Here is a 72089-nt window from a genome sequence, read left to right as displayed (position 1 = left end):
AACGCTTTGATCATCTCATCAAAACGAATGTTCCAACTCCGAGATGCTTGCACCAGCCCATAAATCGAGCGTTGGAGCTTGCACACCTTGTCAGCATTCTTAGGATCGACAAAACCTTCCGGCTGCATCATATACAATTATTCCTTAAGGAAACCATTAAGGAATGCCGTTTTGACGTCCATTTGCCATATCTCATAATCATAGAATGCGGCAATTGCTAACATGATTCTGATGGACTTCAGCTTCGCTACGGGTGAGAAAGTCTCATCGTAGTTAACCCCTTGAACTTGTTGATAACCCTTAGCATGAAGCCGAGCTTTATAGATGGTCACATTACCATCCGCGTCTGTCTTCTTCTTAAAGATCCATTTATTTTCTATGGCTCGTCGATCATCGGGCAAGTCAGTCAAAGTCCATACTTCGTTTTCATACATGGATCCTATCTCGGATTTCATGGCTTGCAGCCATTTGTCGGAATCCGGGCCCGCCATCGCTTCTTCATAGTTCGAAGGTTCACCGTTGTCTAACAACATGATTTCCAAGACAGGGTTGCCGTACCACTCTGGTGCGGAACGTGTCCTCGTGGACCTACGAAGTTCAGTAGCAACTTGATCTGAAGTTTCATGATCATCATCATTAACTTCCTCTCTAGTCGGTGCAGGCACCTCAGGAACATTTTCTTGAGCTGCGCCACTTACCGGTTCAAGAGGTAATACTTCATCAAGTTCTACTTTCCTCCCACTTATTTCTTTCGAGAGAAACTCTTTCTCTAGAAAGGACCCATTCTTGGCAACAAAGATCTTGCCTTCGGATCTGAGGTAGAAGGTATACCCAACAATTTCTTTAGGGTATCCTATGAAGACGCATTTTTCCGATTTGGGTTCGAGCTTTTCTGGTTGAAGTTTCTTGACATAAGCATCGCATCCCCAAACTTTTAGAAACGACAGCTTAGGTTTCTTCCCAAACCATAATTCATACAGTGTCGTCTCAACAGATTTCGACGGAGCCCTATTTAAAGTGAATGCGGCAGTCTCTAAAGCATAGCCCCAAAATGACAGCGGTAAATCGGTAAGAGACATCATAGATCGCACCATATCTAATAGAGTGCGATTACGACGTTCGGACACACCATTACGCTGAGGTGTTCCAGGCGGCGTGAGTTGTGAAACTATTCCACATTTTCTTAAGTGTGTGCCAAATTCGTGACTCAAGTATTCTCCCCCACGATCTGATCGCAAGAACTTGATTTTTCTGTCACGTTGATTCTCAACCTCACTCTAAAATTCCTTCAACTTTTCAAAGGTCTCAGACTTGTGTTTCATTAAGTAGACATACCCATATCTACTCAAGTCATCAGTGAGGGTGAGAACATAACGATAGCCACCGCGAGCCTCAATACTCATTGGACCGCACACATCAGTATGTATGATTTCCAATAAGTTGGTTGCTCGCTCCATTGTTCCTGAGAACAGAGTCTTGGTCATTTTTCCCATGAGGCATGGTTCGCACGTGTCAAATGATTCGTAATCAATAGACTCTAAAAGTCCATCTGCATGGAGCTTCTTCATGCGTTTGACACCTATGTGACCAAGGAGGCAGTGCCACAAGTATGTGGGACTATCATTATCAACCTTACATCTTTTGGTATTCACACTATGAATATTTGTAGCATTACGCTCGAGATTCATTAAGAATAAACCATTCACCATCGGAGCATGACCATAAAACATATCTCTCATATAAATAGAACAACCATTATTCTCGGATTTAAATGAGTAGCCATCTCGAATTAAACGAGATCCTGATACAATGTTCATGCTCAAAGCTGGCACTAAATAACAATTATTGAGGTTTAAAACTAATCCCGTAGGTAAATGTAGAGGCAGCGTGCCGACGGCGATCACATCAACCTTAGAACCATTCCCGACGCGCATCATCACCTCGTCCTTCGCCAGTCTCCGCTTATTCCGCAGCTCCTTCTTTGAGTTACAAATGTGAGCAACCGCACCGGTATCAAATACCCAGGAGCTACTACGAGTACTGGTAAGGTACACATCAATTACATGTATATCACATATACCTTTAGTGTTGCCGGCCTTCTTGTCCGCTAAGTATTTGGGGCAGTTCCGCTTCCAGTGACCACTTCCCTTGCAATAAAAACACTCAGTCTCGGGCTTGGGTCCATTCTTTGCCTTCTTCCCGGCAGCTTGCTTACCGGGCGCGGCAACTCCCTTGCCGTCCTTCTTGAAGTTCTTCTTACCCTTGCCTTTCTTGAACTTAGTGGTTTTATTCACCATCAACACTTGATGTTCCTTTTTGATTTCCACCTCTGCTGATTTCAGCATTGAATACACCTCAAGAATGGTCTTTTCCATCCCCTGCATATCGAAGTTCATCACAAAGCTCTTGTAGCTCGGTGGAAGCGACTGAAGGATTCTGTCAATGCCCGCGTCATCCGGGAGATTAACTCCCAGCTGAGTCAAGCGGTTATGCAACCCAGACATTCTGAGTATGTGCTCACTGACAGAACTATTTTCCTCCATCTTACAGCTGAAGAACTTGTCAGATACTTCATATCTCTCGACCCGGGCATGATCTTGAAAAACCATTTTCAGCTCTTCGAACATCTTGTATGCTCCGTGTCTCTCAAAACGCTTTTGGAGCCCCGGTTCTAAGCTGTAAAGCATGCCGCACTGAACAAGGGAGTAATCATCAGCACGTGACTGCCAAGCGTTCATAACGTCTTGGTTCTATGGGACAAGTGCGTCACCTAGCGGTGCTTCTAGGACATAATCTTTCTTGGCAGCTATGAGGATGATCCTCAGGTTCCGGACCCAGTGCGTATAGTTGCTGCCATCGTCTTTTAGCTTGGTTTTCTCTAGGAACGCGTTGAAGTTGGGGACAACGTGGGCCATTTGATCTACAAGACATATTGTAAAGATTTTAGACTAAGTTCATGATAATTAAGTTCATCTAATCAAATTATTCAATGAACTCCCACTCAGATAGACATCCCTCCAGTCATCTAAGTGAAACATGATCCGAGTTAACTAGGCCGTGTTCGATCATCAGGTGAGACAGACTAGCCAACATCAGTGAACATCTTCATGTTGATCATATCTTCTATACGACTCATGCTCGACCTTTCGGTCTTCCGTGTTCTGTGGCCATGTCTGTACATGCTAGGCTCGTCAAGTCAACCTAAGTGTATTGCGTGTGTAAATCTGGCTTACACCCGTTGTATTCGAACGTTAGAATCTATCACACCCGATCATCATGTGGTGCTTCGAAACAACGAACCTTCGCAAAGGTGCACAGTTAGGGGGAACACTTTCTTGAAATTATTACGAGGGATCATCTTATTTAAGCTACCGTCGTTCTAAGCAAATAAGATGTAAAACATGATAAACATCACATGCAATCAAATAGTGACATGATATGGCCAATATCATTTGCTCCTTTTGATCTCCATCTTCGGGGCTCCATGATCATCGTTGTCACCGGCATGACACCATGATCTCCATCATCATGATCTCCATCATCGTGTCTTCTTGAAGTTATCTCGTCATCTATTACTTCTACTACTATGGCTAACGCTTTAGCAATAAAGTAAAGTAATTACATGACGTTTATGTTGACACGCATGTCATAAATAAATAAAGACAACTCCTATGGCTCCTGCCGGTTGTCATACTCATCGACATGCAAGTCATGATTCCTATTACAAGAACATGGTCATCTCATACATCACATATATCATTCATCACATCCTTTGGCCATATCACATCACAAAACACTTGCTGCAAAAACAAGGTAGACGTCCTCTAATTGTTGTTGCAAGTTTTTACGTGGCTGCTATAGGTTTCTAGCAAGAACGTTTCTGACCTACGCCAAAACCACAACGTGAATTGCCAATTTCTATTTACCCTTCATAAGGACCCTGTTCATCAAATCCGATCTGACTAAAATGGGAGAGACAGACACCCGCCAGCCACCTTATGCAACTAGTGCATGTCAGTCGGTGGAACCAGTCTCACGTAAGCGTACGTGTAAGGTCGGTCCGGGCCGCTTCATCCCACGATGCCGCCGAATCAAGATAAGACTAGTAACGGCAAGAAAATTGACAATATCAACGCCCACAACTGCTTTGTGTTCTACTCGTGCATAGTAACTACGCATAGACCTAGCTCATGATGCCACTGTTGGGGAACGTAGCAGAATTTTAAAATTTTCTACGCATCACCAAGATTAATCTATGGAGTCATCTAGCAACGAGGGAGAGAGGAGTGCATCTACATACCCTTGTAGATCGCGCACGGAAGCGTTCAAGAGAACGGGGTTGATGGAGTCGTACTCGACGTGATTCAAATCACTGATGACCTAGTGCCGAACGGACGGCACCTACGCGTTCAACACACGTACGGTTAGGAAGACGTCTCCTCCTTGTTGATCCAGCAAGGGGGAAGGAAAGGTTGATGAAGATCCAGCAGCACGACGACGTGGTGGTGGATGCAGCAGGATCCCGGCAGGGCTTCGCCAAGCGCAAGCGGGGAGGAGAGGTGTTACGGAGGGAGAGGGAGGCGCCAAGAGCAAGGGGTGCGGCTGCCCTCCCTCCCTCCTCTTTATATAGGGGCCTTGGGGGGGGGGCGCCGGCCCTAGGGAGATGGATCTCCAAGGGGCGGCGGCCAAGGGTGGCTTTTCCCCCAAGCCAAGTGGGGGGCGCCCCCACCCCTAGGGTTTCCCAACCCTAGGCGCAGGGCAGGCCCAAGGGGGGGGCGCACCGGCCCACAAGGGGCTGGTTCCCCACCCAATTCAGCCCATGGGGCCCTCCGGGATAGGTGGCCCCACCCGGTGGACCCCCGGGACCCTTCCGTTGGTCCCAGTACAATACCAGTAACCCCCGAAACCTTCCCGATGGCCAAAACTTGACTTCCCATATATAAATCTTTACCTCTGGACCATTCTGGAACTCCTCGTGACGTCCGGGATATCATCCAGGACTCCGAACAACTTTCGGGTCACTGCATACTAATATCTGTACAACCCTAGCGTCACCGAACCTTAAGTGTGTAGACCCTACGGGTTCGGGAGACATGCAGACATGACCAAGACGCCTCTTTGGTCAATAACCAACAGCGGGATCTGGATACCCATATTGGCTCCCACATGCTCCATGATGATCTCATCGGATGAACCACGATGTCGAGGATTCAATCAATCCGTATACAATTCCCTTTGTCAATCGGTACGTTACTTGCCCGAGACTCGACCGTCGGTATCCCAATACCTTGTTCAATCTCGTTACTGGCAAGTCACTTTACTCGTGCTGTAATGCATGATCCCATGATCAACCACTTGGTCACATTGAGCTCATTATGATGATGCATTACCGAGTGGGCCCAGTGATACCTCTCCATCATACGGAGTGACAAATCCCAGTCTCGATTCGTGCCAACCCAACAGATACCTTCGGAGATACCTGTAATATACCTTTATAGTCACCCAGTTACGTTGTGATGTTTGGCACACCCAAGGCACTCCTACGGTATCCAGGAGTTGCACAATCTCATGGTCTAAGGAAATGATACTTGACATTCGGAAAAGCTACAGCAAACGAACTACACGATCTTTGAGCTGTGCTTAGGATTGGGTCTTGTCCATCACATCATTCTCCTAATGATGTGATCCCGTTATCAATGACATCCAATGTCCATAGTCAGGAAACCATGACTATCTTTTGATCAACAAGCTAGTAAACTAGAGGCTCACTAGGGACGTGTTGTGGTCTATGTATTCACACATGTATTACGATTTCCGAATAACACAATTATAGCATGAACAATAGACAATTATAATGAACAAAGAGATATAATAATAACCATTTTATTATTGCCTCTAGGGCATATTTCCAACAAAAGTTTCGGGCCATTTGGCAGACCGAAACGGAGCTGGTTGCACTAGGGTTACGTGATCGCATGCAAGAAATGAAACCAATTGTTACGAGGGTGTGTGCATGGCCGACGTAGGCCCCCACGCAAGGTTGGAACAAAAACGGACACAAAACGAACGTTGAGTCACGTCCGGCTAGTGTTTTACGGTTTTTTCACCGGGAAATCCTAGGAAATGCATCGAGCGTCAGAAAAATATGCAAATTGGCGTGGGTGCTGTCAATGGTGATGCCAACGTGTGGAAAATGTTTCGAGGCATTTGGCAGACTCAAAAAAACATACTTATCAATTAATGTACTTGCGATAATGTTTTTTTAAAAGCCAACGCAATTAATGGATGGGTCCGGCATATACATGCATGTCCATCGGGGGTCAAATCCCTAGTCCACGCTGCCTCCATGATTGCCACTCCACGCCGCCTTATTGCTACCTCTTGAGCACTGCGTTGGTTTTCCCTTGAAGAGGAAAGGGTGATGCAGCAAAGTAGCATAATTATTTCCCTCGGTTTTTGAGAACCAAGGTATCAATCCAGTAGGAGGCCACACACGAGTCCCTCGTTCCTACACAAACAAATAAAATCCTCGCAACCAACACAATAAAGGGGTTGTCAATCCCTTCACGGTCACTTATGAAAGTGAGATCTGATATAGATATGATAAGATAATATTTTTGGTATTTTTATGATAAAGATGCAAAGTAAAGAAAGCAAAATAAACGGAAAATGAAATAGCTGGTTGACGGAAGATTAATATGATGGAAAATAGACCCGGGGACCATAGGTTTCACTAGTGGCTTCTCTCAAGAGCATAAGTATTATGGCGGGTAAACAAATTACTGTTGAGCAATTGAGAGAATTGAGCATAGTTATGAGAATATCTAGGTATGATCATGTATATAGGCATCACGTCCGAGACAAATAGATCGACTCCTCCCTGCATCTACTACTATTACTCCACACATTCACCGCTATCCAGCATGCATCTAGAGTATTAAGTTCAGAAGAACATAGTAACTTTTAAGGAAGATGACATGATGTAGAGGGATAAACTCATGCAATATGAAATAAACCCCATCCTGTTATCCTCGATGGCAACAATACAATACGTGCCTTGCTGCCCCTACTATCACTGGGAAAGGACACTGCATGATTGAACCCAAAGCTAAGCACTTCTCCCATTGCAAGAAAGATCAATCTAGTAGGCCAAACCAAACTGATAATTCGAAGAGACTTGCAAAGATAACCAATCATACATAAAAGAATTCAGAGAAGATTCAAATATTGTTCATAGATAAACTTGATCATAAACCCACAATTCATCGGTCTCAACAAACACACCGCAAAAGAAGATTACATTGAATAGATCTCCACAAGAGAGGGGGAGAACTTTGTATTGAGATCCAAAAAGAGAGAAGAAGCCATCTAGCTAATAACTATGGACCCGAAGGTCTGAAGTAAACTACTCACACTTCATCGGAGAGGCTGTGGTGTTGATGTAGAAGCCCTCGTGATCGATGCCCCTCCGGCGGAGCTCCAGAAAAGGCCCCAAGATGGGATCTCACGGATACAGAAAGTTACGGCGGTGGAACTAGGGTTTTTTCTCCGTATCTGGTAGTTTGGGGGTACGTACGTATATATAGGAGGAAGAAGTACGTCGGTGGAGCGACGTGGGCCCCACGAGGGTGGAGGGCGCGCCTGGGGAGGTAGGCGCGCCCCCTACCTCGTGCCCTCCTAGTTGCTTTCTTGACGTAGGGTCCAAGTCCTCTGGATCATGTTCGTTCCGAAAATCATGTTCCTGAAAGTTTCATTCCGTTTGGACTCTGTTTGATATTCTTTTTCTACGAAACCCTAAAATAGACAAAAAAATAGCATTTTTGGGTTGGGCCTCCGGTTAATAGGTTAGTCCCAGAAATAATATAAAATTGTATAATAAAGCCCAATAATGTCCAAAACAGGATATAATATAGCATGAAACAATCAAAAATTATAGATATGTTGGAGACGTATCAAGCATCCCAAGCTTAATTCCTGCTCGTCCTCGAGTAGGTAAATGATAAAAACAGAATTTTTGATGCGGAATGCTACTTGGCATAATTTTAATGTAATTCTCTTAATTGTGGTATGAATATTCATATCCGAAAGATTCAAGACAAAAGTTCAATATTGACATAGAAATAATAATACTTCAAGCATACTAACTAAGCAATTATGTCTCTTCAAAATAACATGGCCAAAGAAAGTTATCCCTACAAAATCATATAGTCTGGCTATGCTCCATCTTCACCACACAAAATATTTAAATCATGCACAACCCTGATGACAAGCCAAGAAATTGTTTCATACTTTTGGTGTTCTCAAACTTTTTCAATCTTCACGCAATACATGAGCGTGAGCCATGGACATAGCATTATATGTGGAATAGAATGGTGGTTGTGGAAAAGACAAAAAGGGAGAAGATAGTCTCACATCAATTAGGCGTATCAACAGGCTATGGAGATGCCCATTAATAGATATCAATGTGAGTGAGTAGGGATTGCCATGCAACAGATGCACTAGAGCTATAAGTGTATGAAAGCTCAAACTTAAACTAAGTGGGTGTGCAACCAACTCGCTTGCTCACGAAGACCTAAGGCATTTTGAGGAAGCCCATCATTGAAATATACAAGCCAAGTTCTATAATGAAAAATTCCCACTAGTATATGAAAGTGATATCATAGGAGACTCTCTATCATGAAGATCATGGTGCTACTTTGAAGCACAATTGTGGTAAAAGGATAGTAGCATTGTCCCTTCTCTCTTTTTCTCTCATTTTTTTATTTGGGCCTTTTCTCTTTTTTTATGGCCTCCTTTTTTATTTAGTCCGGAGTCTCATCCCGACTTGTGGGGGAATCATAATCTCCATCATCATTTCCTCACTTGGGACAATGCTCTAAAATGATGATCATCACACTTTTATTTACTTACGACTTAATACTTAGAACAATATATGACTCTATGTGAATGCCTCCGGCGATGTACCGGGATATGCAATGAATCAAGAGTGACATGTATGAAAGAATTATGAATGGTGGATTTGCCACAAATACAATGTCAACTACATGATCATGCAAAGCAATATGACAATGATGGAGCGTGTCATAGTAAATGGAACGGTGGAAAGTTGCATGGCAATATATCTCAGAATGGTTATGGAAATGCCATGATAGGTAGGTATGGTGGCTGTTTTGAGGAAGGTATATGGTGGGTGTATGATACCGGCGGAAGGTGCGCGGTATTAGAGAGGTTAGCAATGGTGGAAGGGTGAGAGTGTGTATAATCCATGGACTCAACATTAGTCATAAAGAACTCACATACTTATTGCAAAAATCTATTAGGTATCGAAGGAAAGTACTACACGCATGCTCCTAGGGGATAGATTGGTAGGAAAATACCATCGCTCGTCCCCGACCGCCACTCGTAAGGAAGACAATCAATAAATAAATCATGCTCCGACTTCATCACATAACGGTTCACCATACGTGCATGCTACGGGAATCAGAAACCTCGACACAAGCATTTCTCAAATTCACAACTACTCAACTAGCACGAATCTAATATCACCATCTCCATATCTCAAAACAATTATCAAGTATCAAACTTCTCATAGTATTCAACACACTCATAAGAAATTTTTTATTAATCTTGAATGCCTAACATAATTAAAGCAAATTACCATGCTGTTTTGTAGGACTCTAAAAATAATCTAAGTGAAGCATGAGAGAACAATAGTTTCTATAAAACAAATCCACCACCGTGCTCTAAAAGATATAAGTGAAGCACTAGAGAAAAAACTATATAACTCAAAAGATATAAGCGAAGCACATAGAGTATTCTAACAATTTCTGAATCATGTGTGTCTCTCTCAAAAGGTGTGTACATCAAGGATTATTGTGGAAAACAAACAAATAAAGACTCAAATAATACAAGACGCTCCAAGCAAAACACATATCATGTGGTAATAAAAATATAGCTCCAAGTAAAGTTACTGATGGAAGTAGACGAAAGAGGGGATGCCTTCCGGGGCATCCCCAAGCTTGGGCTTTTAGGTGTCCTTAGATTATCTTGGGGTGCCATGGGCATCCCCAAGCTTAGGCTCTTGCCACTCCTTGTTCCATAATCCATCAAATATTTCACCCATAACTTGAAAACTTCACAACACAAAACTTAAAGTAGAAAATCTCGTGACCTCTATCAGCGAAAGAAAATAAAACACCACTTCAAGTTACTGTCATGAACTCATTTTTTTATTTATATTGGTGTTAAACCTACTGTATTCCAACTTCTCTATGGTTTATAAACTATTTTACTAGCCATAGATTCATCAAAATAAGCAAACAACACACGAAAAACAGAATCTGTCAAAAACAGAAAAGTCTGTAGTAATCTGTAGATAACACAAGTTCTGGAACCCCAAAAATTCTACAATAAATTTCTGGACGTGAGGAATTTATCTATTAATCACCTGCAAAAATAATTAACTAAATAGAACTTTCCAAATAAAAATGGCAGAAATTCTCGTAAGCGCTAAGGTTTCTGTTTTTACAGCAAGATTAAAAAGACTTTTCCTCAAGTCTTCCCAACGGTTCTACTTTGCACAAACACTAATTAAACACAAAAAACACAACCAAAAAAGAGGCTAGATAAATTATTTATTACTAAACAGGAGCAAAAAGTAAGGAATAAAAATAAAATTGGGTTGCCTCCCAACAAGCGTTATCGTTTAACGCCGCTAGCTAGGCATAAAAGCAAGGATGGATCTAGGTATCTCTAGTTGGTAATTCTTCAATAAGACATCTATCACCCTTAAGAGTTTCTTTCCTTTTATCAATTATCAAACTTCTAGGTACAAAATTGAAACAATCATTAGTAGCAAACGGTTCCTTAATGATAGCCAAAAGATTGGGATGAATACTTATAGATTTGAGATCCGCAGTTTCCTTACTAGAAGATTCACCCTTATTTTTAGGAACATACATAAGATTGGTAATTTTAGTTGGAGAATTTGGAGTATTCTTTATGGAAGAAAAAGCGGTTCCCAAGTTGGTAATGATACCCTCAAGTTTATCGATTCTAGAGGAATCCCGATTTATTCTTTCATTAACTATGGGTTCCTTCTCCTTAATATTTTTCAAAGTGACTCCTACTTTAGATCCATATTGAGTAATTTGGTTGTGGATCTTTTTATCCAAATTTTCAATTAACTCTACGGTAGTAACTTTATTTTCAATAATTTCAAGTTTTTGCATTATATGCCCCAAAGTTAACATAGTTCCATTAACCAATAGAGGGGGTGAGCCAAACAAATCTATCATAGCATTATAGGAATCAAAAGTGTGGCTACCCAAGAAATTCCATCCGGTAATGGTATCAAGGACATATCTGTGCCAAGGAGTAGTGCCTACATAAAAATTGCGGAGAAGAACGGAAGTAGATTGCTTTCTGGTAGATCTATTTTGAGCATTGCAAATTCTATACCAAGCATCTTTTAGATTTTCTCCTTCCCTTTGCTTAAAATTAAGAACTTCATTTTCGGGAGACAACGGAGAAGATAGGGGACTAGCCATAACGACAAGCAAGCAATCCAACACATAGGCAAACAAGAGACAGGCAAAAAGAGGCAAATAGAGAAAGAGGAGGAGGACGGAGAGAGAGGGCGGATAAAATGGCAAGGGTGAAGTGGGGGAGAGGAAAACGAGAGACAATTGGCAAATAATATAATGCGGGAGATAAGGGTTTGTGATGGGTACTTGGTATGTTGATTTTTGCATAGACTCCCCGGCAACGGCGCCAGAAATGGCTCGTTGTCAGGAGTCCAAGTCTTGACTTGACCTTGCGTAAGCCTCCCCGGCAACGGCGCCAGAAATCCTTCTTGCTACCTGTTGAGCACTGCGTTGGTTTTCACTTGAAGAGGAAAGGGTGATGCAGCAAAGTAGCGTAAGTATTTCCCTCAGTTTTTGAGAACCAAGGTATCAATCTAGTAGGAGGCCACGCATGAGTCCCTCGCACCTACATAAAAAAATAAAATCCTCGCAACCAATGCAATAACGGGGTTGTCAATCCCTTCAGGGTCGCTTACGAAAGTGAGATCTGATAGATATGATAATATAGTTTTTTTTTGGTATTTTTATGATAAAGATGCAAAGTAAAGAAAGCAAAATAAACGGAAAAGGAAATAGCTTGTTGACGGAAGATTAATATGATGGAAAATAGACCCGGGGGCCATAAGATTCACTAGTTGCTTCTCTCGAGAGCGGTGTAATCTTCTTTTGCGGTGTGTTTGTTGAGATCGATGAATTGTGGGTTTATGATCAAGTTTATCTATGAACAATATTTGAATATTCTCTGAATTCTTTTATGTATGATTGGTTATCTTTGCAAGTCTCTTCGAATTATCAGTTTGGTTTGGCGTACTAGATTGATCTTTCTTGCAATGGGAGAAGTGCTTAGCTTTGGGTTCAATCTTGTGGTGTCCTTTCCCAGTGACAGTAGGGGCAGCAAGGCACGTATTGTGTTGTTGCCATTGAGGATAACAAGATGGGGTTTATATCATATTACATGAGTTTATCCCTCTACATCATGTCATCTTGCTTAAAGCGTTACTCTATTCTCTTGAACTTAATACTCTAGATGCATGCTGGATAGCGGTCGATGTGTGGAGTAATAGTAGTAGATGCAGGCAGGAGTCGGTCTACTTGTCTCGAACGTGATGCCTATATACATGATCATACCTAGATATTCTCATAACTATGCTCAATTCTGTCAATTACTCAATAGTAATTTGTTCACCCACTGTAATACTTATGCTCTCGAGAGAAGCCTCTAGTGAAACCTATGGCCCCCGGGTCTATTTTCCATCATATTAATCTTCCAATACTTAGTTATTTCCTCTGCCATTTATTTTACTTGCATCTTTATTTCTCTTTATCATAAAAATATCAAAAATATTATCTTATCATATCTATCAGATCTCACTCTCGTAGGTGACTGTGAAGGGATTGACAACTCCTTTATCACGTTCGTTGCGAGGAGTTTATTTGTTTGTGTAGGTGCGAGGGACTCGTCCGTGGCCTCCTACTGGATTGATACCTTGGTTCACAAAAACTGAGGGAAATACTTACGCTGCTCTACTGCATCACCCTTTCCTCTTCAAAGGAAAACCAACGCAGTGCTCAAGAGGTAGCAGCCCCCCGACGCCATCTGCCCCGAACGCCATCTGCCGCTGATGCCCCCGAGGCCACATCACTCCGACGCCCTGACCCTGCCCCATCACTCACGCCGCCGTTCGCAATCCACTGTCTGCAACACCGTCGTCCACTGTCTCCGTTCCCCAGCACGCCGTCCATTGTCTGTAACGCCACCGTTCCCCAGCACGCCGTCCATTGTTTGTAACGCCACCGTTCCCCAACACGCCGTCGTCCCTCATGGCCGGCCCCCGATCCCATGGCACGAGGTAAGTTTTTTTTTCCGAACGCACTGTGCATTCATCATGTTTGTCATGTAGGCATGTAAAGTAGCTAATATTTTGTTGCTTCTATTCGTAGTGATGGACGAGTATGGAGAGATATATTGTTGTGTTGAGAAGTGGTCTTTGTTGGTCAGCAAACTGAACTCTAGGCAGAAAAAGCGTTTTGCAAGCACTAGATTGGAAAAAATGTTGATGATTCCTAGTGTGGTCATGCAAAAGTGTTTGCTGAAATTCATAATTCAATCATATGCCTTGGACACAAAAAGGTTCATTATGCCATCAAAAAATGTTGCGATATCATTGTGCACTGAAGATGTGTTTGACTTTTTTGGGCTAGAGAACAAGGGCAAAGATGCCATGAAAGTGCTAGGTAAAGGGGGGTTAAAGGCGGAGGTGAAGGTGCCTAGTCGTTTTCTAGATTCCAGTACGGGTGAAATAATGATAGACCAGCTGATTGAGAACACCGTTACTAGTGGCACGTATGATGATGATTTCCTGTGTAAAATTGTGTTGGTTCTTCTAGGCACGGTTCTTGCACCGCACTCCACGAAAGAAGTTCCTAATGCTTATTACAAGTTAGTGGAGAATGTGAAGGCCATCAAAGCATTTCATTGGAATGCGTTTACTTTACGCGTTTGCGTTGATGGCATCACAAAGACGGTGTCAAATCTTACAAAATTTACGTTATATTTTCTCTTTCCAACTATAGTTTGTCAAAAAAGATTCCTAATATTATTCATGTTCATGCAATACTTGTTTTGGGAGAAAGTGCAGCCACTGGCTCATGAATATCCGTTGATGCTTAATTGGTCGGAAGATGAGGCTAAGAAGCGTGACGCGTACGACACATCATATGGCCGCGATAATGGGAAGGTAAGTATTAATGGTTTGTACTGCATGCACTTATGGTACTCCCTCCGTCTAGGTGAGTAAGGCTCTATTTGGTTTCAAATAAATCACCAACTTATAAGTCAAAAACTGCAAAAAATGACTTATTTTGCCAAACAGACCTAACTTATAAGTCACCTTAACTTATAAGTCATAAGTTGCTCTACCCAAACTTAAAACTTATAACTCACCCCTTTTGCATGGGCCCCACCACCTTTAGATAAAGGCCGCTGCTACCCATCAACCGGATGATAATAGCGAAATATCATCCGCCTCGCTAGCCGTCGATTTACGACGTAGCCAACCGTTTGATTTGACCATCACATGGGTTTGACCGCTCAGTACGTACATGGACCGGATATGATTAGGAAAGCAGAACTTGCCTGTGAGGGTCACGCTGCATAGTCTATGGTGTGTGCAGTTGTGCGCTCTTTTGCACGTCGAACTCTATTGCCGAGTTACATTTAGAAAGGAGATAAGAATCAGAAGAAAAAAATGGTGTAGATTTGTAGTAAAACCCACCGGCAATTGCAACCAAAAGCACGCACACACATGATTAAAAAATATTTTGATATTTAGAAAAAAATATGGTACACCCAAAAAAATTACTAAAATTTGAAATGAAACATTTTTTTAGTGATCGTAACAATAAAAAGGTTTTGGGAAATGATTATTATCAATAGCGGCAACAAGTTTTGTAACGTCGCGCTTGGCTTTGCGGCATGATCGTACGGCTTTGCAGGAACAAAAACATCACCGGCGGGGCGGCTGACCTTGAGTGTCAGAAGACTACCTTGAAATGTTCGAGCGTTCGAACACAACGTCACCGTTCTTGTAGCTTCATTCGGTGCTAAGAGGGGGCACCAGCTGCTGCAAGGCGTCGCTGGGGGTGGCACATAATGCTCTAAGACAACATGTGAGGACGGCGTGCTTGTGCAAGGGTGCCCATGCTGCTATGAAATATGAGTCTCCTGATTCACAACACCACCCTGTAGCAACTATGCCAATGATATGTTGGGGCTGCAACGCACGAGAAGTTGTGCGGCGACGGGTGCAACTTGGGAGATGTTGTGACTGCAACGCATGACATGTTGCGAAGGCCGCAATGTTGGCAATGTTGCAACCACAACATGGACGATGTCGTGTGGTGACGGGTGCAACATGGGAGATGGGACTGCAACATGGGACATGTTGCGGCGACCGCAATGTTGGCAATGTTCGATTGCAACATGGGCGATGTTGTACGGGACAACTAGAACTTGGGAGATTTTCAACTACAACATGGACATGTTGCGATGGCCGCAACATTGTCGATGTTGTGTTGCGGTGAATGTTCGCAACGCTCACATTGTTGCAAACCTCCTGAGCGCGACATGGGTCATGTTTCAAATGACGAGTGAAACGTGACATGTTGCAAAACGGCGATCGCCGCTAAATGTCCTGAGCCACGCGTTAGCGCCCGCCAAAAAAAAAATCGGCCAACAAAAGTTGCAGCATCGACCAGGCCTCGCAGCGCCACGCGTTAGGCTTTATAGCCGACCGGTCTTATAACGGCGTGTGTATGCGGTAGCGCCAACCGCCCTTTTTAGCGTCCACACCACCGACTTTCCGACGAAACAAATATATATTGGTCAGAGAAAAAATAAAGTAAATGATATTACATTGATGTAACATGGCGAGCCAAACACTTATATCACATGAAAAAAAAACACGTTGCAGCATGGATCATAGTTGCATCAGACACTTAGAATCGTCCCAAAAGAATGTAGTCAACTTCTTTTTTAAACCAGAATGTAATCCACTCTGTAAAAGAAAATGAATAAAAACCAATGGCAGTGGACGGCAGATGAGAGAGAGAGCAGAGCATCTTCCTGGGCTCCTGGCGTGTCGGTTCGGCCGCATGCAGCCATGCATGTATGCATATGCGCTGGGATTAGTAGTAGTAGCAGTTTTTTTTAAGGGCATACTAGTAGCAGCTACTAGCTGTGTAGCCACAGGGGTTAGCTAAAACGGCGCCAGCGCGTGCGCGAGGGAAACAGCAGCAATCCCCACGTGGACACGTGGCTGGCTGCGAAGGCGGCTGATCGGTGAGGGAAATCATCCGGTTTAAAACAAGGCTTTTCCTTAGATAAATAAACAAGGTGGGAAGATGTGCTCAGGTGACTTATAAGTCAGGTGACAATCAAACAGGCATGACTTATAAGTCACTGGTTTTAAGTCACCTTATTGGAACCAAACAGGCCCTAAGTCACCTTACAAAATCCAGATTTTCCTAAAAACCATAAGGCGTGTAACATTGAATTCTCCTCGATCCCCTCCCAGGCTCATTCACGAGCGCTCTCTTTCCTCCTCGTTTCCTTCCGTTGCCTCGTTCTCCTCCCCATGGAAACCCCTCCCCTCCTGTTTTCCTCTTCTCAAGTGTGACAACAAAGCTGCATGCCATGCATGAGGTTCTTTCCTTTCTTTATAAGCCATGGCAGGAGGCTGTTCGGGGTAGGAGAGAAAAAGGAGGTTGTTCGCCATGGAAGGGGAAGGTCTCCAGATGGGTTCGATGGAGATGAGGGAGGATGTGCGCGCCATGGTAGTTGAGCAGGAGATCAGCGCCACGGAGAAGATCCGCACCAAGGGGAAGGGAGCCATGGAGGAGTAGATTGGCGTCGTGGAGAAGAAGATGGGCGCCATTGAGGATCAAATCCTGCCGTGCCTATCGTATAGCTTGGCATGGTTCGTCCAAGGAGGCCGGACGGTGGCGTGTCCGACGCTGCAATGCCGATGCTTGGAGTGTACACGGCGCGAGGACGATGAACTAGGCCAAGCAGTGGGAGCCCCCACGACGTATCACCGCTGGTACAGAAGAAGCCTCCACGCGGACGGCCTGCCATGCCTAGAGGTGGCGGCCGGCGACCACCTAGGACGACGGCATCTGCTGTGCCTCGAGCACGAGCACTTACCACCAGCGCATCTGGTGGCGGCGGCCAGCTTCCTCCATTCTCCCCACCACGGCGGCCTACGTCCTCTCCACCACGAACTACTCCATCCTCCACTATTTCCTCTACTGGTGGTGGCTCATTGAGATCGAACGTCGCCATTGACGGGAGGAGGAAGATGAATGCGAGATGTTGCAAACCCAGCCATCGGGTAGCCTATTTATAGATGTATTTCACAGTTCCGCGTTGTTCATCTAAAACCAAAAATTTGGAGCTAAAGGAGGCGCGGGGAGGAAGAAGATATGTGGGAGGCAGATTTGGACTGAAAATTTTCGCCCAAAGGATGCGTGCGGAGGAAGAGGTGGCGCCCGCAGGAGAACGACCACTGCATGCATTGCGGCCATGCGTTGATTAGGGAAGAGATTGAAGACGGTTTTGCCTGCAATCACGTACATGGGCCTGCATGGAGAGCTGAAAAGGTATGGGATTAAATGCTGATTTTGTTTCCCTTTGACCCGGTGCTGTGATTGCAAGTTTAGCTCGTCCCGGTGCTCCTCATCGCCCAATCTAAAGCCACCTAGGTCGCGCTGCTACTCCTAAGATGACTTACTCACCTAGAGGGAGGAAGTACTATTTAAATGTTGAGCATTTTAAATTGATTTAACGTGTCATAGATTGATGACTTAATAAGTGAGAAGTACAGACAGACATTAATTGCTCAACAAGAAAAAATTGCGGAGGAAGAATTTTAACCACAAGATTGAATAGGCCGTGCCCGAAAAAGAAAAGATAATAGAGACGAGTCTTCATCGAGCAGGGACACTACATCTCTACTCCTAATGTCTGAGTTGGTAGGATTGCGTCCACGGTTTATTTTCGTCTGATTATATTTCGTCTGATTTATTTTCGTCTGGTTTATTTTTGTCTCACATCCCATCAGCATATCTCCTCACGTTGATTTTTTTACTCTCAAAATAAAAACTTTCCTAATCTTTCCAAAGTTTCCTAACTAGACACGTTATAAACGGGCAGGAACTGATAGCGCGTTACCAATCAATAAAATTTAGTTTCATCACAATCAATTCCAAATCCTAATTTTAAACTTTCCTAACTAGGCATGTCAAAAACAAGCAGGTAATAATATCACGTTACCAAACAATAAAACCTTATTTTCATAAAAATCAAATCAAAATCCTAACTTTCCTAACGCATTGATTGTTACCTTTCCTAATCTCTACTCTTAGTACGTCGTTCGTTCCTGCCCAACGTACCATTGATCGAAGGCATCCCCGCTACCGATTCTTTTACCGCTTCTTCGATGGTCGTCGGTTCGTCCCTGCCCGCACACCCATACATGGGCCAAGCGCTGCAAAAGAATGAGATCCAACCCACGTCTCTGTGTCAACAAAAGCACGACACGCTAGGGTTAGTAGCTGCCAGCCACACCCGCTGCTCGATCGGCTCCTCCGCAGGCGCCATCGTGCTCTCGCGCATGGCGCTAGCCGATGTCCTCAATGTCCCCTCGCACCCGCCAACACATCACCGGCCCACGTCGCTTTTGCTGCCTCTCCTTATCGATACCTCCTCGCTGGTCTTCCTCTCATCCTCCGTCCTTCGTTGTCGCGCAACACATCATTGCGATGGACTCGAACTTCTGATGCTACGGGGAAGCTGGATCCAATCCCACCCCGAGGGTTTGACCTTCTCGACCTGAGGCTGCGGTGAGTTGCAAAACTCACCGGCGACAAGCCCAACAGCGATGTACTTCGCCCGCACAAGCACCATTGGGTCAACATCGTTGCCAGCGGCTGCAGCCATGCTTTTGAAAATTCCATGGCATGATGCATATAAATTGGATCTGTAGGTGGATTAGGATAATAGGGTTCATACGATGATTTTCTTTGTATGCTTCCCCTATGGTGGGTTCGGTTTTGCATTATTGAATTTTGCTAATCTGTTGTTTCTGCAATGTACCTTACATTTTTTTAGTATACTAATTTCAAATAATTAAATCATTTTCTATTGATCAGATTCATTAAGCTCCAACCGAGCAAGAAGTTTCAGTCCACCTATACTCATGGCCTCCCCTTCTGGTTTGGTAACTCACGTGCCCATTTTGTCCTGAAGATAGCACAAACTAATCTTTTATCAGGCCACAAATGCCATGTCCTAGAACTGGCCAAAATCCTTTTTTCATGTGTGAACCATATACACAAAACTGCATGATACATGCCGAAATCTGGAGCTCACTTTTATAATAGCTGATTTTTTTCACCTAGCAAGTGAACTTAGGAAAGCTGTTTTTTTCTTTTGTAATGAATTTTTTCAGTCCTTTGGGTTAACAACTGGATTTTTCTTTGCCCTTTAGGTTGCAGAAGTGCAACTGCAACTGTATGCGTTCACTAGCAACAACACTCATAGATAACAATACACGTATATTACATGTTGATGCTGCCCTCTCTTGTTATACATTTATTTTGCAGCAGTCGCTCTGTTCAATCATGGTCCATGCTATGTTTAATGCATATGTCGGATCAAAATCAATATGAGATTATTGCAGCTTGTCTAACCACATTCGGACTCCAAATTTCAAGTTTTCGTCTTGCTGTCAGGTGCAGCCGGGCCTTGGCAATCTGAACAAGCTTTATGCGACTGGCACTCTTGTTGATCCCTTATCACTCTTTCAAGCCGTTTTGAGCGCAAGGTTGAGATAGTTGGGGCCTGTAACTGTGTTTTGGTGAGCTTCTTCCTTTCTTTGAGGGTTTCCCAATCCCTCCTCAATCCTAAGTTCTGGCTCAGGCTGTGATTATAATGCTTATTTGCCTAGATCTGATAGTGATAGTTAGGAATAATTCAACTTTTTTTAGAGTATATTGAACTGCACACATAAGTTATATATAGTAACCTATGTTAACACTAATATTTGTAATTTGTTGCACCATGATGTTTAATATCGCCAGGAGAAAGACATGCTGACAGCACATCCAGTTCCAATTATCATCACACTGTGTACTAATATATGCTCTCAATGATAATATGCCAACTTGCGTTGATGACACACATAGCATGTTCTTCTTTAGTATAATTATACACTATAAAATTATTGTATGCTTACCTTTTCTGGAATTTCAGAGTTGAAAGGACATGAAGTTTCGATGCGAGTGGAGTTAATTTTTATTGTCCTTTGTTTCATAAAAAATGTTGGTAGCATTTAGAACTATGTTTAGTTGGTGTAACAAGAAGTAATCACTGGTTAAAATATACAAGGAGTCTCTCTATTGGAAGGGATAAAAATGTTACACACCATTTTTTTTCTGCTCGCTTATGCATGAAATGTATCATTTGGCCTTGATTTAATGTACTGCACTTTTCTTCGTTGCTCTCTGTTCTTCAATAAGTTAGAATCATATAGTGAAGGAAATATGCCCTAGAGGCAATAATAAAGTTATTATTTATTTCCTTATATCATGATAAATGTTTATTATTCATGCTAGAATTGTATTAACCGGAAACATAATACATGTGTGAATACATAGACAAATAGAGTGTCACTAGTTAGATTAAGTGATGAAATGCGTCAAAGATATGCAAAAAGAATTTCATCTTCTCCCTGAAAAATGTGCTGAGGTAATGAGTGATGTGTACTTCAATTTACATGGGATTATTCATAATGTTTGCATGTAGTTTATGCTTTCGATGTGTTATTGCAGATAGTAGTGGAGAAGCTAGAGAAGAAAGGTCTAGTCTTCAAGCCAAATAGGGGGTTTCGTGATGATGTTGAGTTTGTGGAGCATAGTGAAGACTGGGTGAGGAAGTATGGTCCAAAATATTGGACAGGCGTAAAATCAACTCCTGCAAAAAAAGATATGGAGGACAGGGTGGAGGCATCCTTCACCAGTAGGAACGGGAAGAAGTTCGCATGTGAGAAAGGTGTGCAACACAATACACCCGGCGCAGGAGATAAAGCCGACCCCTTCGTGATTGAGGAGAATGATAATTCACCCGATTCATCTCTAGCAACCGTAGACACAAATGACTTTTCAGCTCTTACTGCAACCCCAAGAATATAAATATAGTGTTAGATGGGTCTAGAGACGATAAATCTGAGGAGATTAGTATGGATAGTCTGAAAACCCATATGAAAAATGTGAAGGAAAGTCACGCTAAGGAGCATGATGGGAAACACAAGCGGAAAGAGTCAAAATACTATCGTTCACCCTACCAGCATAACAGTGGATGTAAACATCTAAAAAAAGTGAGTGCTAGGTTATTTATTATTGCTAGATATTTCTGTCCTTGCATGCACACTTCATTAACTAATTGTTTGCTACTATTTTAGGTCTGTTTGGTATAAGGAACGCTCTCATTAGTACGGATTACATTAATGAGGAACACATAGAGGTCGTGAAGGTTTATATCCAGACACTAGTAGACTCGGAGAAGCTTTGTAGGAAAACTATGGTGCACATGAGGGAATTGGTGGGGAAACATGTACACCTGATATGCTTCAAGCCATCACTTCAAAGAAGTGGTTGCATGGCGGTGTAAGTATTAGCAGTAATTTATTAAGTTGTACATGTCATTTTTATTAATTTTGTAATAGTCGTACTGTTGTTATGATATTTTTAGGTCATCAATAGTTATTGCAACCATATGCAGACCCATAATCCACGTGTTGATCATCACATATTATCATCTTGGGTGTCCCACTGACTTATTCTTCGTGCTGATGGAAATGTTAAGAACAATAAGAAGCATGTTCTGGAGCATTTCACTAACCAAACTAAAATAGTGTCTAAAGTTACTGAAGAGTATTACGTCAAAGATAAGGTACTTCATTTTAGTATGATCCTTCGTACTACATAACTATCTATGTGTACACCAGCATGAATAAACTTTGTTGTAGGCATACTTTCCTTTTAATATGGAATAAAATCATTGGATAACAGTTGTCATGCACAACAAGAAAAAAGAGTTTTAAGTTTTAAATTCTACTGGTAAAAGCAGAAACAGAGTTATTTCAAAGATTACTAAGCTGGCAAGCTTACAAATTTACATAAAACAAGATATAGTAATTTGATACATACTTCATATGGATTTCACATTTTTATTTCAGAGAGCAGAAATAGCTAAAGATACGACAGACGTGAACTCCATTATTGGAACAAAACATCCTGACGTATCTTCGTGGCTAATAAGGGAGTACGATATGCCGTTACAAGAGGACGGGTATGTTCAAATGTTGAATTAGTATGCACTTCTCTGATCCATCAATACTTGACTCAAGGTTTGTTGCAGAGTCTCTTGTGGTCTTTTCATGGTGACATGTGTTGAAAACTGGGACGGAGATGATTGGATATTTGAGTTTTACTAGGCTGAGCCTAATTTTTCAATGGGATGCATTCTAGCTGAAATACTTTTTCCTGAATGCAACACAATGGAAATAGTGAAAGTGAAGATCCTCAAGATCATGGAGAAGAAATGAGTCGGGGGATGGGGTGTTGGCTATTATCTCCACTGAATAAACGTGTCATTGTCGGTACTTGATACAATTTTCATATTAAGACATCTCTTTATTGTAATGTGGCATGATTTTGCATGTTTTGCAACTAAATAAATGTGGCGTGGTCGGTATTTGCTATAATATCTATTTTTCAATGTCACTCTTATTTGCATCATTGTGGATGATGATTTTTCAACTTGTTATATTCGCAGTTTTTATGCTGTATATACTGTGATGATTACGCCGCCATGGCCCTTACAGACAAATATGAAATGCGGTCGGCCGCTGCTATATGTCAAAAAATTAAGTTAGAAAACAAATGCCCAACCACCGCTGTTGGGCCCGTAGTAGCATACAAAACCTACCCAAATGAAGCCCGAAGGTGACTCGGGCGGCTGATTGAGCCCACTAATGGACCCAGAAACGGGGTCCAACGGGGTTGTGGGGAGTAATAATAGAGGAGTTAAGAAGGGTGCGTGGAGGCAGCTATTTAAGTTGCTCCTCGTGCCCCCCTCGCTTCAGAGGTGGGACTAAACATCGCGCCCCCATCACGCCCCGCACTGCACGCGGTGGCCACGAGGCTCACGAGGATGTTTTCTGCGTTGTCACCGGCCGGCCCAGTTCAGCTCAATGGGACACGCCACCACTCGCCCCCTTCCCTGGCCCACGCCCCCTCCCCTCGCGCGTGCGGGGCACCACTCAGGTGTTTAGTCCCACCTTGGAAGCGGGGGCGAGTGAGGAGCATCTTAAATAGCCGGGCTTGGCATAGCCGTTGAACTCCTCTGAAAGCTCCCAGCCCCGTTGGACCCAACTGCTGGGCCGTTTCCTGGCGTATTTGCTGTCCCGAGTCACCGTCCGACTTGATTTGGCTCGGAAATAACGCCAACTCTCGATCTAGTACCGGTCGGGCAGAAAAATTTATGCCATGCGGGTCAGGCCGGGCACACTTTTTCTTGCCACGTTGGTCAGCTCGGGTAGTAACATATACAATGTCATCGTCATGAAACAAAAGCAAACAAAATCGCCGCGCGGGTCAGCCGGGTACGAACAAATACAGTGATCATCACCAAACAAAAACTAACAAAATAAACAGAATTTTCAAACTATAAACTATTTCACATAACAATACAAAATACAAATTTATTACATAAATATTTTGAAGAAACATAAACAAATCACTTATTAAGTTTTCTGGCACACACGTACGAATAAAAAGTAGCATAGATTATTCAGACATGACTCGTGCGACCACTTTTATTCTTCACCAAGCTACTTCTCTACGCCTGATTCCTGAACAAAATATAAAGAAATGGGTGAGAAAATATAGTCAGTGAAATCAAATTAGCAACATAACAAAATAAGAAGGTAGCACCTCACTTCTCGTTCAGACGGCATGTAGCCTTGTTATGACCTAGGAGACTACACAGACTGCACAAAGGACCACTTTTCTTCTCTGTGAAATCTTTTGGCCTACCATTCTTTGTAATGTCGGGCCCCCCTTTGACCGTCCCTTATTAGGTGCACCCTTCGTTGAAACTTTCTGAGGATCACCAATGCCAGGCTCAATTTGTTGCGCCTAACTTGCCTCCTTCATAAGCATAGCATACCTTCTACTTCCTATAAGTTCCTCCTCTGAAATCTTTTTCTACGCTATTATGTTGTCCAGACACTTCATCAACTCGTCGAACAAGAAGGGATCATTTTCTGCGACATGAGCAGCTTCTACGGATTTAATGGTTATTGCACTATACCGTTCTCTCTCCAATGGCCCTGCCAACCCCATCCAAACATATCACTCTTCCGCTGCACAGGCAACCCATCTCTCACATGTTTAGACAACCGATGAAGGACACAACACTTTGGTATTTCAGTTAAGTTCAGATGATAGAGAATAAAGGGAATATGTTTGCATGGCATGTAACACCCACAATGTGGCTATATCTCCCACGTGTCGGGGCACGACTTAGAGGCATAGCCGCATGGTACGTTTGTCGCAAGAGGGGTAATCTTCACACAATCCCATGTACTGAATAGAAAGGGATAAAGAGTTAGCTTACAATCGCCACTTCACACAAAACATAAATAATCCATACATCATCCAAAGTACAATCAAAGGTCCGACTACAGAACCAAAATAAAGGAATACAGCCCCAAATGCTAGATCCCAGATCATCCCAACTGGGCTCCACTACTAATCATCAGGAAACGAAACATAGTAACGATCTAAATCCTCGTCGAACTCCCACTTGAGTTCGGTAGCATCACCTGCACTGGCATCATCGGCACCTGCAATTAATTGTTTGAAAGTATCTGTGAGTCACAAGGACTCAGCAATCTCACACCGGCGAGATCAATACTATTTAAGCTTATGGGTAGGAGAAGGTAGTGAGGTGGAGTTGCAGCAAGCACTAAGCATATATGGTGGCTAACATACGCAAATAAGAGCGAGAAGAGAAGCAACGCAACGGTCGAGAAACTAGAAGTGATCCTGAAGCTACTTACGTTCAAGCATAACACAAGACTGTGTTCACTTCCTCGACTCCGCCGGAAAGAGACCATCACGGCTACACACGTGGTTGATTCATTTTAGTTAAGTCAAGTGTCAAGTTCTCTACAACCGGATATTAACAAATTCCCATCTGCCACATAACCGCGGGCATGGCTGTCGAAAGTTTATACCCTGCAGGGGTGTCCCAACTTAGCCCATCACAAGCTCTCACGGTCAATGAAGGATATTCCTTCTCCCGGGAAGACCCGATCAGTGTCAGAATCCCGGTTACAAGTTATTTCGACAATGGTAAAACAAGACCAGCAAGACCGCTCGGATGTGCCGACAAATCCCGACAGGAGCTGCACATATCTCGTTCTCAGGGCACACCGGATGAACACTACGTACAGCTAAAACCAGCCCGCAAGTTTCCCCGAGGTGGCGCTGCAAGTGGCTCTGTTTTGGACCAACACTCAGAGGAGCACTGGCCCGGGGGTTTAAAATAAAGATGACCCTTGAGTCTGCGGAACCCAAGGGAAAGGGCTTAGGTGGCAAATGTTAAAACCAAGGTTGGGCCTTGCTGGAGGAGTTTTATTCAAAGAGAACTGTCAAGGGGTTCCCATAACACCCAACCGCGTAAGGAACGCAAAAATCAAGGAACATAACACCGGTATGATGGAAACTAGGGCGGCAAGAGTGGAACAAAACACTAGGCATAAGGCCGAGCCTTCCACCCTTTACCAAGTATATAGATGCATTAAAGTAAAAAAGATATAATAATGATATCCCAACAATATCCATGTTCCAACATGGAACAAACTTCAACTTCACCTGCAACTAGCAATGCTATATGAGGGGCAGAGCAAAAGCGGTAACATGGCCAAACAACGGTTTGCTAGGAAAGGTCGGTTAGAGGCTTGACATGGCAATATGGGAGGCATGATATAGCAAGTGGTAGGTAGCGTGACATAACGATAGAATGAACAACTAGCAAGCAAAGATAGAAGTGATTTCGAGGGTATGGTCATCTTGCCTGCAAAGTTCTCAAAGTTGTCGAAAGCTTGATCCTCGTTAGCATACTCAACAGGTTCCTCGGTCACGTAATTGTCTCCCAGCTCTACCCAAAGCAAGAACACAAGCAATGGAACAACAATCAATTACGGTGCAATGCACAAGCAACATGATGCAATACATGGCATGATATGCAAGATATGATGTGCAATGCATATGTGTGCTCTGGAAGGGAAAGAATGATCAAGGCATCAACTTGGAAAACCAAGTGTGCCTCTAGAAAGATGAGATGATTTCGGTTGAAATCGATATAAAGATCACTGGAAACGGATGCACGGTTTGCAAATGACAAGCAAAACAAGAATGACGCAAAAATGTGATTAACAGCATGATGCCACTTAGAATGCAACAAGAAATTAAGCTAATGCACCCCAACATAGCAACAAAGCATATGACAGTGATGTGCAAGATATTCTTGACAAAACATGAACACTGAGCTACGGCTAAAACACACTAAACAGGTTCAAACAAGCATGGCAAAAGTGCAAAAGATATCAGCATCACAGACTTTGTAAAAATACTAACATTGAAAGGATCGATAAGGTTGACTAGAGGGGGGGGGGGATGAATAGGCAACTAACAATTTTTAGCTTTTCTTTAACAATTTAAACTTCAAAGTAGGTTGTCTAGATATGCAACTAGGTGAGCAACCTATATGATGCAACAAGGATAGGAGCACAAGCAAGCAAGTGATATGATACAAATAAGCTTGCACAAGTAAAGGCATGAGATAATCAAGAGTGGAGATGGTGGATACGAGGATGTGTTGCCGAAGTTCCTTCTCTTTGAGAGGAAGTACGTCTCCGTTGGAGCGGTGTGGAGGCACAATGCTCCCCAAGAAGCCACTAGGGCCACCGTATTCTCCTCACGCCCTCACACAATGCGAGAGCCGTGATTCCACTATTGGTGCCCTTGAAGGCGGCGACCGAACCTTTACAAACAAGGTTGGGGCTCTCTCCACAACTTAATTGGAGGCTCCCAACGAAACCACGAAGCTTCACCACAATGGAATATGGCTCCAAGGTGACCTCAACCGTCTAGGGTGCTCAAACACCCAAGAGTAACAAAATCCACACAAGAAAGTATGGGGGAAGCAAATATCCTTTGGTGGAAGTGTAGATCTAGGTCTCCTCCTTCAATCCCTAGCAAATCAACAAGTTTGAGTGGCTAGAGAGAGAGATCGGGCAAGAGAGCTTGAAGTACATTAATGGTGGAGTGAGAGAGGTCAAAGGTGAGAGTGGTAGGTGGGAGAAACACTCTTATATAGTAACCCTAGAAATCCAGCCGTTGCTGCGTTTTCAGCCCCGCAGCGGTACAACCGGTCCTTGTCCCGGTACAACCGGGACTCATGGTGTAGCTGCAGAACCCTACCAGGCGGTACAACCGGGCCACTGGGCGGTAGTACCGGTTAAGAAAAATGACCGGACCAACTGCCTAGCCACCGCACAACTACCGCCTCAGAACAGAGACGAGACCGGTACTTGAGCGGTGCAAGACCGGAACAACCGCATGGCCTTGAGCTCCTGGATGGCGAAGTTCTGAGCAGAAGAACCGCTCAGACCACCGGTGGTACCGGTCAACGAGGATCAACCGGATCAATCGGGCCACCGCCGCCCGAGGACCGTATCAAAACAGAACCTTGAGCGGTGCATGGCCGGAACCACCGCCCTAGCCTTTGTTGAGCAAGCTGGCGCTACCACCGCCCGGAGACAGCGGTACAACCGCTCGGTAAAAGCTGGAGAGCGACAAGGTCCAGCGGTACAACCGCTCCAGGGGGCGGTACAACCGCTGGGAAGAGCCGAAAACAGAAGGAAAGAAAGGGTGAACACTCTCTCTCACAACTGAGGAAGACAAATGAGGGGTGAGGAAAGTGTACGTGAAAAGATTACCCCAGAGCTTCCTAATGAGGATTCCCTCTTGATAGTACGGGTACTCTACGACCAAAGAAAATAAAAGCGTAGAGGACACGTCTTCGATCTTTTCCACGAGAGGCAATAGCAATCCGATGTAAGCCTAAGCATCGAGAACCTGAAACATATAGCACACGATTAGACCAATAAAGAGTTGTCATCATCATCCAAAACATAAAGTAGGAAAATGCCCTTTCAATCTCCCCCCTTTTGGTGGATGATGACAACAACATGATTTGCAAGAGATAAGTCAATGAAATCTAGACGGAACTCCCCCTGAATATGTGCCCCAATAGGAACTAGCTGTTAGAAAGCATGGGCACACTTTCAAGACTAGACTCCCCCTAGATTTTATAGACTCACCACTCTGAGCATAAAAAAGAGAAACAATATAATACTTAGAGTGCAATAATAATGATAATGACCGATGAACGGAAAGGTAACATGAGTGACAAGTCTCACACACAGCAAGGAACAAAACAAGTCCACGAACAAAGACCAACATGAGAAAACGAGAAAAAGAAAAACCCATGCAAATCCCCGAGACCTATAGAACCCTCCCCCCCTTTGGCATCAAAACACCAAAAAGGAAAAGAGCGAAGCTAGCATCCCAAAGCTCAGGCGTCCTCCTCTGACTCCTCGGTCGCATCTGGATCCTCATCATCAGAGTCATCATCGTCGTCGTGATCGGATTCTTCCATGGCATTGTCAGCTGCTGCAAATGAGGAGGATGGCTGGGGAGGGGCTTCATCATCAGTCCAGGTGCTATGGGTAGATATCCAACGCTCCTCCGGGGTGATGCTCTTCTTAGAGCCACTCTGAACCGGCATGTTGAGGTGCTTCATCATTGCAATTTTGGGACGTCGTGCAAGCTTCTCATTGACATGTGCCTCATACATCCTCTTCTGGATGTCAGCTTGGAGACAAAAGGTCTTCTTCACCTTGGCATTGAGCTTGGCCACCCATGAAGGCTTGGCCCCTGGCTCCATCTCAAAGTCCTCGTCGTCAGAAGTAGCATAGACATCCTCAGGAGCATTGGCAAGGAAGCGAGGCTTGGCATGCTTCTTCTTCTTAAGGAGCTTGACCTCATGAACAGTGAGGTTGTCTGGAGAAGTGAGGAGCTCTCCAGGACGACGAACAGCCCACACAGAGTTCAGAAAGCACATGAGAAACGGAGCATAGATTGGGACTTTACGGTAGATGACCATGTTGTACATCTCATGCCACATCCAATTGGACACATCAAACGTTGCCCCTGTCCCCACCATGGTCTTCATAGCAACCATCAAATCAACCAGATAACCATGAATCTCATCTTGATTGCCCACCTTGGCCAAGAGCACATTGCGGAACACTCGGTGCATGATGTCATAGACCTTCTCCAAATCCTTGGATTCTCCAATAATCCCACGGCCCCGAATGTACAGAAGGGCAAGCTTCTCCTTAAGCATGGACTCAGGAAAGTCATGAGGACGAATGCCACCCCTTCCTTCCAGACCGGTATCCTCGTACCCAATAGCATTGCAGAATGCCCTCCAGAGAACGTGAAACAATTCATCACGACACATGAAGGTGAGAGTGCGTGTGTCATCTTCCCCAGAATGAACCGTGGCATAGAACTGATGGATGAGTTGAACATCAAAGTCACAGTTGACTGACATGAGCTTGACAAGATCAAACTCCTCGTAGAGAGCCAGCGCCTCACCAAAATACACCATGTTGTTCCTCCAATGGTCAAGATCAATTGTCCACTGCTTGGCATATCTGTTCTTGTTGTGCTCAAAGAGTTCATGAACAATCCGCACTTGCATCTCATTCCGGAACCGAACGTTGGTCCAATGAGGAGCAATGGGAACCTCATATGGATTCTTCGATCGGAAGGCTTCCCATTCCTTGGCTTTCCAATGATGCAACGGCCTAACCACACATTGCTTAGCAGCTGCAGACTTTTCACGGCGAGTGGGCTTGGTGGGAATCACAACTTCTTCTTCATCATCAGACACAACCGGGCGCAAGGTCCTTCGTGCCCTCTTCTTGGTCTTGTGAGGAGCAGAGCGAGAACTAGAGACACCTGAACACACACACGAAAAGAGCACACAAAACCCAACAAGGATGAGAGGATTGCACACACAAGCAGAAAAGGAACATGTTGCGGCAACAAAGAAGATAGAACAGTGCTGGGTGGTTGATATACTCCAGTTGTACCGGTTCCTGTGCCGGTAGTACCGCTCCAGCGGTTGTACCGCTCGTAGGGGCGGTAGAACCGCTGACAGTGGCACTACCAGGGGAGATAGATCTAACCGAGGCATACTAATCACACAAGTAATATTCCGAACTCTAAGTGCTGCAAACAAGACAGGAGGCAAACAAAGATCTCTTCTACTCCATAGTTCAAACACTAATCGCGGAAAGTTAAGTAATTCCCTAGACAAAGGAAGAACCCTAGAAAGATCTAGGAGCAAAGAACACGAGGCATTACCACCATCCATGGGAAGAGATCGGGAGGCTTCCACGGAGAGAATCCACGGAGAGCCCAAGGATCCGAAGCGCGAGACGCACTCCGGGGCAGGGGCAAAGAGGGCCGGCGGCTAGGGCACAGAGAAGAGGAACGAGGGCGAAGGGAAAAAGAAAACCCTTCAGCCCCATTGAGTATATATAGGCCCGTAGACACGCCCCGGTAGTATCGCTCCGGGGAGCGGTTGTACCACTCGTCAGGTACAGACCGGTGGTTGGAGGCAATACTTCCGGTGCTTGGAAGGCAGCGGTAGTACCGCCCGGCGTCCACCGGTAGTACCGGACATAGGTTACCATGGGTTTGAGCGGTGGAACCGTCCAAGCACCGAACGGAGACCCATTGGGACGGCACAACCAGGTACCAGCAGTAGAACCGCCCGTGATCCCGGTTGTACCGCCCGACCACCTATGCCCAAGCCAAGATCAAATGAGTGCAATCCGAAGGGGGGAAGAAAGAGCATGAAACAGGAGAGAAACAACACCCTAGGATAACCCAACGCAAAGAGCAAAGAAAGAACAAGAGAAAACAACACAAGAACAAAAAGCTAACTCCAACCTCCCGAAGAGAGGACGGTGGCCGGAGCCACCTATGTTTGAGTCAATTGGTATGGCACCGCGAAGAATTATCCTTGGGTCCATGACTAAAACTCATCTTTGAAGCACAAGTACCATCAAACATGGCTAATGTGAAAGACTTGATCAATTTATGCATAATGGGGGGAGGGAGAGTTCATTGAGAGAACATCACTCCCCCTATGTCCATGCCTACATCTAAACAAGACAACACGTTGAGTATGGTGGGGTGTGCAAGGGTTCAAGCAACATTGCTTGAATCAATGATATTTAGGTCATAACTTAACTCGCGAAATCTTGCTTCATCCAAGGGCTTAGTGAAGATATCTGCAAGGTTATCATGAGTGTTGACATAGTTGAGCTCGATCTCTCCTCGCCTAATGTGATCCCGGATGAAGTGATACTGGATCTCAATATGCTTCGTCTTGAAGTGTTGCACCGGGTTGAGAGAGATCTTGATGGCATTTTCATTGTCACACCAAAGAGGCACTTTGTCACAAATGACACCGTAGTCCTTTAAAGTTTGCCTCATCCATAAGAGTTGTGCACAACAACTACCGGCCGCCACATACTCCGCTTCGGTGGACGAGAGAGACACACAACATTGCTTTTTGGAAGACCAACTTACCAAAGAGCAACCAAGAAATTGGAACCCTCCGGAAGTGGACTTCCTATCCACTTTGTCTCCCGCCCAATCGGAATCCGAATACCCTACAAGCTTGAAGTTTGCTCCTCTTGGGTACCATAGGCCAAAGTTTGGGGTATGAGCCAAATATCGAAAGATTCGTTTGACCGCCACATAGTGACTTTCCTTAGATGCGGCTTGAAACCGTGCACAAATTCCCACACTCAACATGATATCCGGTCTAGATGCACAAAGGTAAAGCAAGGAACCTATCATGGAGCGATATACCTTTTGATCCACCGCTTTACCATTGGGATCTATGTCAAGTTGGCACTTGGTGGGCATTGGAGTGGAAGCCGGCTTGACATCACTTAGCTTGAATCTCTTGAGCATGTCTTGAGTATATTTGGCTTGGTTGATGAAGGTTCCTTCTCTTCTTTGCTTCACCTCAAACTCTAGAAAGAACTTCAACTCTCCCATGGAAGACATCTCGAACTTTGAGGTCATGAGAGCGGCAAATTCCTCATTGAAAGCTTTGTTAGGGGAACCAAAGATAATATCATCAACATATAATTGGCACACAAACAACTCCCCTTTGACCTTCTTAGTAAAAAGAGTGGGGTCGATTAGCCCAACTTCAAAACCACGGTCTTGTAACAACTCGGTAAGGTGGTCATACCACGCACATGGGGCTTGTTAAGGCCATAGAGTGCCTTATCGAGTTGATACACATGATCGGGAAAGTAGGGATCCTCGAACCCGGGGGGTTGCTTGACATAAACCAATTCATTAATGGGACCATTAAGAAAAGCACTCTTCACATCCATTTGTTGTAACTTAAAGTTATGATGAGAAGCATATGCAATCAACATGCGAATGGATTCAAGATGAGGAACGGGAGCAAAGGTTTCACCATAGTCAATACCCTCGACTTGGGAGTAGCCTTGTGCTACCAAACGAGCCTTGTTGCGAATGATAATTTCATGGGCATCTTGCTTGTTGCTAAATATGTTGGGGAACATAGTAATTTCAAAAAATTTCCTATGCACATGCAAGATCATGGTGATGCACAGAAACGAGAGGGGAGAGTGTGTCCACATACCCTCGTAGATCGAAAGCGGAAGCGTTAGCACACCGCGGTTGATGTAGTCATATGTCTTCATGATCCGACCGATCAAGTACCGAATGCATGGCACCTCCGAGTTCTGCACACGTTCAAATCGATGACGTCCCTCGAACTTCGATCCAGCCGAGTGTTGAGGGAGAGTTTCGTCAGCATGACGGCGTGGTGAGGATGATGATGTTCTACCGACGCAGGGCTTCGCCTAAGCACCGCTACGATATGATCGAGGTGGATTATGGTGGCGGGAGGCACCGCACACGGCTAAGAGATCAAGAGATCAATTGTTGTCTCTATGGGGTGCCCTTTGGCCACGTATATAAAGGAGTGAAGGAGGGGGGAGAGGGACGGCCCCTATGGCACGCCCTGGAGGAGTCCTACTCCTAGCGCGAGTAGGATTCCCCCCTTATTCCAATTCGAACTAGGCCTTGGGGGGCACCCAACCTCTCCTCTCTCTTTCCCTAAAGCCCAATAAGGCCCATATACCCCCCGGGGAATTCCCGTAACTCTCCGGTACTCCGAAAAATACCCGAATCACTCGGAACCTTTCCGATGTCCGAGTATAGTCGTCCAATATATCGATCTTTACGTCTCGACCATTTCGAGACTCCTCGTCATGTCGCCGATCTCATCCAGGACTCCGAACTCCTTCGGTACATCAAAACTCATAATATAACTATCATCGTAGCGTTAAGCGTGCGGACCCTACGAGTTCAAGAACTATGTAGACATGACCGAGACACGTCTCCAGTCAATAACCAATAGCGGAACCTGGATGCTCATATTGGCTCCTACATATTCCACGAAGATCTTTATCGGTCAGACCGCATAACAACATACGTTGTTCCCTTTGTCATCGGTATGTTACTTGCCCGAGATTCGATCATCGGCATCTCAATACCTAGTTCAATCTCGTTACCGGAAAGTCTATTTACTTGTTCCGTAATACATCATCTCGCAACTAACTCATTAGTTGCAATGCTTAGGTGATGTGCATTACCGAGAGGGCCCAGAGATACCTCTCTGGCAATCGGAGTGACAAATCCTAATCTCGAAATATGCCAACCCAACAAGTACCTTCGGAGACACCTGTAGAGCACCTTTATAATCACCCAGTTACGTTGTGACGTTTGGTGGCACACAAAGTGTTCCTCTGGTAAACGGGAGTTGCATAATCTCATAGTCATAGGAACATGTATAAGTCATGAAGAAAGCAATAGCAACAAATTAAACGATCAAGTGCTATGCTTATGGAATGGGTCAAGTCAATCACATCATTCTCCTAATGATGTGATCCCGTTAATCAAATGAAAACTCATGTCTATGGTTAGGAAACATAACCATCTTTAATCAACGAGCTAGTCAAGTAGAGGCATACTAGTGACACTCTGTTTGTCTATGTATTCACACATGTATTATGTTTCCGGTTAATACAATTCTAGCATGAATAATAAACATTTATCATGATATAAGGAAATATATAATAACTTTATTATTGCCTCTAGGGCATATTTCCTTCAGTCTCCCACTTGCACTAGAGTCAATAATCTAGTTCACATCGCCATGGGATTTAACATCAATAGTTTACATCACCATGTGATTAACACCCATAGTTCACATGGACATGTGACCAACAACCAAAGGGTTTACTAGAGTCAATAATCGAGTTCACATCGCTATGTGATTAACACCCAAAGAGTACTGAGGTGTGATCATGTTTTGCTTGTGAGAGAATTTTAGTCAACGGGTCTGCCATATTCAGATCCGTAAGTATTTTGCAAATTTCTATGTCAACAATTCTCTGCACAGAGCTACTCTAGATAATTGCTCCCACTTCCAATATGTATCCAGATTGAGATTTAGAGTCATTTGGATCAGTGTCAAAATTTGCATCGACGTAACCCTTTACGACAAACCTTTTGTCACTTCCATAATCGACAAACATATCCTTATTCCACTAAGGATAATTTTGACCAATGTCTAGTGATCTACTCCTAGATCACTATTGTACTCCTTTGCCAAACTCAGGACAGGGTATACAATAGGTCTGGTACATAGCATGGCATACTTTATAGAACCTATGGCTGAGGCATAGGGAATGACTTTCATTCTCTCTCTATCTTCTGTCGTGGTCGGGTTTTGAGTCTTACTCAACTTCACACCTTGTAACACAGGCAAGAAATTCTTCTTTGACTGTTCTATTTTGAACTACTTCAAAATCTTGTCAAGGTATGTACTCATTGAAAAAACTTATCAATCATCTTGATCTATCTCTATAGATCTTGATGCTCAATATGTAAGCAGCTTCACCGAGGTCTTTCTTTGAAAAACTCCTTTCAAATATTCCTTTATGCTTTGCAGAATAATTCTACATTATCTCCGATCAACAATATGTCCTTCACATATACTTATCAGAAATGTTGTAGTGCTCCCACTCACTTTCTTGTAAATACAGGCTTCACCGCAAGTCTGTATAAAACTATATGCTTGATCAACTTATCAAAGCGTATATCCCAACTCCGAGATGTTTGCACCAGTCCATAGATGGATCGCTGGAGCTTGCATATTTTGTTAGTACCTTTAGGATTGACAAAACCTTCTGGTTGCATCATATACAACTCTTATTTAATAAATCCATTAAGGAATGCAATTTTCTTTATCCATTTGTCAGATTTCATAAAATGCGGCAATTCTAACATGATTCGGACAGACTTAAGCATAGATACGAGTGAGAAACTCTCATCGTAGTCAACACCTTGAACTTGTCGAAAACCTTTTTGCGACAATTCTAGCTTTGTAGATAGTAACACTACTATCAGCGTCCGTCTTCCTCTTGAAGATCCATTTAATCTCAATGGCTCACCGATCATTGGGCAAGTCAATCAAAGTCCATACTTTGTTCTCATACATGGATCTCATCTCAGATTTCATGGCCTCAAGCCATTTCGCGGAATCTAGGCTCATCATCGCTTCCTCATAGTTCGTAGGCTCGTCATGGTCAAGTAACATGACCTACAGAACAGGATTACCGTACCACTCTGGTGCGGATCTCACTCTGGTTTATCTACGAGGTTCGGTAGTAACTTGATCTGAAGTTACATGATCATCATCATTAGCTTCCTCACTAATCGGTGTAGTAGTCACAGGAACAGATTTCTGTGATGAACTACTTTCCAATAAGGGAGCAGGTACAGTTACCTCATCAAGTTCTACTTTCCTCCCACTCACTTCTTTTGAGAGAAACTCCTTTTCTAGAAAGGATCCATTCAAAGCAACGAATATATTGCCTTCGGATCTGTGATAGAAGGTGTACCCAACATTTTCTTTTGGGTATCCTATGAAGACACACTTCTCCGATTTGGGTTAGAGCTTATCAGGTTGAAACTTTTTCACATAAGCATTGCAACCTCAAACTTTAAGAAACAACAGCTTAGGTTTCTTGCCAAACCATAGTTCATACGGTGTCGTCTCAACGGATTTAGATGGTGCCCTATTTAACGTGAATGCAGCTGTCTCTAATGCATAACCCCAAAATGATGGTGGTAGATCGGTAAGAGACATCATAGATCGCACCATATCTAATAAAGTACGGTTATGATGTTCGGACACACCATTACACTGTGGTGTTCCAGTTGGCGTGAGTAGTGAAACTATTTCACATTGTTTTAACTGAAGGCCAAACTCGTAACTCAAATATTTTACTTCTGCGATCATATGTAGAAACTTTTATTTTTGTTACGATGATTCTCCACTTCACTCTGAAATTCTTTGAAATTTTCAAATATTTTAGACTTGTGTTTCATCAAGTAGATATACTCATATCTGGTCAAATCATCTGTGAAGATCAGAAAATAATGATACCTGCCACAAGCCTCAATATTCATCGGACCACATACATCAGTAAGTATGATTTCCATCAAATCTGTTGCTCGCTCCATTGTACCGGAGAACGGAGTCTTAGTCATCTTGCCCATGAGGCATGGTTCGCAAGCATCAACTGATTCATAATCAAGTGATTCCAAAAACCCATCAGCATGGATTTTCTTCATGCGCTTTAAACCAATATGACCTAAATGGCAGTGCCACAAATAAGTTGCACTATCATTATTAACTTTGCATCTTTTGGCTTCAATATTATGAATATGTGTATCACCATGATCGAGATCCAACAAACCATTTTCATTGGGTGTATGACCATAGAAGGTTTTATTCATGTAAACAGAACAACAATTATTCTCTAACTTACATGAATAACCGTATTGCAATAAACATGATCAAATCATATTCATGCTCAACGCAAACACTAAATAACATTTATTTTAGGTTTAACACTAATCCCGAAAGTATAGGGAGTGTGCGATTATGATCATATCAATCTTGGAACCATTTCCAATACACATCGTCACTTCACCCTTAACTAGTCTCTGTTTATTCTGCAACTCCCGTTTCGAGTTACTGTTCTTAGCAACTGAACTAATATCAAATACTGAGGGCTTGCTATAAACACTAGTAAAGTACACATCAATAACATGTATATCAAATATACCTATGTTCACTTTGCCATCCTTCTTATCCGCCAATTAATTGGGGTAGTTCCGCTTCAGTGACCAGTCCCTTTGCAGTAGAAGCACTCAGTTCTGGGCTTAGGACCAGACTTGGGCTTCTTCACTTGAGCAGCAACTTGCTTGCCATTCTTCTTGAAGTTCTCCTTCTTCCCTTTGCCCTTTTCTTGAAACTAGTGGTTTTGTTTACCATCAACACTTGATGCTTTTCTTGATTTCTACCTTCATTGATTTCGGCATCACGAAGAGCTTGGAATCGTTTCTGTTATCCCTTGCATATTATAGTTCATCACGAAGTTCTACTAACTTGGTGATGGTGACTCGAGAATTCTGTCAATCACTATTTTATCTAGAAGATTAACTCCCACTTGATTCAAGCGATTGTAGTACCCAGACAATCTGAGCACATGCTCACTGCTTGAGCTATTCTCCTCCATCTTTTAGCTATAGAACTTGTTGGAGACTTCATATCTCTCAACTCGGGTATTTGCTTGAAATATTAACTTCAACTCCTAGAACATCTCATATGGTCCATGACGTTCAAAACGTCTTTCAAGTCCCGATTCTAAGCCGTTTAAGCATGGTGCACTAAACTATCAAGCAGTCATCATATTGAGCTAGCCAAATGTTCATAAAATCTGCATCTGCTCCTGCAATAGGTTTGTCACCTAGCGGTGCATCAAAGACATAATTCTTCTGTGCAGCAATGAGGATAATCCTCAGATCACGGATCCAATCCGCATCATTGCTACTAACATTTTTCAACTTAATTTTCTCTAGGAACATATCAAAAATAAAATAGGGGAGCTAAACGCGAGCTATTGATCTACAACATAGATATGCTAATACTTCCAGGACTAAGTTCATGATAAATTTAAGTTCAATTAATCATATTACTTAAGAACTCCCACTTAGAAAGACATCCCTCTAATCTTCTAAGTGATCACGTGATCCAAATCAACTAAACCATGTTCGATCATCACGTGAGATGGAGTAGTTTCAATGGTGAACATCACTATGTTGATCATATCTACTATATGATTCACGCTCGACCTTTCGGTCTCAGTGTTTCGAGGCCATATCTGTTATATGCTAGGCTCGTCAAGTTTAACCTGAGTATTCCGCGTGTGCAATTGTTTTGCACCCGCTGTATTTGAACGTAGAGCCTATCACACCCGATCATCACGTGGTGTCTTAGCACGAAGAACTTTCGCAACGGTGCATACTCAGGGAGAACACTTGTACCTTGATAATTAGTGAGAGATCATCTTATAAAGCTACCGTCGAACTAAGCAAAATAAGATGTATAAAAGATAAACATCACATGCAATCATAATAAGGACATCATCATCTTGTGCCTTTGATCTCCATCTCCAAAGCATCGTCCTGATCTCCATCGTCATGGTATGACACCATGATCTCCATCATCTTGATCTATATCAATGTGTCGTCACATGGTTGTCTCACCAACAATTGCTCTTGCAACTATTCCTATTGCATAGCGATAAAGTAAAGCAATTATTTGGCGCTTGCATCTTATGCAATAGAGAGATAACCATAAGGCTTTTGCTGGTTGCCGATAACTTCAACAAAACATGATCATCTCATACAACAACTTATATCTCATCACGTCTTGACCATATCACATCACAACATGCCCTGCAAAAACAAGTTAGACATCCTCTACTTTGTTGTTGCAAGTTTTACGTGGCTGCTACGGGCTGAGCAAGAACTGTTCTTACCTACACATCAAAACCACAATGATAGTTTGTCAAGTTGGTGCTGTTTTAACCTTTGAAGGGACCGGGCGTAGCCACACTCGGTTCAACTAAAGTTGGAGAAACTGACACCCGCCAGCCACTTGTGTGCAAAGCACGTCGGTAGAACCAGTCTCGCGTAAGCATACACGTAATGTCTGTCTGGGCCGCTTCATCCAACAATACCGCCGAACCAAAGTGTGATATGTTGGTAAGCAGTATGACTTATATCGCCCACAACTCACTTGTGTTCTACTCGTGCATATTACATCAACGCATAAAACCTAGGCTCGGATGCCACTGTTGGGGAACGTAGTAATTTCAAAAAAATTCCTACGCACATGCAAGATCATGGTGATGCACAGCAACAAGAGGGGAGAGTGTGTCCATGTACCCTCGTAGACCGAAAGCAGAAGCGTTAGCACAACGCGGTTGATGTAGTCGTACGTCTTCACGATCCGACCGATCAAGTACCAAACACACGACACCTCCGAGTTCTGCACACGTTCAACTCGATGACGTCCCTCGAACTCCGATCCAGCCGAGTGTTGAGGGAGAGTTTCGTCAGAACAACGGTGTGGTGACGATGATGATGTTCTACCGACGCAGGGCTTCGCCTAAGCACCGCTACGATATGATCGAGGTGGATTATGGTGGAGGGAGGCACCGCACACGGCTAAGAGATCAAGAGATCAATTGTTGTCTCTATGGGGTGCCCCTTGGCCACGTATATAAAGGAGTGGAGGAGGGGGGAGAGGGCCGGCCCCTATGGCGCGCCCTGGATCAGTCCTACTCCCACCGGGAGTAGGATTCCCCCCCTTCCAAGTAGTAGGAGTAGGAGTCAAGGCAAGGGAAGGGAGAAGAGAAGGAAGGAGGGGGCGCAGCCCCTCCCCTTAGTCCAATTCGGACTAGGCCTTGGGGGGGGGCGCCCAACCTCTCCTCTCTCTTTCCCCTAAAGCCCAATAAGGCCCATATACTCCCCGGGGAATTCCCGTAACTCTCCGGTACTCCGAAAAATACCCGAATCACTCGGAACCTTTCCAATGTCCGAATATAGTCGTCCAATATATCGATCTTTATGTCTCGACCATTTCGAGACTCCTCGTCATGTCCCCGATCTCATCCGGGACTCTGAACTCCTTCGGTACATCAAAACTCATAATATAACTGTCATCGTAGCGTTAAGTGTGCGGACCCTATGGGTTCGAGAACAATGTATACATGACCGAGACATGTCTCCGGTCAATAACCAATAGCTGGACATGGATCTCCATATTTGCTCCTACATATTCTACGAAGATCTTTATCGGTCAGACCACATAACAACATACGTTGTTCCCTTTGTCATCGGTATGTTACTTGCCCGAGATTCGATCGTCGGTATCCAATACCTAGTTCAATCTCGTTACCGGCAAGTCTCTTTACTCGTTCCGTAATACATCATCCCGCAACTAACTCATTAGTTGCAATGCTTGCAAGGCTTAAGTGATGTGCATTACCAAGAGGGCCCAGAGATACCTCTCCGACAATCGGAGTGACAAATCCTAATCTCGAAATACGCCAACCCAACAAGTACCTTCGGAGACACCTGTAGAGCACCTTTATAATCACCCAGTTACGTTGTGACGTTTGGTGGCACACAAAGTGTTCCTCTGGTAAACGGGAGTTGCATAATCTCATAGTCATATAAACATGTATAAGTCATGAAGAAAGCAATAGCAACAAATTAAACGATCAAGTGCTATGCTAACGGAATGGGTCAAGTCAATCACATCATTCTCCTAATGATGTGATCCCGTTAATCAAATGACAACTCATGTCTATGGTTAGGAAACATAACCATCTTTAATCAACGAGCTAGTCAAGTAGAGGCATACTAGTGACACTCTGTCTGTCTATGTATTCACACATGTATTATGTTTCCGGTTAATACAATTCTAGCATGAATAATAAACATTTATCATGATATAAGGAAATATATAATAACTTTATCATTGCCTCTAGGGCATATTTCCTTCAAAATATCCACTTGGTTCCAATGACATTGTGGTTCTCCATCGGTCTTGGCACCAATCTCCACACTTTGTTGCGCTCAAAGTTGTTGAGTTCTTCATGCATGGCATTGGGCCAATATGGACTTCGAGCGCCTCATAGACCTTGTGGGGTTCGACACAAGAGACAAACCCGTGATTCTCACAATAGTTTGCTAATTGTCTACGAGTGCTTACCCCCTTTCTTAAGCTTCCAAGCACATTCGTCATGAGATGATCCTTGGTGGAGAGCTTGGAAGCAACCTTGGCGGCACGACACTCCAATTCTTCCTCGGGGGTGAGACGAGAAGTAGTCACTTGATCATCTTGAGCGTCGTCTTGAGCTTTTTCTTGTTCTTAAACTTGCCCAGAGGAGAGAACTTGACCTTCGGGCATCACTTGGTGTGTCAACACCGTCTTGAGCATGATCTTGCCCTTGGTCTTGTTCTTGAGGATGAGGGCCTTCATGTTGTTCTTCGGAAGCATGTGGGCCTTGGGTTGGTGATGGCTCCACTTGAGTGGATCTTTGTCCTTCTCCTTCGGTCACAAGGGGTTCCTCAATGGGTAGGATAAAGCCAACACCCATTCTTCTTATGGATTGGGGAGGAATTTCATCACCTACATCACAAGTGCCACTTTGCTCCACTTGGGAGCCGTTATTCTCATCAAACTCCATGTTACATGTCTCCTCAATAAGTCTCGTGGATTTATTGAGGACACGGTAAGCATGAGAGTTTGTAGCATAACCAACAAATATGCCCTCATAAGCTCTAGCCTCAAATTTAGACAACCGAACACCTTTCTTGAGAATGAAACACTTACACCCGAACACCCGGAAGTACTTGAGGTTGGGCTTGTTACCGGTGAGTATCTCATATGGAGTCTTGTTCAAGCCCTTGCGGAGGTAGAGCCGATTGGATGCATGACATGCGGTGTTGATGGCTTTGGCCCAAAAGTTGTACGGAGACTTGAACTCCGCCATCATGGTCCTTGCCGCATCCATCAATGTCCGGTTCTTCCTCTCTGCAACACCGTTTTGTTGATGCGTGTAAGGTGCGGAGTATTGATGCTTGATCCCCTCATCACTAAGAAACTCATCCAAGGTGTAGTTCTTGAACTCGGTGCCGTTGTCACTTCTTATTGTCAAGATCTTTGCACTGTGTTGACATTGTGCTTCATTTGCAAAGTCAATGCCGGTTTCCTGGGTCTCGCTCTTCCTCTTGAAGAAATACACCCAAGTGTATCTTGAGTAGTCATCCACAATCACCAAACAATACTTCCTACCCCCAAGACTATTGAAGGATGGAGGCCCAAAGAGATCCATGTGAAGGAGCTCCAAAGGCCTCTTTGAGTAAATGATAGTCGTGGGAGGGTGAGCCTTCTCATGTAGCTTTCCTTCGATACAAGCACTGCAAGCACGATCTTTAGCAAAACTAACATTTGTTAGTCCACGGACATGGTCCCCCTTGAGAAGACTTTGCAAAGATCTCATATTGACATGGGCCAGACGGCGATGCCAAAGCCATCCCACATCAACTTTAGCCATTAGGCATGTCGCGGTCTTAGTGGGTCCCTCCAAAAAGTTAATCACATATAGACCGTTCTCGACATGCCCAACAAAGGCTAATTTAAGAGTCTTGCTCCACAAGAGGGCCACGGTATCAATATGAAAGAAGGTGGCAAAGCCCATGATTGCAAGTTGACGAACGGAAAGTAAATTGGATGCAAGGGACTCTACAAGCATGACCTTCTCGATCATGAGATCATGAGAAATGACAACCTTGCCGAGTCCCAATACCTTAGAGGACGAGGCATCACCCCATTCGACATTGGTGGGCATAGAGGAAATCTTGTGCACGTCCACCACCAAGTCCTTGCTTCCGGTCATATGATTTGTAGCTCCACTATCGAGCAACCATGATCCCCCACCGGAAGCAAACACCTACAAGAGATTAATGCTTGGTTGTAGGTACCCATTTTGTAATGGGTCCTTTGATGTTAGTAACAAGGGTCTTAGGAACACAAATATACCATTCAATGTGTTCATAGGGAGAACCAACAAATTTGGCATAAACATGCCCATCACTAGCACGGCATAACACATAAGAAGGATTAAAGTCACCGGCTTTGTTTGGAGGGGTGGCATTGCGCTTCTCGGCACCGCCACCCTTCGCATTGTTCTTCTTCTCCTTGGATGCACTCTCTCCCTCCTTCACAAAAGTTTGCTTGAGAGGGGGAGGTCGTTTGGCCTTGTCATTCTTCTTCTTGTTCTTGGGCTTGGGTGCGTACCCAATCCCTTCCTTGGCCATGACTTCCTTTTGACTACTCAAAAGGTCGTTGAGGTTCTTCTCACCTTGTATACATGACACAAGGCCTTTCTCAAGCTGCTCCTTCAACTTAGCATTTTCCTCAACAAGATGTATATGCTCACAACACGGGTTAGTAGCATTTGCATTATCAATTAAAACCATATGAGGAAATGTGGCTTTCTCCTTAGTTAGCTTCACTTGGAGTTGATCATGAGACTCCTTGAGACTAGCGTGAATACCCTTCAAGACCTTGTGGGCCTTGTCAAGTATATCAAACTCCTCTTTGAGTCTAGCAAGATCAACCCCAAGTTCGGCCTTCTTGGAATTTAGCACACGAGAAACAACACGAGCATGATCAAGATCTTTCTTTAATTTAGCATGATCTTCGTTGTGTGACTCCTCAAGAGCCAAACGAAGACCACACTCTTCCTCAAGAGCATTGGAAAGATCCAAAATCTCATCGGTATAGTCACGGCTATGCCCTTCCATCTTAGAGATGGTATCTTCATGAGCGTCGATCATGTCATTGGCTTCACCCTATTGTTCCAAGAGAGCAACAAAGTGCTTCTTGGACTTGCCCTTGAGTTTACCCATAAAGGTCTCAAACTCATTCTCCTCCACATTAGTTCCCTCAAGTTCATTAATGCTATCCGTTGGAGAAGGATGATTAATGATGGTAGTTTTGATGTTGGGGGTTACCTTGTTGGTGGCTTTAGCCATGAGGCACTTGGCGGTGATGCTCTCATTGGGTGAGTCGAAGAGAGACACCCATGGAGTCGTCGCAATGGCAACGGAGGCCATGGCAACCGACTCATCACCTTCATCATCGTAATCATCCTCATTGTACTCTTATTGTACCACCAATGCCTTGGGAGGAGTCTTCTTGGTGAAGTTGCTCTTGTTGGGGAATGACTTGGCCTTGTCCTTTCGGATGAGCTTGCCACCATTGTCTTCCCTCTTCTCATACGGACACTTCGCAACAAAATGACTCACGTTGCCACAATTGTAGCAAGTCCTTACACGTTGCTTGCTCTTCGTGCCACTTGAGTTGTTTTTGCTAAAGTTTGGCCTCGAGTTTTTCTTGCTCCAAAATTGCCTTGAAGCGAGTGCCATGTGTTCATGATATGCATACTTTGTATCCTCGGGGTTGCTCTCCTCTTCTTCCTCTTCTTCTTCTTCAACGGACAGCTTGGCCTTCAATGCAAGGTTGGGCTTCTTTGCCCTTTGAGAACGAAGCACCTCATTGTCGGCGGTCTTGTCCAAAATGTTCATGGCCACAAACTCATCCAACACTTCGCTTGAGGTCAATGTGTGGAAGTCCGGTCTTTGACGAATGATGGAGGACATGGCCTTGTGATAGGGCATCATTGCCTTGAGGAATTTGCGCTTGATCCAATTGTCATCCGTGTCCTTGCTCCCATGATCTCATAGTGAGACCGCGAGTTTGGTTACTCTCCGATAAAGCTCATGAGGTTCTTCATCTTATTTCATTGCAAACTCATTGGCCTCATCTTGCACCACTTAATAGTTGGAGCATTGAATGCTTGCGCTTACCCGGTAGAGAGAGACAACACAATGCCATGCATCTTTGGCCAAGGCGAAGGGACGAAGATGAGGTACGTCTTCGGGTGGAATTGCATCTTGAATGATGAAGAGAGCATTCTCATTGAATTGATTATCCACGGCTTCTCGAGGAGTGAAGTTGCTTGGATCATGCGGATAGAAACCTTCTTCAATGATTCTCCAAAGGTTAGTGTTCACATGATTTAAATGATGTTTAAAGCGGTAAACCCAAGAATCAAAGTCCTCATTTTTCACAATCTTAGGGGGAGGACCGGCGTGATTCAAATGAGTGGAGGGAACCGGTCCACCATAAACAAGTGGTGGTTCCACATGAGCAAAGATGCCGGTGCCATTTTTACCACTAGAAGAAGGAGCCTTTTCACTACTAGCTTCCCCCTTATCGGAGATAGCATCCGTCACCTTGTCGGTGGGATCACCCACTTTTAATGGTGCGGTGGACAGTTTAAGCCCCTCAAGGAATTTAGTAAACATGCTTTCAACCTCGGTTGTCATGGAGGTTTTCAATGTCTCCAAGGCCACATTGAACTCCTCACAAGAGACCGAGGTTCCCCCATCGCCCGTAGACGAGGTCGGATTCGCACTGGAGTGTTCCTCCACACCGTCTACGGTATCAACCATACTCTTCGGACGGTAAAGTCCTTAATAAAGAGACGAGGCTCTGATACCAATTGAGAGGATCGATATGGTTGACTAGAGGGGGGGGGTGAATAGGCAACTAACAATTTTTAGCTTTTCTTTAACAATTTAAACTTTGCATCAAAGTAGGTTGTCTAGATATGCAACTAGGTGAGCAACCTATATGATGCAACAAGGATAGGAGCACAAGCAAGCAAGTGATATGATACAAATAAGCTTGCACAAGTAAAGGCACGAGATAACCAAGAGTGGAGACTGTGGAGACGAGGATGTGTTGCCGAAGTTCCTTCCCTTTGAGAGGAAGTACGTCTCCGTTGGAGCGGTGTGGAGGCACAATGCTCCCCAAGAAGCCACTAGGGCCACCGTATTCTCCTCACGCCCTCACACAATGCGAGAGATGTGATTCCACTATTGGTGCCCTTGAAGGCGTTGACCGAACCTTTACAAACAAGGTTGGGGCTCTCTCCACAACTTAATTGGAGGATCCCAACGAAACCACGAAGCTTCACCACAATGGAATATGGCTCTGAGGTGACCTCAACTGTCTAGGGTGCTCAAACACCCAAGAGTAACAAAATCCACACAAGAAAGTATGGGGGAAGCAAATATCCTTTGGTGGAAGTGTAGATCTAGGTCTCCTCCTTCAATCCCTAGCAAATCAACAAGTTTGAGTGGCTAGAGAGAGAGATCGGGCAAGAGAGCTTGAAGTGCATTAATGGTGGAGTGGGAGAGGTCAAAGGTGAGAGTGGTAGGTGGGAGAAACACTCTTATACAGTAACCCTAGAAATCCAGCCGTAGTTGCGTTTTCAGCCCCGCAGCGGTACAACCAGTCCTTGTCCCGGTACAACCGGGACTCACAGTGTAGCTGCAGAACCCTACCAGGTGGTACAACCGGGCCACTGGGCGGTAGTACCGGTTAAGAAAAATGACCGGACCAACTTCCCAACCACCGCACAACTACCGCCTCAGAACAGAGACCAGACCGGTACTTGAGTGGTGCAAGAACGGAACAACCGCATGGCCTTGAGCTCTTGGACGGCGAAGTTCTGAGCGGAAGAACCGCTTAGACCACCGGTGGTACCGGTCAATGAGGATCAACCGGATCAACCGGGCCACCACCACCCGAGAACTGCATCAAAACGGAACCTTGAGCGGCACTTGAGCGGTGCATGGCCGGAACCACCGCCCTAGCCTTTTTTGAGCAAGGTGGCGGTACCACCGCCCGGAGGCAGCGGTACAACCGATCGGTAAAAGCTGGAGAGAGACAAGGTCCAGCGGTACAACCGCTCCAGGGGGCGGTACAACTGCTGGGAAGAGCCGAAAACAGAAGGAAAGAAAGGGCGAACACTCTCTCTCACAACTGAGGAAGACAAATGAGGGGTGAGGAAAGTGTATGTGAAAAGATTCCCCCAGAGCTTCCTAATGAGGATTCCCTCTTGATATTACGGGTACTCTACGACCAAAGAAAATAAAAGCATAGAGTACACATCTTCGATCTTTTCCTACGAGAGGCAATAGCAATCCGATGTAAGCCTAAGCATCGAGAACCTGAAACATATAGCACACGATTAGACCAACAAAGAGTTGTCATCATCATCCAAAACATAAAGTAGGGAAATGCCCTTTCAATCTCCCCCTTTTTGGTGGATGATGACAACAACATGATTTGCAAGAGATAAGTCAATGAAATCTAGACGGAACTCCCCTTGAATATGTGCCCCAATAGGAACTAGCTGTTAGAAAGCATGGGCACACTTTCAAGACTAGACTTCCCCTAGATTTTATAGACTCACCACTCTGAGCATAAAAAAGAGAGACAATATAATACTTAGAGTGCAATAATAACGATAATAACCGATGAACGGAAAGGTAACATGAGTAACAAGTCTCACACACAGCAAGGAATGAAACAAGTCCACGAACAAAGACCAACACGAGAAAATGAGAAAAAGAAAAACCCATGCAAATCCCCGAGACCTATAGAACCCTCTCCCCCTTTGGCATCAAGACACCAAAAAGGAAAAGAGTGAAGCTAGCGTCCCAAAGCTCTAGCGTCCTCCTCTGACTCGTCGGTCGCATCTGGATCCTCATCTGGTACTCTACGACCAAAGAAAATAAAAGCGTAGAGGACACGTCTTCGATCTTTTCCTATTAGAGGCAATAGCAATCCGATGTAAGCCTAAGCATTGAGAACCTGAAACATATAGCACACGATTAGACCAATAAAGAGTTTGTCATCATCATCGAAAACATAAAGTAGGGAAATGCCCTTTCAAACATGTCAAAAACAACATCAAGAAGCAATGTTTAGAGCAAGCAAACAACATGCTACAGGAATGTATTGTGGCAAACAAAGGCATGGTATTATTCTTCTAAATGCATAGAACAAAAGTCCCTCACTGAAGATGAGCCAAAAAGGCACAGAATATCTGATGGCACCCGTGTAAACATAGCAAGTTTTATTAACAGTTTCAGACCTTGCAGAAAAACAGAGCATGGCATAAACAGAATTATGATAGCAACTTTGTGAGATCATACCACTCACCACAAAGCATTGGATGACAAACCAAGCATATCAACAGTAAGAAGACGTGTTCATGAAGCTAATGTGGCAGGAGCAAGTTCATAGGATGCATGGATCAATAGCAACAACCATGGAAATATTGATTGACATGTTAACATTCTGCCAGGAACATTTTATAGCAAAAGTAGAGCAAGTAAAAGACATTATAGAAAACTAAATAGTTTCAAACAGGGGCATGGATGGATAGAGCATAATCACATGTTCAAAACATCCTTACTGAAGTATCCCAAAATAATCATGGATCACTGTAGCATCAAGTTTACATGGCATTAAAATAACAGCAGGAAAAGGACTTGGCAAAATCCTAAGTCCCTAAAACAGCAAAATCACGGAGCCTAGTTTGCATGCTTGTTCTAGTCACCACATATATCACAAAAATACAAGAGTTGCACCCCTGTAAAGATGGCATGTTGTTGTTCAAAACACATGTAGACCTCATGCTCAAATAATGCACACATCAAATGCAACAAAAATAACAAAACCTCATGATCTGATAACTACCAGGAGCTAACATTTTATAGCACTCTTGCATCAAAGAAAACGGCATCATAAGGTACAGTAACATGCATGGAAATGCTTCTACCATGAAGAGCTCAACGAGACAAAAAATTTGATATATCATATGCATAATTTGGAGCATCGAGCACCGAGATATGGCATGATGAATTAGGCATGAAAATATTACAGAGATTCAGGACATAGGTGATTTTACCCTCTCGATTCCAGATCTAGGGTTCGTGCATGCTTTTCGAGGATCATCGCAGTAGACGTCGCGGTGGCCGGAGCTTGAGGAGGAGGAGGCCGGTGACATGGAGTAGCTGGATCCGGCCGGGCCCTTGTAGGATCTGGTCGGAGGCGTGAGAGATGGCGAGGCGGCGACGTCCCACGGTGGCCGCCGACGGCCGGCGAGCCGGGTGGCTCGGCCAAGCGAAGGCGGGCGGCGCGAGGAGGAGCGGGCGCGGGCGCGAGCTCATGCGGGAGGCGGCGGCGGGGAAGCGGCGGCCGACGACGTGGTGTGGTGGGCGGCGGAGGTCGGCGACGAGCGGGGCGACGGCCGGACGGGCGCGGGAGGCGGCGGTGCTACGAGCGTGGCAGCGCGGGCTCGGCGTCGCCCGGTTCGGCCCGGGTGAAGGAAATATGCCCTAGAGGCAATAATAAAGTTATTATTTATTTCCTTATATCATGATAAATGTTTATTATTCATGCTAGAATTGTATTAACCGGAAACACAATACATGTGTGAATACATAGACAAACAAAGTGTCACTAGTATGCCTTTACTTGACTAGCTCGTTAATCAAAGATGGTTATGTTTCCTAACCATGAACAAGGAGTTGTTATTTGATTAACGGGATCACATCATTAAGTGAATGATCTGATTGACATGACCCATTCCATTAGCTTAGCACCCGATCATTTAGTATGTTGCTATTGCTTTCTTCATGACTTATACATGTTCCTATGACTATGAGATTATGCAACTCCCATTTACCAGAGGAACACTTTGTGTGCTACCAAATGTCACAACGTAACTGGGTGATTATAAAGGAGCTCTACATGTGTCTCCAAAGGTACATGTTGGGTTGGCGTATTTCGAGATTAGGATTTGTCACTCCGATTGTCAGAGAGGTATCTCTGGGTCCTCTCGGTAATGCACATCACTTAAGCCTTGCAAGCATTGCAACTAATGAGTTAGTTGCGGGATGATGTATTATGGAACGAGTAAAGAGACTTGCCGGTAACAAGATTGAACTAGGTATTGGATACCGACGATCGAATCTCGGGCAAGTAACATACCGATGACAAAGGGAACAACGTCTGTTGTTATGCGGTCTGACCGATAAAGATCTTTGTAGAATATGTAGGAGCCAATATGGGCATCCAGGTCCCGCTATTGGTTATTGACCGAAGACATGTCTCGGTCATGTCTACATTGTTCTCGAACCCATACGGTCCGCACGCTTAAGGTTTCGATGACAGTTTTATTATGAGTTTATACGTTTTGATGTACCGAAGGTTGTTCGGAGTCCCGGATGAGATCACGGACATGACGAGGAGTCTCGAAATGGTCGAGACATAAAGATTGATATATTGGAAGTCTATGTTTGGATATCGGAAGTGTTCCAGGTGAAATCGGGATTTTACCGGAGTACCGGGAGGTTATCGGAACCCCCCGGGAGCTATATGGGCCTTAGTGGGCCTTAGTGGAAGAAGAGGAGAGGAAGCCAGGGATGGGCCGCGCGCCCCTTCCCCCTAGTTCGAATAGGACAAGGAGAGAGGGGGCCGGCGCCCTCCTCCTTCTCTCTCCCTCTTTTCCCACCTCGCGAATCCTATTCCAACTAGGATTGGGGGAGAAGTCCTACTCCCGGAGGGAGTAGGACTCCTCCTGGCACGCCCTATGATGGCCGGCCGGCCTCCCCCTCTTGAACCTTTATATACGGAGGCAGGGGCACCGCAGAGACACACAAGTTGATCCACGTGATCATATTCTTAGCCGTGTGCGGTGCCCCCTTCCACCATAGTCCTCGATAATATTGTAGCGACGCTTAGGCGAAGCCCTGCGACAGTAGTACATCAAGATCGTCACCACGACGTCGTGCTGACGGAACTCTTCCCCGACACTTTGCTGGATCGGAGTCCGGGGATCATCATCGAGCTGAACGTGTGCTAGAACTCGAAGGTGCCGTAGTTTCGGTGCTTGATCGGTCGGGCCGTGGAGACATACGACTACATCAACCAAACACTTCCGTTGTCGATCTACAAGGGTACGTAGATCATACTCTCCCCTCTCGTTGCTATGCATCACCATGATCTTGCATGTGCGTCGGAATTTTTTTGAAATTACTACGTTCCCCAACAGTGGCATCCGAGCCTAGGTTTTATATGTTGATGTTATATGCACGAGTAGAACACAAGTGAGTTGTGGGCGATATAAGTCATACTGCTTACCAGCATGTCATACTTTGGTTTGGCGGTATTGTTGGACGAAGCGGCCCAGACCGACATTACGCGTACGCTTACGCGAGACCGGTTCTCCCGACGTGCTCTGCACATAGGTGGCTTGCGGGTGACAGTTTCTCCAACTTTAGTTGAACCAAGTGTGGCTACGCCCGGTCCTTGCGAAGGTTAAAACAACACCAACTTGACAAACTATCATTGTGGTTTTGATGCGTAGGTAAGATTGGTTCTTGCTTAAAGCCCATAGCAGCCACGTAAAACTTGCAACAACAAAGTAGAGGATGTCTAACTTGTTTTTGCAGGGCATGTTGTGATGTGATATGGTCAAGACATGATGCTAAATTTTATTGTATGAGATGATCATGTTTTGTAACTGAGTTATCGGCAACTGGCAGGAGCCATATGGTTGTCGCTTTATTGTATGCAATGCAAATCGCGTTGTAATGCTTTACTTTATCACTAAGCGGTAGCGATAGTCGTGGAAGCACAAGCTTGGCGAGACGACAACGATGCTACGATGGAGATCAAGGTGTCGCGCCGGTGACGATGGTGATCACGACGGTGCTTCGGAGATGAAGATCACAAGCACAAGATGATGATGGCCATATCATATCACTTATATTGATTGCATGTGATGTTTATCTTTTATGCATCTTATCTTGCTTTGATTGGCGGTAGCATTATAAGATGATCTCTCGCTAATTATCAAGAAGTGTTCTCCTTGAGTATGCACCGTTGTGAAAGTTCTTCGTGCTGAGACACCACGTGATGATCGGGTGTGATAGGCTCTACGTTCAAATACAACGGGTGCAAAACAGTTGCACACGCGGAATACTTAGGTTAAACTTGACGAGCCAAGCATATACAGATATGGCCTCGGAACACGGAGACCGAAAGGTCGAGCGTGAATCATATAGTAGATATGATCAACATAGTGATGTTCACCAATGAAACTACTCCATCTCACGTGATGATCGGACATGGTTTAGTTGATTTGGATCACGTAATCACTTAAAGGATTAGAGGGATGTCTATCTAAGTGGGAGTTCTTTAAGTAAATTAACTGAACTTAAATTTATCATGAAACTTAGTACCTGATAAGTATCTTGCTTGTTTATGCTTGTTTGTAGATAGATGGCTCGTGTTGTTGTTCCGTTGAATTTTAATGCGTTCCTTGATGTCGGAGTAAATAGCCATGGGTAGGCTAGCCGGCTTCCCCTGGCCCTTCTGAAAAAATCACGAGCCGGTCCGGCTCTCAAGAATCCAAGACAAGGAGCCGCCTTCCCCTTGCTGGCTGCCTCCCAGGCCGGCTTTCGGAAGGCGGTCCGACTTTAGCCCTCATGAAGAAAGCCATGGGAGGGCCGACTTCGAGAAGCCGGTCGCGAGAAGGCCAACTCCAAGAAGCCGGCTCCCATAAAGCAGTCGAGACCGTACCCTCAAAGTTTGCATCCACCTAACGGCGATGTGACAGGGCGTGACTACAGTGGAGCCTACCACCCCCGAATCCCGGAGCATGCCTGGCACAGTGCGCCGTACGGAGTAGGCATGACCCGTCCGGCGCGACACTGTTGCCATGCTGACCTTGGTGTCACCCACGACGGGCCGCCAGCGTGGCCCACAGATGGTGGGTCCCTTCGGGCAGAGAGACACCCGAAGGCGGCCACGCCTCCCCCCAGTCGGCCCAAGACAGAGCCGGCTCCCCGCAGCCGGCTTGCCGCCTCCCTTGAAGGAGACGCCCCATTAAGGAGACAAGACGCGGTGAGGCTACAGCGATCGCCCGACGGGCAGCGGCACTGTAGCCGCGCCTACCATGACGAAGCCCACGTCACCAAGATAGAGCAACAGTAACCAGCTGCCGACCAGGCCCTGGACAGTGGGGCCTGCCTATCGACCAAGGGGCCGGCAGCCGGCAGGACCCGCCAGTCGGCGGGCCCCAGCAGCCGGCGCAGAAGCCGGCAAGCACAGTCACAGAAGGTTGGGCCCCGCGCCCAGTCGGATTACCATTGTACCCCCGGGGGGTAGGCCTATATAAACCCCCCGGGGCACCCATGCAAAGGGTTCGACCCCCTGCTTGTCCTAGACACCACACAAGGAGAAGAAGCAGGCTAGCCGTGCCCTTCTTCCTCCTCCCACCAAACATCTCAAGGAGCATTGTGTAGCTACTTGTCTATCTAGTGATCATGTGGAGACCCCGCAGAGCAGCAGTAGGGGTGTTATCTCCACGGAGAGCCCCGAAGCTGGGTAAGATTCGCCGACGTGCATGTCTTCGCCTTATCCCGTTTCCAGGCACCGGCGATGTCTTACTGGCTCCCACAATGAGAAGCCATCCATTGGCATATGTCGCACCTACCACCCAACATTTGGCGCCCACCGTGGGGCCAGGTGCACCGTCGTCCGGAGACCTGTTCTGGACGGGAACCTTCTTCCTCCCTCGCGAGCGTAGCCAGCCCGACACGCTCGATGGCGCTTCCCATGATGCGCTGCAAGGCGTCACCAGTGTTTGCGCGGCGAGCAGCCTCGCCGATCTCCTCGACAAGACCCTCATCTCCGACGAGCTCGCCTCCGATGCGGGCACCGACCACCTCGCCAACCTCCTCGGCCAGCTCCATGTCTCCAGCGAGCCCGCTGTGGACCTGGAGTCGGTTGGCTCCACCGACCCGATGCCTGTCGACTCCGACACGGCCTTGTTCGACACCTTCCCCACCAACGTCATGATCTACAACGACCCGCTTCCCCGAGCCGGTGGCTGCGACATTGTCACCACCGAAGTGATGGTTGTCGGCCACGGCGGCCCGGCCGACGAGAGCGCCCACGACACCTCGCACGCGGCAGCCCACGACTTGTCCACCCCCCTCCCGGCTAATGCCGACGACGAAGCACTGGAGGCACGCCGCCTCGCCCTCCTCGCAGAGGGCCGGAGGCTGGCTTCCGTAAGACGCCTCACTGAGGCCTACCAGCGTGAAGCTGACCGCGCCGCCTTCGGCACGCCGGCCCCGGGCGGGCCAAGCCGGGCGGACCTTGTCAAGCAACGCGGCGCCGTCATCGCCGACACACTGGGAGTCGACCGCCCGGTCTATGCCACTCCGCTGGAGAACTTGCGTGCCGCCCAGGCGGCCGTAGACGAGTTGGACGGCTTGGAGGCCGAAGACCTCCCCCACATGACCCGACGCATCCAGCAACTGATTGACGCAGCCGCGCAGTGACATGAAGCCGACGCCCGCGCGGAAACCTCTCCCCCGCGCCGAGATCACGGCGCGACGTCCCGGACGCCGACTATGAGCAACACCCGCGCGCGGCGTGAGAAAGAGCCGGCTGCCAGCCATAGCCAGAACCGAATCTCCATCGAGCGAGACGCGAATGGCCATCCCCGAGCCATGGAATGGCGGGGCAACCCGCCTCCGCCTCGACCCTGAGGAGAGGGATATCCCACCCCGCCGCCAGTGGTGCACCCGACTCTCAGCGGCCGACTAGGTCGCCGCGAAGGAGTCGGCGAGAACGACGCCCGCCATCGGATCGACCGCCTAGCGCGATCCCTGGCACTGGAAGAAGAAGACGATGTCGGTCCGCCTTGCTTCGGCCCCCGCATCCGCGACGAGCCCTTCCCCAAAGAGTTCTCGCTCCCAAGAGACACGCCCAAGTACAACGGCTCCGTGAAGCCGGAAGATTAGTTAATCGACTACTCCATGGCGGTTAGCATAGCCAATGGCAGCCGGCGTGTTGCCGTGAAGTACGTGCCCCTCATGCTGCAAGGCACGGCGCGAACCTGGCTCAACAGCCTCACACCACGCAGCATCAACAGCTGGCTGGACTTCACAGAAGCCTTCATCCACAACTTCACCAGCACCTACAAGCGGGCTCCCAAGCCCAGACAGCTCTCCTTGTGCGTACAAGGCCGCGCCGAGTCCACTCGCGACTACCTCACGCGTTGGGCTGAGCTCCGCAACTCTTGCGAAGGGGTGCACGAGGTGCAAGCCATAGAATACTTCATAGCCGGATGCCGAGAAGGCACCCTCCTCAAGCACAAGCTCCTCTGCGACGAGCCAACTACCCTCGACGAGCTTCTGGACATAGCGGACAAGTACGCCACCGCCGACTCCTCGATGAAGACCGAGCTTCGGGTAGACGCGTCCGGGAAAGTACTCAACCCGGCGCCCAAGACGCCGGCTGGGGATTCCGGCCGACGCCCACACTCGAGCGACCACAAGCGCAAGGGCCCCGCACCGCCTCCCGCCAGTCGGCAGGTGGCCACAGTTGAATACGTGCCGCCTGAAGGGCGACCCACGCCCAAGAAGCCCAAGGGCGGCAGGCCGGCTTGGCAACCGGCCTTCTCCTATGAGCAAACTCTCGATGCCCCCTACAAGTTCCACAGCGGCGCGAAGCCGTCCAACCACACAACCCGGAAGTGCCATTGGCTCACCCGAATCTCTAAAGGCGAGGGGCTCGCGCCGCCTCCGCCTGCCGGCCCGCCGCCTCTGGCCGCTCGGCCCGCAGTCGGAACCATGCACGACAAATTCCCCGACGAGCAAGCAACCTACATCGTCTTTACAAGCCAGCCCGAAGACCGGCACAGCAAACACCGAGAGCACCAGGAAGTCAGCGTGGTCGCTGCCGACCCCGCCGGACACATGCATTGGTCAGAAAAGCCCATCAGCTGGAGCCGGGCCGACCATCCAGAGGTGATGCCGTCTCCCGGCTCTTATGCGTTGGTCCTGGAAGCCACCCTCGCGACGGACAGACGCGCTGCCCGCTTCTCCCGTGTGTTGATAGATGGCGGGAGCAGCATCAACATCCTGTACCGTGACACCCTGGAGAAGCTAAACGTCAAGATGAAGCAGCTCATGCCTACTCGGACAGTGTTTCATGGCATCGTACCCGGCCTGTCCTGCGCCCCCATTGGCAAGATCAAGATTGATGTACTTTTTGGGGACAAGGAGCATTTCCGCCAGGAAGCGATCTGGTTTGAAGTGGTGGACCTGGAGAGCCCTTACCATGCATTGCTTGGCTGACCTGCCTTGGCCAAATTCATGGCAGTTCCCCACTATGCATACCTCAAGATGAAGATACCAAGCACCAAAGGCGTCATCACCGTAGCCGGCGATTACAAGAAGTCCTCTGAGTGCGCAGCAGCCAGCAGCCGGCTGGCCGAGTCCCTTGTGATTGCCGAAGAAAAGAAGATGTTGGACCGAGTCGTGGCCATAGCCGGCAAGCAGTCGGCCGTGTCCCCCGACCCCAAGGAGCATGATGCTCAAGGATCTTTCCAGCCAGCCAAGGAGACGAAGAAGATACCTCTTGACCCCGAGCATCCAGAGAGGTTTGCCGTCATCGGGGCAAACCTGAACAGCAAATAGGAAGGCGAGCTCGCCGATTTCCTCTGTGAGAATCGGGACATCTTTGCATGGTCCCCCAAGGACATGCCGGGTGTTCCGAGGAAATTCGCCGAGCACAAACTACACGTCCGAGAAGACGCAAAGCCAGTCAAACAACCCCTTCGCCGACTGTCGGAGGAGAAACGCAGGATTGTAGGGGAGGAGATAGCCCGGCTTCTGGCAGCCGGCTTCATTATGGAAGTTTTCTTTCCAGAGTGGCTCGCCAACCCGGTCCTCATGTTAAAGAAGAACAACAAGTGGCGCATGTGTATAGACTACACAAGCCTCAACAAGGCCTGCCCCAAAGATCCTTTTGCCCTGCCAAGGATTGACCAAGTGATAGACTCCACAGCCGGATGCGAGCTGTTGAGCTTCTTGGATGCTTACTCAGGATATCACCAGATAAAGCTGGATCCGGACGACCGCCTGAAGACCGCCTTCATCACGCCATTTGGAGCCTTCTGCTACCTGACTATGACATTCGGCTTGAGAAATGCCGGTGCCACTTTTCAGCATTGCATGCAGAAGTGTCTCCTCAAGCAACTCGGCAGAAACGCTCACGTTTACGTGGATGACATCGTGGTGAAGACGGAGAAGCGCGGCACCTTGCTGGGAGACCTCAAGGAAACGTTTGAGAACCTGCGCCAGTTCCAAATCAAGCTCAACCCTGAGAAATGCATGTTCGAAGTGCCAGCCGGCCAGCTCCTAGGCTTCCTGGTCTCCGAACGCGGCATCGAATGCAACCCGGTGAAGATCAAGGCCATCGAGAGAATGGCGATCCCCACCAAGCTTCGAGACATTCAAAAGTTCACCGGGTGCTTGGCCTCCTTGAACCGCTTCATCAGCCGGCTCGGAGAGAAAGCTCTCCCCCTCTACTGCCTCATGAAGAAGAGCACTCACTTTGAGTGGAACGACCAGGCCGACCAAGCTTTTCACGAGCTGAAGAAGATGCTGGCCACGCCGCCCGTTCTGGCGGCGCCGACTGAGAAAGAGCCCATGCTCCTCTACATCGCTGCAACTAGCCGGGTGGTCAGCACCGTCATCGTAGTCCAACGCCCAGAAGAAGGCCGAGCCCAGCCGGTCCAGAGGCCGGTGTATTATTTGAGCGAGGTGTTGTCCGCTTCAAAGCAGAACTACCCGCACTACCAGAAGATGTGTTACGACGTGTACTTCACCGCCAAGAAGCTGAAGCCCTACTTTCAAGAGCATCTCGTCACGGTCGTATGCACCGCCCCGCTGGCCGAGATCATAGGCAGCCGGGACGCATCCGGCCGGGTGGCGAAATGGGCCATCGAGCTGGCCCCTTACACGATCTTCTACCAGCCCCGCACCGCCATCAAGTCCCAAGCACTAGCCGACTTCCTCGTCGACTGGGCCGAGACCCAGTACCTACCGCCGGCTCCTGACTCCACCCATTGGCGCATGCACTTCGACGGGTCCAAGATGCGCACCGGCTTGGGAGCCGGCGTTGTCTTTACCTCTCCCAAAGGCGAAAAGCTCAGATACACGCTACAGATCCACTTTGCCGCCTCCAACAACGTGGCCGAGTACGAGGCGCTCATACACAGGCTTCGGCTTGCCAAAGAACTCGGCATTCGCCGGATCCTATGTTATGGCGACTCGGACCTGGTGGTCCAGCAATCATCCGGCGACTGGGACGCCAAGGACGCAAATATGGCGAGCTACCGCTTCCTGGTCCAACAACTCAGCGGATACTTTGAAGGATGCGATTTCCTCCACGTACCGCGAGCCGACAACGAGCCAGCCGATGCCCTAGCTCGAATAGGCTCTACTCGGCAAGCAATACCAACCGGCATCGCTCTACAACTCCTCCTCAAGCCATCTATCAAGCCGTCTCCAGAGTCCGATTCCAGCTTCGTGCCACCTGACCCTGACGCGGCCGGGTCCGGCTCGAAGAGCCAAGCAGGCGACCCCGAGACTCCCGTAGCCGGCCCGGGGACTTCGGCAACCGGCTCGGGGACTACCACACCCGGCTCGGGGACTGCGGTAGCCGGCCCGGGGACTGCACCAGCACAACAGCCGGCGGCCGACTCCAGCATTTCACCACCCAGCCCGCCCACCCTGGTGGCAGTAGCCACATTGGCAGTAGGAGTAGTCGCGGCTCCGTCATGGGCTCTGTCCATCCTCAACTTCCTAGTAAACCAAGATCTGCCGGCTGGCGAAACAGAGGCAAGACAAGTCCAACATCGAGCCGGAGCATACGCAATCGTCAACACAGAACTAGTCAAGCGCAGTGTCACTGGAATCCTCCAACAGTGCGTCGAGCAAGAGAAGGGCATCGCAATCCTCAGAGACATTCACCAAGGAGAATGCGGCCACCATGCGGCCTCAAGATCACTTGTCGCCAAAGCCTTCCGACATGGTTTCTTCTGGCCGACTGCTTTGGATGATGCCAAAGAATTAGTTAAATATTGCAAGGGGTGCCAACTCTTCAGCTCCAAGCAACACATGCCGGCTTCGGCACTCAAGACCATTCCCCTCACTTGGCCCTTCGCCGTTTGGGGACTGGACATGGTGGGCCCATTCAAGAGGGCGCGCGGTGGCATGACGCATTTGCTCGTCACCGTGGACAAATTCACCAAGTGGATTGAAGCAAAGCCGATCAAGAAGCTGAATGGGCCGACTGCTGTGACATTCATCGCAGACATAACAGCTCGGTACGGCATGCCACATAGCATCATCACCGACAATGGCACGAATTTTGCCAAAGGAGCCTTGGCACATTTCTGCGCAGCCCAAGGTATCCGGCTGGACTTAGCATCCGTCGCCCACCCACAGTCAAACGGCCAGGTCAAGTGAGCCAACGGCCTCATCCTCTCCGGCATCAAGCCTCGATTGGTCGTACCTCTGGAGCGTTCAGCCGGCTGTTGGCTCGATGAGCTGCTGGCTGTCCTCTAGAGTCTGCGCACTACACCAAACAAGTCAACCAGCTTCACCCCTTTCTTCCTTGTGTATGGTGCCGAGGCGGTCATCCCAACTGACATCGAGTTCGACTCGCCTCGAGTAACCATGTACACGGAAGCGGAGGCCAAGGAAGCACGAGAAGACGGCATCAACCTGCTGGAAGAAAGCCGACTGTTAGCCCTCAGCCGGTCCGCCATCTACCAGCAGGGTTTGCGCTGCTACCACAGCCGGAAGGTCAGGCCAAGATCTTTCCAAGAGGGCGATCTTGTGCTCCGGCTGATCCAGCGAACAGCCAGCCAGCACAAGCTCTCAGCCCCATGGGAAGGCCCCTTCGTCATCAGCAGAGCTCTAGGCAACGACTCCTACTACCTGATCGACGCACAGAAGCCGAAGGCACGCAAGAGAGACGACTCCGGCAAGGAGTCGGAACGACCATGGAACGCCAACCTCCTTCGAAGATTTTACAGCTGAAATGCAGTATGTATCACGCTAACTTTTGTACTAAGTTCGAGACAATAGGCCCCCCGAGGAGGACTCGGGGACTGCCATCTCTCATCTATGAATGAAAAGTATCATGCTTATGACCTTGTCATTTCATTTACTTGTTCCGTCCGGCACCGGATTCGACTAGTCGGCTCGGGGACTAGCCGACTGGAGTTATATTAGAAGTCCTACCCGCAGTCAGACAAGTAGTGTGCCGGCTCCCAAGCCTTCTCTTGCCAAAAGTCGCAGTTCGAAGAACCGGCTGTCCGGCTGGCAAGAGTTAAAGGCAGGAACGGGCGCCCACACGAAAACGGCTAGGGACTAACGGACTAATATAACAAAAGCCGGTTTTTCTCCCACCGCCGACTGGCTACCAGAGTAGCCGGCCGTCCGGTTTCCATTCACTTCACTTCAATCCAAGAAAGCTCGAGTACTTGCCTCCTCAAAGAGGGAAGGCGGCAAAGGAAAAGGCCTAAGGATAAAAAGCATACGCGAATGGAAACCAAACATGCACATAACAATATTTACATAAAAGACCTCCAAGAGGCCAGCATTCAACATAGTTTGGATACACCCCCAGTGGGTGGAACTGCGAAAACTTAATGAAGATTGTTCAAAAGACAACAAGCAGGAAAAATAAGGACGGCAGGTCAAGCTGGCTGAGCAACCGACGAGCCGGGCTGGTTGGCGGAGACGGTCGTGCCGGCTGAAGGAGCGGCCTGCTCGCGAACTTCGGCTTGGTCACCGCCTCCCGCAGAGGGCGCGCTTCCACGTGCCTCGTTGCTGGAGGCACGGTCGGCCTGAGGTCGGCCGGTTGTTCCACCAGCCGGCTCGACGTCTTCGCCGTCCTCCTCTTCATCATCCTCACCCTCGTCGCTGGAGGTAATCTCCTCCGCCGAGTCCTCGCCCACCGCCGGGTTCAGCCCAAACCACTCCTCCAGCTGGGCAACACCGTCATCATCAATCTTGGGTGCAAAAACGCTGACGTCGGTGCACTCGGTGATCGTCGAAGCCCGCTGGGCGATAGCCGGCCTCACCTCCTCCAGCTCCGCATCGGCCTCCATCTGCCAAGTGCGCAGCTCGTCTAGGCTCAGCCCTGGGTACCAAGCCTGAACGAACTCCAACGCCCGCCCGGCTCCAAGGCGGGCCGCCGACGCCTTCCAAGCCTCAAAGCGACCGACTGCGACCTCCAGCCAGTCGGCTATCCGGCTTGGGGTGCGGGGGATCGTCTCGCCGGGCCAGAGGGCGGCCAACACTTGCGCCCCGGCACGTTGGAGCCGGTGAAGCATCCGATGAGCCGGCTGCAACCGCGCCTGGACAGCCAAGAGCTGCTCCTCAAGCGTCCGGTTTGCATCCGGCACGATGTTGGCCCCCGCCTGACGGCGCGCCTCGCGATGGGCCTCGATGCTTTGGACGGTGAAGGCGGAGTAGCCGGGGAAGTAGTCTGCACAAAAAAAAGCAGCAGCACAAGTTAAGCCAAAACCCAGGCGGCAAGGGGCAGGAGAGGGGCGAGGAAGGCGGCTTACCATCGATCAAGTCCTCGATCCGGCCGAAGCCTTCATCCTGTGCTCACCGGGTCTCAGCCCAGCTCGCCGCCTCGGTCTCATACTCTGCCTTCAGGGCGGCCTCGCTATCCTGCGCCTTCTGCAGGGCCGCCTTGTGGCTCTTCTCTTGGTCGGCCAGCTTCTTGCCCAGGCGATCACGTTCCTGGACCAAGGCAGCGTACTCGGCATCCTTGGTATGAAGGGCGGCCTTCGCTTCGCCGAGCTCCTTCCTCAAGTCGGCATTGGCCCCTGAAGACAAAGAAAAAGAAAAACCAATAAGTAAAGAGTCGTCAAGAAAGATCCGACCCGACTGCTCAGCAGTCGGCCCGAATCTCGGGGACTACACCCAGTGGGTGCGCTGACGCGCCCCCACAGGAGACAGACAAGATCAAGTACTTACTTCGGCTGTCGGCCAGGTCGTCGGTCCTCCGGCTCAACTCCCGAGCCTGGGAGTTGAAGGCGGCAGCACGGGAGTTGTGATATTCCTGGAAGTTCAGACATGAAGCAAAGATAAGGTAGCCGTCAAGAAAGATCCGACCCGACTACGCAGCAGTCGGCCCGAATCTCGGGGACTACACCCAGTGGGTGTGCTGACGCGCCCCCACGGAAGAAATCAAAAGATCAAAGCGGCCAAGAATGAAGGACTCACCCGGATGGCGGCTCGCGTCGACAGGAACTCCTGGGTGAACTGTTGCAGCAGGGCGGCCTGAGCTTGAAGCCGGCTCCGGACCCCTTGAGCCGCCACATTCAGCTCGCCAGTCCCCCCGCTAGGAGTCCACTCGGACGTGGCAGTGCTAGCCGCCTCCAGATCTTCCGCCGACTGGCCTACGCCCGCGACTCGGCGCGACTCCGGCGGAGCGGCGCCTCCCCCTGCGCACCGGCGCGTCACCGGCTGCATCTCGAGGCCGGCTCTGTCCTCCGGCTCACCCCCGGCCGGCTCCTCTGGCGCCGCTGACGACTGGCCACCTCGGCCTGCTCCGGTTGGCGCTGCTGGCGGCGCTCTCCTTGCGAAGGCCACGGGGTCCTCCCCCCTCTCCATCAGCGGCGGATCTTGGACGATTTCCTCCGCCAAGGGCAATGGGGTGTCAGGGGCCACGGCTCGGAGGGGAATGGCGAGCAGCGGAGGCTGGTTGTGCGAGCCCTCCGCCTCCGTCTCCGTGGTCGCCACCTCCGCCTGGGCCTTGGATGCCGCGTTGGCTTGCTCCTTCGACGCCTGCGCGGCCGCTCTTTCCGCCGCCTCACGCTCCTCCCGCGCCTCACGGGCGTTCCGCTCCGTGGCCTCCCTGAGGTCGGCGCGGGGGTCCATGCGGCGGGAGCTCGAAGACCCTCCAGCCGGCCCCACCACGGAGCCGCCCGGGCCCCGCTCAAGGGAAAGCGGCGCCCTGGCCAACAAGCGGGATAGGGTCAAGAAGAATTTTCGAACAAAAGAGAACAATGAAAAGCATGCGACAGGGCAATTGACGACTTACGCTGAGACCGCTTGAGGCTGCTTCACCGCCTTGCGGAAGCGGGCCGCTTTCGCAGCCGCCTCATGTCGCTTGGTCGCCGCGGTGGAGGCTTTGGACTTCTTCGGCCGACTGCGAAGAGGCCTGAAGCGGCCTGGCGCTTCTGTGAACCACCACCGGCAGCTGGCGCGATGGAGGAGCCCGCGCCCTGATGGTCGGTTGTCGGCTGGCGACGCGGGGCGACTTCGGCTTCAGCATCATCTGGCCAGTCCTCGAAGCTGGCGGTAAGCCTCGAGCCCCCGGGCTCGGCGTCGTCCCCCACGACCGCGTCTTCCATGGCGGCCGCCCCCAAATCCGGGTCGTCGACGTCGTCGACGTCGTCTGCCGTGCGGTCGGGGGCATACTGGCGTTCTATCCCTGCTGCTCCGGTCGTCGGCGGGAGAAGGGGGTTCTGCTAAGAAGAACCGACTGATCAGAAGCCGACCATCATAAAGCCGGCAACCAATGAAAAGAGGAAAGAAAGGAAAGCTTACCACAGGCGGAGGGTTGGCGCGAGAGTACGACGCCTTGCCGTATCGCCAGTCCTCGGCGAGCTTGCAGTTGGAGATATAGTTTACCATATACGATACCTCCGCATGAGGCATCTCCCTGGTGCTCAGCCGGCTTGGGTCGAAGCGGCCTCTCATCTGGCACATCATGTGGGGCCGGCTTTGGAGAGGAGATATCCGGCGCTCCACGAAAGCGGCCACCAAGTCGGCCCCGCTCAGGCCTTCCGACTAGATCATCACCCGAAGCCGGGAGACGGCGGCGTTCCCGGCCTGAGACAGTGACCGGGAGCGGAAACTCCATGAAGGCTGCCTCCAGCCGGCGTGCCGGCTACATAAGCCGGCAGGTTGACGTGGTCTCCTTGCTCGGCGACGTTCTTCACGTAGAAGTATGACTTCTGCCAGATCTTCACCGACTGGATCAGGGGGATGGGTGGGAACGGGTTGTTCTTGCCCGCCCTCCTCATGGCGATGAAGGCCTCGCAGGGGGCGGGCACGCCTGCGACGACGGTGTCGAGTTTGCTCTGGAAGAACTCCCCCCAGAGCTCCAGCGGGGGGAGCAGTCCCAAGAAACCTTCGCAGAGGGAGACGAAGGCCGACAGTAGCATCACCGCATTGGGCATGAGGTGATGCGGCTGAAGGTTGTAGAACTCGAGGAAGGAGCGCAGAAATCCGCTCGCTGGAAGGCCGAAGCCGCGCAGGAAGTGCGAGCGGAAGACGACCCGCTCGCCCTCCTCCGGCGCCGGCGAGACCTCCGTCTCTGGCGCCAGGCGGACCAGCACGAGGTTGGCGTCGGGCAGGCGCCGAGTCTGGCGGAGGAACTCAACATGGTCCTCATGGACGTTGGAGCCGTCCCACGAGCTCGACAGCGCCATGGGAGCAAGACGATGTGGAGGCGCGGCGGCGCTGAGACGGGAGGCTGCGGTGGCAACGAGAGGGAGAAACGAGGATGAGGAGGGGCGGAGCGAGAGAGAGCGTGCGAACCTCTGCCGCTCCCCCTCCTCCCCCTACTTATAGGCTCGCTGGCGGAGCCGAGGAGGCGCGACGTGGAGAAACATGGGGATCAATCGTGCCCACTTCCCCATGTCCCGCGCTTATTGTGCCTTAATGGCAAAATAAAACCGCCGCGGGAAGGCGAGCGGTCCATGTGGGCCACGGAAGATCCGCGCTCGGACCAAGGCCTGCGAGTGGCGGGCCCGGGCCTGCGGCGGCGTCCCGTCGCGCGCGTGCGCTGGCAGGATCTCGCTGCCACGTGGCCATGGGAGGGCCCGCGGTCAGCACGCAGGTCGAGCCCTTTCCCGCCTGCAAGACGCGGAGCTCTCTGAAGTCGGCATACACCCCGCAAAGCCGGCTCTTCAGGATGGGAAGGTGACCAAGCTTCTAGTCCCTTTGTCCGCCTCGGAGCTCGATCAGCTTCGGGGATTACTGTCGGAGTAAATAGCCATGGGTAGCCTAGCCGGCTTCCCCTGGCCCTTCTAAAAAAATCACGAGCCCGTCCGGCTCTCAAGAATCCAAGACATGGAGCCGCCTTCCCCTTGGTGGCTGCCTCCCAGGCCGGCTTTCGGAAGGCGGTCCGACTTTATCCCTCATGAAGAAAGCCATGGGAGGGCCGATTTCGAGAAGCCGGCCGCGAGAAGGCCGACTCCAAGAAGCCGGCTCCCATAAAGCGGTCGAGACCGTACCCTCAAAGTTTGCATCCACCTAACGGCGATGTGACGGGGCGTGACTACAGTGGAGCCTGCCACCCCCGAATCCTGGAGCACGCCTGGCACAGTGCGCCGTACGGAGTAGGCATGACCCGTCCGGCGCGGCACTGTTGCCATGCTGACCTTGGTGTCACCCACGACGGGCCGCCAGCGTGGCCCACAGATGGTGGGTCCCTTCGGGTAGAGAGACACCTGAAGGCGGCCACGCCTCCCCCCAGTCGGCCCAAGACAAAGCCGGCTCCCCGCAGCCGGCTTGCCGCCTCCCTCGAAGGAGACGCCCCATTAAGGAGACAAGACGCGGTGAGGCTACAGCGATCGCCCGACGGGCAGCGGCACTGTAGCCGCGCCTACCATGACGAAGCCCACGTCACCAAGATAGAGCAACAGTAACCAGCCGCCGACCAGGCCCTGGACAGTGGGGCCTGCCTGTCGACCAAGGGGCCGGCAGCCGGCGGGACCCGCCAGTCGGCGGGCCCCAGCAGTCGGCGCAGAAGCCGGCGAGCGCAGTCACAGATGGCTGGGCCCCGCGCCCAGTCGGATTACCATTATACCCCCGGGGGGTAGGCCTATATAAACCCCCCGGGGCACCCATGCAAAGGGTTCGACCCCCCTGCTTGTCCTAGACACCACACAAGGAGAAGAAGCAGGCTAGCCGCGCCCTTCTTCCTCCTCCCACCAAACAGCTCAAGGAGCATTGTGTAGCTACTTGTCTATCTAGTGATCATGCGGAGACCCCGCAGAGCAGCAGTAGGGGTGTTATCTCCACGGAGAGCCCCGAAGCTGGGTAAGATTCGCCGGCGTGCATGTCTTCGCCTTATCCCGTTTCCAGGCACCGGCGATGTCTTACTGGCTCCCACAATGATAAGCCATCCATTGGCATATGCCGCACCTACCACCCGACACTGGAGAAAGCAAAGTTGAAAGATGATGGTAGCAATTACACGGACTGGGTCCGTAACTTGAGGATTGTCCTCATTGCTGCACAGAAGAATTACGTCCTGGAAGCACTGCTGGGTGCTGGGCCTGCTGCTGGAGCAACGCCGGATGTTATGAACGTCTGGCAGAGCAAAGCTGACGACTACTCAATAGTTCAGTGTGCCATGCTTTACGGCTTAGATTCGGGACTTCAACGACGTTTTGAACGTCATGGAGCATATGAGATGTTCCAAGAGTTGAAGTTAATATTTCAAGCAAATGCCCGGATTGAGAGATATGAAGTCTCCAATAAATTTTATAGCTGCAAGATGGAGGAGAATAGTTCTGTCAGTGAGCATATACTCAAAATGTCTGGGTATAATAATCACTTGATTCAATTGGGAGTTAATCTTCCAGATGATTGCGTCATTGACAGAATTCTCCAATCACTGCCACCAAGCTACAAGAGCTTCATGATGAACTATAATATGCAAGGGATGAATAAGACTATTCCCGAGCTCTTCGCAATGCTAAAAGCTGCAGAGGTAGAAATCAAGAAGGAGCATCAAGTGTTGATGGTCAACAAGACCACTAGTTTCAAGAAAAAGGGCAAAGGGAAGAAGAAGGGGAACTTCAAAAGAACGGCAAGCAAGTTGCTACTCAAGAGAAGAAACCCAAACCTGGACCTAAGCTTGAACTTGAGTGCTTCTACTGCAAGCAGACTGGTCACTGGAAGCAGAACTGCCCCAAGTATTTGGCGGATAAGAAGGATGGCAAGGTGAACAAAGGTATATGTGATATACATGTTATTGATGTGTACCTTACTAATGCTCGCAGTAGCACCTGGGTATTTGATACTGGTTCTGTTGCTAATATTTGCAACTCGAAACAGGGATTACGGATTACGTGAAGATTGGCTAAGGACGAGGTGACGATGCGCGTGGGAAACGGTTCCAAAGTCGATGTGATCGCAGTCGGCACGCTACCTCTACATCTACCTTCGGGATTAATATTAGACCTAAATAATTGTTATTTGGTGCCAGCGTTAAGCATGAACATTATATCCGGATCTTGTTTGATGCGAGACGGTTATTCATTTAAATCTGAGAATAATGGTTGTTCTATTTATATGAGTAATATCTTTTATGGTCATGCACCCTTAAAGAGTGGTCTATTTTTATTAAATCTCGATAGTAGTGACACACATATTCATAGTGTTGAAGCCAAAAGATGCAGAGCTGATAATGATAGTGCAACTTATTTGTGGCACTGCCCTTTAGGTCATATCGGTGTAAAGCGCATGAAGAAACTCCATACTGATGGACTTTTGGAACCACTTGATTATGAATCACTTGGTACTTGCGAACCGTGCCTCATGGGCAAGATGACTAAAACACCGTTCTCCGGTACTATGGAGAGAGCAACAGATTTGTTGGAAATCATACATACAGATGTATGTGGCCCGATGAATATTGAGGCTCATGGCGGATATCGTTATTTTCTCACCTTCACAGATGACTTAAGAAGATATGGGTATATCTACTTAATGAAACATAAGTCTGAAACGTTTGAAAAGTTCAAAGAATTTCAGAGTGAAGTTGAAAATCATCGTAACAAGGAAATAAAATTTCTACGATCTGATCGTGGAGGAGAATATTTGAGTTACGAGTTTGGTGTACATTTGAAAAAATGCGGAATAGTTTCGCAACTCACGCCACCCGGAACACCATAGCGCAATGGTGTGTCCGAACGTCGTAATCGTACTTTACTAGATAGGGTGCGATCTATGATGTCTCTTACTGATTTACCACTATCATTTTGGGGATACGCTCTAGAGACAGCCGCATTCACGTTAAATAGGGCACCATCAAAATCCGTTGAGACGACGCCTTATGAACTGTGGTTTGGCAAGAAACCAAAGTTGTCGTTTCTGAAAGTTTGGGGCTGCGATGCTTATGTGAAAAACTTCAACCTAATAAGCTCGAACCCAAATCGGGGAAATGTGTCTTCATAGGATATCCAAAGGAGACTATTGGATACACCTTCTATCACAGATCCGAAGGCAAGACTTTTGTTGCTAAATTCGGAAACTTTCTGGAGAAGGAGTTTCTCTCGAAAGAAGTGAGTGGGAGGAAAGTAGAACTTGACGAGGTAACTGTACCTGCTCCCTTATTGGAAAGTAGTGCATCACAGAAAACTGTTTCAGTGACACCTACACCAGTTAGTGAGGAAGCTAATGATGATGGTCATGAAACTTCAGAACAAGATACTACTGAACCTCGTAGATCAACCAGAGTGAGATCCGCGCCAGAGTGGTACGGTAATCCTGTTCTGGAAGTCATGCTACTAGATCATGATGAACCTACGAACTATGAAGAAGCGATGGTGAGCCTAGATTCCGCAAAATGGCTTGAAGCCATGAAATCTGAGATGGGATCCATGTATGAGAACAAAGTATGGACTTTGGTTGACTTGCCCGATGAACGGCAAGCAATTGAGAATAAATGGATCTTCAAGAAGAAGACTGACGCTGACAGTAATATTACTGTCTATAAAGCTTGACTTGTCGCAAAAGGTTTTCGGCAAGTTCAAGGGATTGACTACGATGAGACCTTCTCACCCGTAGCGATGCTTAAGTCTGTCCGAATCATGTTAGCAATTGCCGCATTTTATGATTATGAAATTTGGCAGATGGATGTCAAAACTGCATTCCTGAATGGATTTCTGGAAGAAGAGTTGTATATGATGCAACCAGAAGGTTTTGTCGATCCAAAGGGAGCGAACAAAGTGTGCAAGCTCCAGCGATCCATTTATGGATTGGTGCAAGCCTCTCGGAGTTGGAATAAACGTTTTGATAGTGTGATCAAAGCATTTGGTTTTTTACAGACTTTTGGAGAAGCCTGTATTTACAAGAAAGTGAGTGGGAGGTCTGTAGCATTTCTGATATTATATGTGGATGACATATTACTAATTGGAAATGATGTAGAATTTCTGGATAGCATAAAGGGATACTTGAATAAGAGTTTTTCAATGAAAGACCTCGGTGAAGCTGCTTACATATTAGGCATTAAAATCTATAGGGATAGATAAGACGCTTAATTGGACTTTCACAAACCACATACCTTGACAAAGTTTTGAAGAAGTTCAAAATGGATCAAGCAAAGAAAGGGTTCTTGCCTGTGTTACAAGGTGTGAAGTTGAGTAAGACTCAATGCCCGACCACTATAGAAGATAGAGAGAATATGAAAGATGTTCCCTATGCTTCAGCCATAGGCTCTATCATGTGTGCAATGCTGTGTACCAGACCTGATGTGTGCCTTGCTATAAGTCTAGCAGGGAGGTACCAAAGTAATCCAGGAGTGGATCACTGGACAACGATCAAGAACATCCTGAAATACCTGAAAAGGACTAAGGATATGTTTCTCATATATGGAGGTGACAAAGAGCTCGTCGTAAAAGGTTACGTTGATGCAAGCTTTGACACTGATCCGGACGATTCTAAATCGCAAACCGGATACATGTTTACATTAAACGGTGGAGCTGTCAGTTGGTGCAGTTCTAAACAAAGCGTTGTAGCGGGATCTACATGTGAAGCGGAGTACATAGCTGCTTTGGAAGCAGCAAATGAAGGAGTCTGGATGAAGGAGTTCATATCCGATCTAGGTGTCATACCTAGTGCATCGGGTCCAATGAAAATCTTTTGTAACAATACTGGTGCCATTGCCTTGGCAAGGGAATCTAGATTTCACAAGAGAACCAAGCACATCAAGAGACGCTTCAATTCCATCCGCGATCTAGTCCAGGTGGGAGACATAGAGATTTGCAAGATACATACGGATCTGAATGTTGCAGACCCGTTGACTAAGCCTCATCCACGAGCAAAACATGATCAGCACCAAGGCTCCATGGGTGTTAGAACCATTATTGTGTAATCTAGATTATTGACTCTAGTGCAAGTGGGAGACTGAAGGAAATATGCCCTAGATGCAATAATAAAGTTATTATTTATTTCCTTATATCATGATAAATGTTTATTATTCATGCTAGAATTGTATTAACCGGAAACATAATACATGTGTGAATACATAGACAAACAAAGTGTCACTAGTATGCCTCTACTTGACTAGCTCGTTAATCAAAGATGGTTATGTTTCCTAACCATGAACAAGGAGTTGTTATTTGATTAACGGGATCACATCATTAAGTGAATGATCTGATTGACATGACCCATTCCATTAGCTTAGCACCCGATCGTTTAGTATGTTGCTATTGCTTTCTTCATGACTTATACATGTTCCTATGACTATGAGATTATGCAACTCCCGTTTACCAGAGGAACACTTTGTGTGCTACCAAACGTCACAATGTAACTGGGTGATTATAAAGGAGCTCTACAGGTGTCTCCAAAGGTACATGTTGGGTTGGCGTATTTCAAGATTAGGATTTGTCACTCCGATTATCGGAGAGGTATCTCTTGGCCCTCTCGGTAATGCACATCACTTAAGCCTTGCAAGCATTGCAACTAATGAGTTAGTTGCGGGATGATGTATTACGGAACGAGTAAAGAGACTTGCCGGTAACGAGATTGAACTAGGTATTGGATACCGACGATCGAATCTCGGGCAAGTAACATACCGATGACAAAGGGAACAACGTATGTTGTTATGCGGTCTGACCGATAAAGATCTTCGTAGAATATGTAGGAGCCAATATGGGCATCCAGGTCCCGCTATTGGTTATTGACCGGAGACATGTCTCGGTCATGTCTACATTGTTCTCAAACCCGTAGGGTCCGCACGCTTAAGGTTTCGATGACAGTTTTATTATGAGTTTATACGTTTTGATGTACTGAAGGTTGTTCGGAGTCCCGGATGAGATCATGGACATGATGAGGAGTCTCGAAATGGTCGAGGCATAAAGATTGATATATTCAAAGCCTATGTTTGGATATCGGAAGTGTTCCAGGTGAAATCGGGATTTTACCGGAGTACCGAGAGGTTACTAGAACCCCCCGGGAGCTATATGGGCCTTATTGGGCCTTAGTGGAAGAAGAGGAGAGGCAGCCAGGGCTGGGCCGCACTCCCCTTCCCCCTAGTCCGAATAGGACAAGGAGAGAGGGGGCCGGCGCCCTCCTCCTTCTCTCTCCCTCTTTTCCCACCTCGCGAATCCTATTCCAACTAGGATTGGGGGAGAAGTCCTACTCCCAGAGGGAGTAGGACTCCTCCTGGCGAGCCCTATGATGGCCGGCCGGCCTTCCCCTCTTGAACCTTTATATACGGAGGCAGGGGCACCCCAGAGACACACAAGTTGATCCACGTGATCATATTCTTAGCCGTGTGTGGTGCCCCCTTCCACCATAGTCCTCGGTAATATTGTAGCGGTGCTTAGGCGAAGCCCTGCGACAGTAGTACATCAATATCGTCACCACGACGTCGTGCTGACGGAACTCTTCCCCGACACTTTGCGGATCGGAGTCCGGGGATCATCATCGAGCTGAACGTGTGCTAGAACTTGGAGGTGTCGTAGTTTCTGTGCTTGATCGGTCGGGCCGTGGAGACGTACGACTACATCAACCAAACGCTTTCGTTGTCGATCTACAATGGTACATAGATCATACTCTCCCCTCTCGTTGCTATGCATCACCATGATCTTGCGTGTGCGTAGGAATTTT

Source organism: Triticum dicoccoides, chromosome 3A, assembly GCF_002162155.2.
Source record: "Triticum dicoccoides isolate Atlit2015 ecotype Zavitan chromosome 3A, WEW_v2.0, whole genome shotgun sequence".
Lineage (NCBI taxonomy): Eukaryota > Viridiplantae > Streptophyta > Magnoliopsida > Poales > Poaceae > Triticum > Triticum dicoccoides.
The sequence above is the reverse complement of the archived record's forward strand: the minus strand, read 5'-3'. Positions refer to the sequence as shown.